Here is a 72,089-nt window from a genome sequence, read left to right as displayed (position 1 = left end):
ACCAAACTTGAAGATATATATGGTGGGTCCAATCTTGATGAAGACAATATTCTTTTCAAGGAGTTAATGGAGGAGTTATCCACATTTTTAAATCATTAAGAACTCTCTATTGCTTACACCTCCAATTACTTGGACACTTCAATATCTTCCACTTCACCAACATGTGGTGTGCCACAAGGTAATGACATGGTGAGTGAAGAAATATCTTGTGATAATGGTGTTAAGCTCATTTGTGATGATATGCTTGATCTCCCATGTTGCCATGATAAAAATGCCTTGGTTTACTCTAGTTGTTATATGACTAACCATGTAGACGAAATCAAGAAAGATGAGGCATGCTTGATTGATGAAGAACCCTCTTCACCAAAAGAATCATCATCAACCACCTTTGTTCACATGTGCCTCATGGCAAGAGGTAATGACGAGGTATCATCTTCTCTTAGTGATAATGATGATAGTTGTAATGAGGATGATGATCATGACTTGACTCAAAATCTCTATGAGATTGGGAAAACTGTTCATAGAGCTAAAAATAACACTTATAAAAGGTTCCAAGATGTTCTTGCTTTGAAAAACGTAATGACTTATTTCTTAAGGAGCAAGCGAAAAGTGAACATCTTGAACATGAACTTGCTAAGGCCCATCAATGTCTTAGTGACTTGAGGTCTTTAAAATAAGAGATTGAAGTTACTCATTGTAAAATTAAAGAGGATTTTGAGCACCTTGACCTTGACTACAAGAATGTAAAAGGAGTGCTCACCAAACTCTCTAAGTCTCATGAAGAACTTCAAGCTACTCATGAGGAGTCTCTAGTTTCTACATGCTCCTCTCATATTGATAATGATGCTTGTGCTACTAACTCTATCTTTTGTGAAGCATCAATATTGAAAGAAAATGTTGAGCTAAGGACTCAACTTTATTAGCTAACTAGCAATTATGGGAAACTGGAAGAAAGTCATAAAAAGCTCTCAGGCACTCATGAGGATCTTCTAATGTCTCATGATGGGTTAAAGTTAGCTCATAAGGCTATGGTCACCAAGGTAAAATCATGTGAGTCGCATGTGGATATTAGCACATCTTCTACTTGAAATGCCCTATTGCCATGTGCTAGTCCTTGCAATTCCTATCTACATGATATTGGTACATCTTGTGATGAATTTCTCACCATGCCTTGTTGCTTTAACAATGCAACATCTACTTCCTCTAGTTCTTTTTTAATACTAACCTTATGGAGGAAAATAAAGAGCTCAAGGACCAAGTCACTAGTTTGAAGAAAGGCTTGGAAAAATGTTGTGGTAATATCTTGAGTGTGCAAAAGGACCCTCAAGACAAAATAGGACTTGATTTCATCTCCAATAAGAAGAAGTCCAAGAACAAGAAGAAGGGACAAGATCAAGTCAAGAATTCGTCCAACGTTACTTGCTTCAAGTGCAAGAATGTTGGACACCATGTGAGATCTTATCCATTGAAGAAGAAGGCTTCAAGTGTGAAGCATCAAGGGAAGTGGCCTCAAGTTCAATCTCAAGATAATGAAAGGCCTCTTCCCATGCCTAACCAAGATAATTCTCTCCAAGTTGAAAAGGTAAAGAAGAAGAGAAAGGGGAGCACATGTTGCTATATTTGCCGTAAGAAGGGACACATAGCTTCATCATGTCCCAACGGTAATATCTCTAAGCCTCCAATTATCAATGATCATTATTCACTTAGGAAGGATATTGATGGCAATATGTTTGCCAAGTATGTTGGTGCCCAAAGTGGTTTGAAAGTGGATAAGACCATTTGGGTTGCCAAGCCTATTGTTACTAACTTCTTAGGACCCAACGTGGTTGGGGACCATCGAGCTCAAACTTGATCAATAGGTGTGTGGAGGGCATTGGAGACTTGGCTAGTTCATGAAGAAAAATGATTCTCACCATTCATTATGGTTCAAACCAAGTCAAGTGAATTATCATCATATTTGTTATTCCAATGCTCCTCGTGGCGGTAACTTGTATTTATGTTGTCTACATTTAAAGTTAGTAGCCCCATGCATGTTTAGGTTTTGTACCTAGCATGTGTTTGTATATGTTGTGTCTCCTAATATGCTTGATCTAGCATGTGTAGCTTGCAATGCACGTCATATATTTGTGTGTGTAGTCTCGAGCCTTCATTGCTTTTTAGTTGCATCTTATTGGGCTCTTGCGAGATATTAATGGATCACCACATTATGGGGGAGTGATATGCTTTGTGCATATCACAATCCTTGTTAAATGCTGACAATTATGGGATGCCACTTAGAATATATTTGAGAGTATCCTATATCTCTATGGCATGCAATGCCTTGTTTACATATGGCATTCTTGTGCGGTTTTGCCCATGGTTATCTTCAAAATCATATTTGGAAGATCGTTTGATTAAAGCTATTCCAATTGTTGCTTTGCATGATGATCTATCTAATTGGAATGTTAATAATATACTATCCAAGCACTGTGTTTATTTCTAAACTCTCATGTTATTCTTGTGTTAGTATAGATGATCATGTACTTATTTGGTTTCTACACCGAATGATAACCCAAAATACCATGTTGTTCAAATTCATCTTATTGGTTTGTATGGAATTATGGGAGTTTTCTATCTCATTGTTTATAGTGTTCTACATCTAATTGAGTGAGATATTCCTATGAGTATGTGTGCAATGCATATCTTATATGCTCATTGGTTTTTCCTTGGTTCATATGTTGAACTTTGTGTGCTATCATATGTTGTTTTGTCACTTTGTTTCATTTTGGACAACATGAATGTCTAGTGATGTTATTGGAAGTATTAACGGTTATGTGTTCATTTGTCCACTTTGTATCTCCTGAGATTTTGGTAGGCTTGTTCATGCATATTTACTATGTGTAAATTCGTATGCCTTGTTTGCTTTATTTGATCCCATATATATATATGGTAAATCCATCAAATTCTTATTAGCTAAGATGTGCATGAAATTCAAATTCATATCGATATGCACATACTTATGTGGCTTTACCCTATGTGTTGTAGTTATGCTACCTACTTCGGACCCAATAAGTTTGGGAACCATATTGTACTTAAAACGTTTTAGGTACATTTGAGAAGCATTGGGTGCTTGGCTTATTCATGAAGGTGGTGGCACCATGAGGAAATTAGGGCCAAGCTTGGACATTTTATTGATCTACGACTTCATACCAATGCTATCTCGGTAACAAGTATTTACTTCATGCATATATAGAGAAATGGAGTCAACCTTGTGTAGGTTGCATCATGGCATGAATTTCTTGACTCATTCATGTGATACTTGTTTCCTTTCTCAAAGCATCCCAACAATGATCTCTTGTTGTTGGTTGTGATGTCTTTGATGGTTGTGTGTTTGCAGTTCAATAATATACAATAATATTATATTGAGCCATATGCTATGCTTTCAAGTAATGATCTCATTGGTATATTTTATGACTCCGTTTGGATATCTTATTCTTTCCTTTTGTAACTATTTCATGTGTACATCCTTCTTTGTGGATATATATCACCATGATTGTCATCTACCTAGAATCTTATACACGTGAGAGAAGTTACATCTCTAGTTGATATCCCCATGTGTGGTTTTGGTAATTAAATAACAAACCTATAGGACTAATGTTTGCATTGAGATATACATTTGAAGGTTAGTCCCATTGAAAAATGATTGAAGAATAATGGAAGACAACTCCTTTGAAGCAACAATTACATCGAGATGATCAAAATGGAGTTAATTGGAGTATCTTAAGGGTTGCCACGCTTAGAGCTATGGTTTGAGCCATAATGGATCAAGATCTTAAAAGGATGGTTTGTATGATGAATTCTAGGAGTGTCCCAAAGATATGATCATAATGGACTCATGTGTTGAGTCATGATTGAGCAAGCTATTCAAGTGAAGAATTCAATATACCCTTCATGACGTCAATATTAAACATGGAGTAGAGATATCGGTTGACCAAAGATGAAGCTTGGAGATCGAACTCTAAATGGTCAACACACGAGCGCAAATGAGACCACATAGGATCTTGTGGTATGATAAGAAATTAACAATTGCACTCTGTGTACTAACCCATACTATGTGTTTTCTATGTTTTTGAGGGTTAGGTGATTCTCATGGGCTCGCATATATATATATATATATATATATATATATATATATATATATATATATATATATATATATATATATATATATATATATATATATATATATATATATATATAGAGAGAGAGAGAGAGAGAGAGAGGGAGAGAGAGAGAGACACTAGTGCAGAATCGGGCTTTAGCGCCGGTTCGTAAGGGCCTTTAGTGCCGGTTCTATAACTGACACTAAAGGGTGACTAAAGCCCCCCCCCCCCTTTAGTACCGGTTCGGCACGAACCGGCGCTAAAGTGCCACCACGGGGCATGAGACAGGCCCGGGTGCTGGTAGACCATTAGTACCGGTTGGTAACACCAACCGGTACTAAATGTTTGGGGGGGGTTTGGTTTTATTTTTATTTTTCCTTTAATTTTGTGTTTTCAATTTAATTTAGTGATTGTTTTACATTATAATGAGTTGTTAAATCTGAAGGAAATATGCCCTAGAGGCAATAATAAAGTATTATTTATTTCCTTGTATCATGATAAATGTTTATTATTCATGCTAGAATTGTATTAACCGGAAACATAATACATCTGTGAATATATAGACAAACAGAGTGTCACTAGTATGCCTCTACTTGACTATCTCGTTAATCAAAGATGGTTATGTTTCCTAGCCATAGACATAAGTTGTCATTTGATTAACGAGATCACCTCATTAGGAGAATGACGTGATTGACTTGACCCATTCCGTTAGCTTAGCACTCAATCGTTTAGTATGTCGCTATTGCTTTCTTCATGACTTATACATGTTCCTATGACTATGAGATTATGCAACTCCCGTTTACCGGAGGAACACTTTGTGTGCTACCAAACGTCACAATGTAAATGGGTGATTATAAAGGTGCTCTACAGGTGTCTCCAAAGGTACTTGTTGGGTTGGCGTATTTTGAGATTAGGATTTGTCACTCCAATTGTCGGAGAGGTATCTCTGGGCCCACTCGGTAATGCACATCACTATAAGCCTTGCAAGCATTGTGACTAATGAGTTAGTTGCGGGATGATGTGTTACGGAACGAGTAAAGAGACTTGCCGGTAATGAGATTGAACAAGGTATCGAGCTACCGACGATCAAATCTCGGGCAAGTAACATACCGGTGACAAAGGGAACAACGTATGTTGTTATGCGGTCTGACCGATAAAGATCTTCGTAGAATATGTGGGAGCCAATATGGGCATCCAGGTCCCGCTATTGGTTATTGACCGGAGACGTGTCTCGGTCATGTCTACATAGTTCTCGAACCCGTAGGGTCCGCATGCTTAACGTTATGATGACAGTTTTATTGAGTTTTGATGTACCGAAGGAGTTCGGAGTCCCGGATGAGATCGAGGATATGACGAGGAGTCTCGAAATGGTCGAGACGTAAAGATCGATATATTGGACGACTATATTCGGACTTCGGAAAGGTTCCGAGTGATTCGGGTATTTTTCGGAGTACCGGAGAGTTACGGGAATTCGTATTGGGCCTTAATGGGCCATACGGGAAAGGAGAGAAAGGCCTCAAAAGGTGGCCGCACCCCTCCCCATGGTCTGGTCCGAATTGGACTAGGGAAGGGGGGCGCACCCTTCCTTCTTTCTCCTTCCCCCTTCCCTTCTCCTACTCCCACAAGAAAAGGAGGAGTCCTACTCCCGGTGGGAGTAGGACTCCCCCCTATGGCGCGCCTCTCCCCTTGGCCGGCTGCCTCCCCCTTGCTCCTTTATATACGGGGGCAGGGGGGCACCCCAGAGACACAACATTGATCCTTGAGATCTCTTAGCCGTGTGCGGTGCCCCCTCCACCATATTACACCTCGATAATACCGTTGCGGAGCTTAGGCGAAGCCCTGCGTCGGTGGAACATCATCATCGTCACCACGCCGTCGTGCTGACGAAACTCTCCCTCAACACTCGGCTGGATCGGAGTTCGAGGGACGTCATCGAGCTGAACGTGTGTAGAACTCGGATGTGCCGTGCGTTCGGTACTTGATCGGTCGGATCGTGAAGACGTACGACTACATCAACCGCGTTGTGATAACGCTTCCGCTGTCGGTCTACGAGGGTACGTGGACAACACTCTCCCCTCTCGTTGCTTTGCATCACCATGATCTTGCGTGTGCGTATGAATTTTTTTTGAAATTACTACGTTCCCCAACAGTGGCATCAGAGCCTGGTTTTATGCGTTGATGCTATGCACGAGTAGAACACAAGTGAGTTGTGGGCGATATAAGTCATACTGCTTACCAGCATGTCATACTTTGGTTCAGCGGTATTGTGAGATGAAGCGGCCCGGACCGACATTACGCGTACGCTTACGCGAGACTGGTTTCACCGTTGCGAGCACTCGTTGCTTAAAGGTGACCGGCGGGTGTCTGTCTCTCTCACTTTAGTTGAACCGAGTGTGGCTACGCCCGGTCCTTGCGAAGGTTAAAACAGCACCAACTTGACAAACTATCGTTGTGGTTTTGATGCGTAGGTAAGAACGGTTCTTGCTAAGCCCGTAGCAGCCACGTAAAATATGCAACAACAAAGTAGATGACGTCTAACTTGTTTTTGCAGGGCATGTTGTGATGTGATATGGTCAAGACATGATGTGATATAATGTGTTGTATGAGATGATCATGTTTTGTAACCGAGTTATCGGGAACTGGCAGGAGCCATATGGTTGTTGCTTTATTGTATGAGATGCAATCGCCATGTAATAGTTTTACTTTATCACTAAGCGGTAGCGATAGTCGTAAAAGCAATAAGTTGGCGAGACGACAACGATGCTACGATGGAGATCAAGGTGTCGCGCCGGTGACGATGGTCATCATGACGGTGCTTCGGAGATGGAGATCACAAGCACGGTGCTTCGGAGATGGAGATCACAAGCACAAGATGATGATGGCCATATCATATCACTTATATTGATTGCATGTGATGTTAATCCTTTATGCATCTTATCTTGCTTTGTTTGACGGTAGCATTATAAGATGATCCTTCACTAAATTATCAAAGTATAAGTGTTCTCCCTGAGTATGCACCGTTGCGAAAGTTCTTCGTGCTGAGACACCACGTGATGATCGGGTGTGATAGGCTCTACGTTCAAATACAACGGGTGCAAAACAGTTGCACACGCGGAATACTCAGGTTAAACTTGACGAGCCTAGCATATAACAGATATGGCCTCGGAACACGGAGACCGAAAGGTCGAGCGTGAATCATATAGTAGATATGATCAACATAGTGATGTTCACCATTGAAGCTACTCCATCTCACGTGATGATCGGACATGGTTTAGTTGATATGGATCACGTGATCATTTAGAGGATTAGAGGGATGTCTATCTAAGTGGGAGTTCTTAAGTAATATGATTAATTGAACTTGAATTTATCATGAACTTAGTACCTGATAGTATTTTTCTTGTCTATGTTAATTGTAGATAGATGACCCGTGCTGTTGTTCCGTTGAATTTTAATGCGTTTCTTGAGAAAGCAAAGTTGAAAGATGATGGTAGCAATTACACGGACTGGGTCCGTAACTTGAGGATTATCCTCATTGCTGCACAAAAGAATTACGTCCTGCAAGCACCGCTGGGTGCCAGGCCTGCTGCAGGAGCAACACCAGATGTTATGAACGTCTGGCAGAGCAAAGCTGATGACTACTCGATAGTTCAGTGTGCCATGCTTTACGGCTTAGAACCGGGTCTTCAACGACGTTTTGAACGTCATGGAGCATATGAGATGTTCCAGGAGTTGAAGTTAATATTTCAAGCAAATGCCCGAATTGAGAGATATGAAGTCTCCAATAAGTTCTTCAGCTACAAGATGGAAGAGAATAGTTCTGTCAGTGAGCATATACTCAAAATGACTGGGTATAACAATCACTTAATTCAACTGGGAGTTAATCTTCCGGATGATAGCGTTATTGACAGAATTCTTCAATCACTGCCACCAAGCTACAAGAGCTTCGTGATGAACTATAATATGCAAGGGATGAGTAAGACAATTCCCGAGCTCTTCGCAATGCTAAAGGCTGCGGAGGTAGAAATCAAAAAGGAGCATCAAGTGTTGATGGTCAATAAGACCACCAGTTTCAAGAAAAAGGGTAAAGGGAAGAAGAAAGGGAACTTCAAGAAGAACAGCAAACAAGTTGCTGCTCAGGAGAAGAAACCCAAGTCTAGACCTAAGCCTGAAACTGAGTGCTTCTACTGCAAGCAAACTGGTCACTGGAAGCGGAACTGCCCAAAGTATTTGGCGGATAAGAAGGATGGCAAGGTGAACAAAGGTATATGTGATATACATGTTATTGATGTGTACCTTACTAATGCTCGCAGTAGCACCTGGGTATTTGATACTGGTTCTGTTGCTAATATTTGCAACTCGAAACAGGGGCTACGGATTAAGCGAAGATTGGCTAAGGACGAGGTGACGATGCGCGTGGGAAATGGTTCCAAAGTCGATGTGATCGCGGTCGGCACGCTACCTCTACATCTACCTTCGGGATTAGTTTTAGACCTAAATAATTGTTATTTGGTGCCAGCGTTGAGCATGAACATTATATCTGGATCTTGTTTGATGCGAGACGGTTATTCATTTGAATCAAAGAATAATGGTTGTTCTATTTATATGAGTAATATCTTTTATGGTGATGCACCCTTGAAGAGTGGTCTATTTTTGTTGAATCTCGATAGTAGTGACACACATATTCATAATATTGAAACCAAAAGATGCAGAGTTGATAATGATAGTGCAACTTATTTGTGGCACTGCCGTTTAGGTCATATCGGTGTAAAGCGCATGAAGAAACTCCGTACTGATGGACTTTTGGAACCACTTGATTATGAATCACTTGGTACTTGCGAACCGTGCCTCATGGGCAAGATGACTAAAACACCGTTCTCCGGAACTATGGAGAGAGCAACAGATTTGTTGGAAATCATACATACAGATGTATGTGGTCCGATGAATGTTGAGGCTCGTGGCGGATATCGTTATTTTCTCACCTTCACAGATGATTTAAGCAGATATGGGTATATCTACTTAATGAAACATAAGTCTGAAACATTTGAAAAGTTCAAAGAATTTCAGAGTGAAGTTGAAAATCATCGTAACAAGAAAATAAATTTTCTACGATCAGATCGTGGAGGAGAATATTTGAGTTACGAGTTTGGTCTACATTTGAAACAATGAGGAATAGTTTCGCAACTCACGCCACCCGGAACACCACAGCGTAATGGTGTGTCCGAACGTCGCAATCGCACTTTACTAGATATGGTGCGATCTATGATGTCTCTTACTGATTTACCGCTATCGTTTTGGGGTTATGCTTTAGAGACGGCTGCATTCACGTTAAATAGGGCACCATCAAAATCCGTTGAGACGACGCCTTATGAACTGTGGTTTGGCAAGAAACCAAAGTTGTCGTTTCTTAAAGTTTGGGGCTGCGATGCTTATGTGAAGAAACTTCAACCTGATAAGCTCGAACCCAAATCGGAGAAATGTGTCTTCATAGGATACCCAAAGGAGACTGTTGGGTATACCTTCTATCACAGATCCGAAGGCAAAACTTTTGTTGCTAAATTCGGAAATTTTCTAGAGAAGGAGTTTCTCGCGAAAGAAGTGAGTGGGAGGAAAGTAGAACATGATGAGGTAACTATACCTGCTCCCTTATTGGAAAGTAGTTCATCACAGAAACCAGTTTCTGAGACACCTACACCAATTAGTGAGGAAGTTAATGATGATGATCATGAAACTTCAGATCAAGTTATTATTGAACCTCGTAGATCAACCAGAGTAAGATCCACACCAGAGTGGTACGGTAATCCTGTTCTGGAAGTTATGTTACTAGACCATGACGAACCTACGAACTATGAAGAAGCGATGGTGAGCCCAGATTCCGCAAAATGGCTTGAGGCCATGAAATCTGAGATGGGATCCATGTATGAGAACAAAGTATGGACTTTGGTTGACTTGCCCAATGATCGGCAAGCCATTGAAAATAAATGGATCTTCAAGAAGAAGACTGACGCTGATGGTAATGTTACTGTCTATAAAGCTCGACTTGTTGCGAAAGGTTTTCGACAAGTTCAAGGGATTTACTATGATGAGACCTTCTCACCCGTAGCGATGCTTAAGTCTGTCCGAATCATGTTAGCAATTGCCGCATTTTATGATTATGAAATTTGGCAAATGGATGTCAAAACTGCATTCCTGAATGGATTTCTGGAAGAAGAGTTGTATATGATGCAACCAGAAGGTTTTGTCGATCCAAAGGGAGCTAACAAAGTGTGCAAGCTCCAGCGATCCATTTATGGACTGGTGCAAGCCTCTCGGAGTTGGAATAAACGCTTTGATAGTGTGATCAAAGCATTTGGTTTTATACAGACTTTTGGAGAAGCCTGTATTTACAAGAAAGTGAGTGGGAGCTCTGTAGCATTTCTGATATTATATGTGGATGACATATTACTGATTGGAAATGATATAGAATTTCTGGATAGCATAAAGGGATACTTGAATAAGAGTTTTTCAATGAAAGACCTCGGTGAAGCTGCATATATATTGGGCATCAAGATCTATAGAGATAGATCAAGACGCTTAATTGGACTTTCACAAAGCACATACCTTGACAAAGTTTTTGAAGAAGTTCAAAATGGATCAAGCAAAGAAAGGATTCTTGCCTGTGTTGCAAGGTGTGAAATTGAGTAAGACTCAATGCCCGACCACTGCAGAAGATAGAGAGAAGATGAAAGATGTCCCCTATGCTTCAGCCATAGGCTCTATCATGTATGCAATGCTGTGTACCAGACCTGATGTATGCCTTGCTATAAGTCTAGAAGGAAGGTACCAAAGTAATCCAGGAGTGGATCACTGGACAGCGGTCAAGAACATCCTGAAATACCTGAAAAGGACTAAGGATATGTTTCTCGTATATGGAGGTGACAAAGAGCTCATCGTAAATGGTTACGTTGATGCAAGCTTTGACACTGATCCGGACGATTCTAAATCGCAAACCGGATACGTATTTACATTGAACGGTGGAGCTGTCAGTTGGTGCAGTTCTAAACAAAGCGTCGTGGCGGGATCTACATGTGAAGCGGAGTACATAGCTGCTTCGGAAGCAGCAAATGAAGGAGTCTGGATGAAGGAGTTCATATCCGATCTAGGTGTCATACCTAGTGCATCGGGTCCTATGAAAATCTTTTGTGACAATACTGGTGCAATTGCCTTGGCAAAGGAATCCAGATTTCACAAGAGAACCAAGCACATCAAAAGACGCTTCAATTCCATCCGGGATTTAGTCCAGGTGGGAGACATAGAAACTTGCAAGATACATACGGATCTGAATGTTGCAGACCCATTGACTAAGCCTCTTCCACGAGCAAAACATGATCAGCACCAAGGCTCCATGGGTGTAAGAATCATTACTGTGTAATCTAGATTATTGACTCTAGTGCAAGTGGGAGACTGAAGGAAATATGCCCTAAAGGCAATAATAAAGTATTATTTATTTCCTTGTATCATGATAAATGTTTATTATTCATGCTATAATTGTATTAACCGGAAACATAATACATGTGTGAATATATAGACAAACAGAGTGTCACTAGTATGCCTCTACTTGACTAGCTCGTTAATCAAAGATGGTTATGTTTCCTAGCCATAGACATAAGTTGTCATTTGATTAACGAGGTCACCTCATTAGGAGAATGACGTGATTGACTTGACCCATTCCGTTAGCTTAGCACTCGATCGTTTAGTATGTCGCTATTGCTTTCTTCATGACTTATACATGTTCCTATGACTATGAGATTATGCAACTCCCGTTTACCGGAGGAACACTTTGTGTGCTACCAAACGTCACAACGTAAATGGGTGATTATAAAGGTGCTCTACAGGTGTCTCCAAAGGTACTTGTTGGGTTGGCGTATTTTGAGATTAGGATTTGTCACTCCAATTGTCGGAGAGGTATCTCTGGGCCCACTCGGTAATGCACATCACTATAAGCCTTGCAAGCATTGTGACTAATGAGTTAGTTGTGGGATGATGTGTTACGGAACGAGTAAAGAGACTTGCCGGTAACGAGATTGAACTAGGTATCGAGATACCGACGATCAAATCTCGGGCAAGTAACATACCGGTGACAAAGGGAACAACGTATGTTGTTATGCGGTCTGACCGATAAAGATCTTCGTAGAATATGTGGGAGCCAATATGGGCATCCAGGTCCCGCTATTGGTTATTGACCGGAGACGTGTCTCGGTCATGTCTACATAGTTCTCGAACCCGTAGGGTCCGCACGCTTAACGTTACGATGATAGTTTTATTGAGTTTTGATGTACCGAAGGAGTTCGGAGTCCCGGATGAGCTTGGGATATGACGAGGAGTCTCGAAATGGTCGAGACGTAAAGATCGATATATTGGACGACTATATTCGGACTTCGGAAAGGTTCCGAGTGATTCGGGTATTTTTCGGAGTACCGAAGAGTTACGGGAATTCGTATTGGGCCTTAATGGGCCATACGGGAAAGGAGAGAAAGGCCTCAAAAGGTGGCCGCACCCCTCCCCATGGTCTGGTCCGAATTGGACTAGGGAAGGGGGGCGCACCCTTCCTTCTTTCTCCTTCCCCCTTCCCTTCTCCTACTCCCACAAGGAAAGGAGGAGTCCTACTCCCGGTGGGAGTAGGACTCCCCCCTATGGCGCGCCTCTCCCCTTGGCCGGCTGCCTCCCCCTTGCTCCTTTATATACGGGGGTAGGGGCACCCCAGAAACACAACAATTGATCCTTGAGATCTCTTAGCCGTGTGCGGTGCCCCCCTCCACCATATTACACCTCGATAATACCGTTGCGGAGCTTAGGTGAAGCCCTGCGTCGGTGGAACATCATCATCGTGACCACGCCATCGTGCTGACGAAACTCTCCCTCAACACTCGGCTGGATCGTAGTTCGAGGGACGTCATCGAGCTGAACGTGTGTAGAACTCGGAGGTGTCGTGCGTTCGGTACTTGATCGGTCGGATCGTGAAGACGTACGACTACATCAACCGCGTTGTGATAACGCTTCCGCTGTCGGTCTACGAGGGTACGTGGACAACACTCTCCCCTCTCGTTGCTTTGCATCACCATGATCTTGCGTGTGCGTAGGAATTTTTTTGAAATTACTACGTTCCCCAACAAAATCATTAGGTGAAAGTACCGCAGATTAGTTTCGACTGGATGCATGTGGATCCTAGCTATAAGTGATCAAAGTATATGCCATATCCATATTACTTGATCACTTATAATTAGGTGATCAAGGTAATATGGATGTGGCATATACTTGATCACTTAGCTAGGATCCATCCAGTTGAAACTAATCTGCGGTTTCTTTCATAAATGATATAATAACTCATCATCATCATCATCATATTAATATAAAAACTCTTGCATCATATCATCACCAACAACAGTATACTAGCTAGCTAAAAATCATCATAGTCGTCATTACCACTATTTAATCATCATAGTCATTACCGCTATCCAATCACCACCAACACTAGCTTAAAGAAGAAACATTCACTACCAGAAGCAAAGATATCATCGAGTTCAACATGGTCATGATATTATAAGCGTTCATAACACCACAAAAGCAAATAACTCTTTGAGATTAAGTTCAGGACGAAGAACACATACATGAGAGGACAAGTACTAATTAAGATCATGAACTAGCTAATAATCACTCCTGCTGCTCTCTCTCAGGTAAAATAGCATAGAACATGTATAGCTCTCCTGATTCATCATATTGGAGCATGCAGATGAACCTGTCTCCTAATCGTGGGCTGCGCTTCTCTTTGCTGCCCCCTAGTACTTCTCTGCGATCGTTAACAATTTTGCTCCAATCTTTCACTATTAAGCATTCCTCGCTATTAGAAATCCTGAATGCACTCATGTGCATTATAGGATGTCTTGGCCATAAGCTAACCATTGACATGCGACCTTTAGTACCGATCCACTGAGGCACAACTGTCATCGGGAGTCCCTGTTTAAGAACATCGTATAGTAACATTACTTAGCAATGAAGTTGAGCTTGAAAAATAATGTATGCAAAAGATGCACTAAGGACAAATAGTAAAAATCTTACCATCTTTCCTAAATAGATGTGACCGTAGTTCAATACGATCACTATTGGTTGCACGTTTTGAGTACTAAGATTTTCAAATTCAGGAATTTTTTTTCTCTTGACAGCATCAATATCCTCAAGCCATGAAACATAATGACTTATCTCCTCACAGTTTATTCAGCCCCGGGACAGTGGACGGTCCTGTCTACCAAGCGCCGGACATGTTTGCTTTAATGGGAATAAGCTGTCAATAGAAATTAGTTGTCAACTATTTTTGAATAAACAATATTGAACACATAAATATGGTTGAGAAACTCACATAATGGTAGACTGGAGGTGTCTGCACATCGACCCAGATGTCTCTATTACCTTCAATATCATCTTCCGGACGAATATCAAAGGTGATAACCATATCAGGCTCAAATGCATAAGCCTTGCATAGTGCTTGCCAAGTTTTGCATTCAAAATAGGTGTATGTGTCTGCATTGTATAATTTGACGTTGAAAGTATAACCATGCTCGGTCTTCAAGTAAACTCTCTTTACCTCCATAGTTTCCATACCACTGAAACCTATCTTATCCAAGACAAAAATTCTTGCATGGCAGGGGATGCGCTAGTAGAATAGTGAAAATTTAAATTTATAAGTTCAAGCAAATGAAGCATAAGTCATGCTTAATTACAAAAAAAGACTTGTCGATGTGACTTACTGTATCCACTTCGAAGGTCTCATCCAGCTTGATGTTGAAGCGCCTATCATCAACAAGAAAATTTCTGTCGCACAGGCCGCGCTGGTCTTCACAGTATTCACACATAATGAAATCTTTTTCGTCGTCAGACGACATTTCCTATGTTCATATGGGTGAAACATTAAACACTTACTAGTTCCATTAATTCAAATAAATGAACTAGTTCTATTAATTCAACTAATTCAACTAAGCATTTACTAAAAATAAACTAGTTCTATTAATTTTCTTACTAAAATAAAGTAGCTAGTTCTATATAGTAATATTTAATTAGATCATCAAATCTCAGATACCTAAATTTTCTTACTAAAAATAAACTAGTTCTATTAATTCAACTAATTCAACTAAGCATTTACTAAAAATAAACTAGTTCTATTAATTTTCTTACTTTATATATAAAGTAGCTAGTTCTATATAGTAATATTTTAATTAGATCATCAAATCTCATATACCTAAATTTTCTTACTAAAAATAAACTAGTTCTATTAATTTTCTTACTAATTCAACTAACATTAATATATCTAATTCATCTAACATTAATATATCTAATTCATCTTTAAGTAAAAGTACAAAAAACTAACTCATCTAATTAACACTAATTAATATCTACCTAATTCATCTAACAATTGACATTAATATTTAACTTTTCTATCTAAATTCATCTAACATTCGACATTAATCTAACATTCTTATCTAGGTAATTCATCTAATTCGATCATCTAATTAACAATTTGACATGCATTAATCTAAAAAACAGAAAACAGAAAATAAGTAAAAAAATGTGTGTGTGCGCTCGCACGCGTGTAAGTGTTTGTGTGTGTATGTGTGTGTGTGTACGAGTGGGGGCGGTGGCGTACGGGGCGGCGGCGTACGGGCGGCGGGGGCGAGACGGCGACGTACAGGGCGGCGGGGGCGAGACGGCGACGTACGGGGCGGCGGCATACGGGGCGGCGGCATGAGATCGGCGACGACGGACGGGGGCGGCGGCGTATGGGGCGGCGGCGCGAGACGGCGACAACGGGCGGCAGGGGCGGCGAGGGCGAGATAGCGATTTGCGACGGCGCGGGAGCGGCGGCAATTAATGTCGCGAAGCAGTTAAAGAAGAAGTTGTTGGGGAACGTAGCAGAAATTCAAAAAATTTCCTACGTGTCACCAAGATCAATCTAGGAGATGCTAGCAACGAGAGGGGAGGAGTGCATCTACATACCCTTGTAGATCGCGAGCGGAAGCGTTCAAGAGAACGGGGTTGATGGAGTCGTACTCGTCGTGATCCAAATCACCGATGATCCTAGCGCCGAACGGACGGCACCTCCGCGTTCAACACACGTACGGAGCGGGGACGTCTCCTCCTTCTTGATCCAGCAAGGGGGGAGGAGAAGTTGATGGAGATCCAGCAGCACGATGGCGTGGTGGTGGAAGTAGCGGGATCCCGGCAGGGCTTCGCCAAGCGCAAGCGAGGAGGAAGAGGTGTCACGGGAGGGAGGGAGGCACCAGGGCTTGGGGTGCTGCTCCCATGCGCCTCCCCACTATATATAGGGGTGGAGGGGGCTGGTTTCTTGCCCTCCAAGTCCATTGGGGCGTTGGCAAAGGTGGGGGAAAGAAATCCCATCATTTCCCTTCCCCATCGATTGTTATCCCCCTTTTTTAGGGATCTTGATCTTATCCCTTCGGGATATGATCTTATTCCTTCTAAGGTGGGATCTTGGTGCGCCTTTATAGCCACCCAGTTACATTGTGACGTTTGGTACACCCTAAGCATTCCTACGGTATCCGGGAGTTGCACAATCTCATGGTCTAAGGAAATGATACTTGACATTAGAAAAGCTCTAGCAAACGAACTACACGATCTTGTGCTATGCTTAGGATTGGGTCTTGTCCATCACATCATTCTCCTAATGATGTGATCCCGTTATCAATGACATCCAATGTCCATGGTCAGGAAACCATAACCATCTATTGATCAACGAGCTAGTCAACTAGAGGCTTACTAGGGACATGTTGTGGTCTATGTATTCACACATGTATTACGGTTTCCAGTTAATACAATTATAGCATGAACAACAGACAATTATCATGAACAAGGAAATACAATAATAACCATTTTATTATTGCCTCTAGGGCATATTTCCAATAGTATCCCACTTGCACTAGAGTCAATAATCTAGTTCACATCACCATGTGATTAACACTCAAAGTTCACATCGCCATGTGATAATACCCAAGAGTTTACTAGAGTCAATAATCTAGTTCACATCACCATGTGATTAACACTCAATGAGTTCTAGGGTTTGATCATGTTATGCTTACGAGAGAGGTTTTAGTCAACGGGTCTGCAACATTCAGATCCGTGTGTGCTTTACAAATCTCTATGTCATCTTGTAGATGCAGCTACCACGCGCTACTTGGAGCTATTCCAAATAACTGCTCTACTATACGAATCCGATTCACTACTCAGAGTCATCCGGATTAGTGTCAAAGTTTGCATCGACGTAACCCTTTACGACGAACCCCCTTTCCACCTCCATAATTGAGAAAATTCCTTAGTCCACTAGATACTAAGGATAAGTTCGACCGCTGTCATGTGATCCCTTCCTGGATCACTATTGTACCCCTTGACTAACTCATGGCAAGGCACACTTCAGGTGCGGTACACAGCATAGCATATTGTAGAGCCTACGTCTAAAGCATAGGGGACGACCTTCGTCCTTTCTCTTTCTTCTGCCGTGGTCAGGTCTTGAGTCTTACTCAATACTCACACCTTGTAACACAGCCAAGAACTCCTTCTTTGCTGATCTATTTTCAACTCCTTCAAAATCTTGTCACGGTATGTATTCATTTGAAAGTACTATTAAGCGTTTTTGATCTATCCTTATAGATCTTGATGCTCAATGTTCAAGTAGCTTAATCCAGGTTTTCCATTAAAATCACTTTTCAAATAACCCTGGATGCTTTCCAGAAATTCTACATCATTTCTGATCAACAATATGTTAACAACATATACTCATCAAAAATTCTATAGTGCTCCCACTCACTTCTTTGGAAATACAAGTTTCTCATGAACTTTGTATAAACCCAAAATCTTTGATCATCTCATCAAAGCGTTCATTCCAACTCTGAGATGCTTACTCCAATCCTTAGAAGGATTGCTGGAGCTTTGCATACTTGTTAGCATCTTTCAGGATTGACAAAATCTTCTGGTTGTATCACATACAACCTTTCCTCAAGAAAATCGTCGAGGAAACAATGTTTTGACATCCTATCTGCAAGATTTCATAAATAATGCAGTAACTGCTAATATAATTCTAACAGACTCTTAGCATCGCTACGAGTGAGAAAGTCTCATCGCAGTCAACTCCTTGAACTTGCCGGAAAACATCTTAACGACAAGTCGAGCTTTCTTAATGGTGACACTTACCATCATTGTCTGTCTTCCCTTTAAAATCCATCTGTACCCAACAGCCTTACGACCATCAAGTAGTTCTTTCAAAGTCTATACTTTGTTTTCATACATGGATCCTCTCGGATTTTATGGCCTCGAGCCATTCGTCGGAATCCGGGCCCACCATCGCTTCTCCATAGCTCGTAGGTTCATTGTTGTCTAGCAACAAGACTTCCAAGACAGGATTACGTACCACTCTGAAGTAGTACGCATCCTTGCCGTCCTATGAGGTTTGGTAGTGACTTGATCTGAAGTTTCATGATCACTATCATAAGCTTCCACTTCAATTGGTGTAGGTGCCACAGGAACAACTTCCTGTGCCCTGCTACACATTAGTTGAAGTGACGGTTCAATGACCTCATCAAGTCTCCACCATCCTCCCACTCAATTCTTTCGAGAGAAACTTTTCCTCGAGAAAGGACCCGTTTCTAGAAACAATCACTTTTGCTTCCAGATCTGAAATACGAGGTATACCCAACTGTTTTGGGTATTGTATGAAGATGCATTTATCCGCTTTGGGTTCGAGCTTATCAGCCTAAAACTTTTTCACATAAGCGTCGCAGCCCCAAACTTATAAGAAACGAGAGCTTAGGTTTCTCTAAACCATAGTTCATACGGTGTCGTCTCAACGGAATTGCGTGGTGCCCTATTTAAAGTGAATGCGGTTGTCTCTAATGCCTAACCCATAAACGATAGTTGTAATTCGATAAGAGACATCATGGTATGCACCATATCCAATAGGGTGCAGTTATGATGTTCGGACACACCATCACAATATGGTGTTCCAGGCGGTATTAGTCGTGAAACAATTTCCACAATTTCTTAATTGTGTGCCAAACTCGTAACTCAGATATTCATCTCTATGGTCATATCATAGACATTTTATCCTCTTGTCACGACGATCTTCAACTTCACTCTGAAATTACTTGAACCTTTCAATAATTCAGACTTGTGTTTCATCAAGTAAATATTCTCAGTATCTACTCAAATCATCTGTGAAGTAAGAACATAACGATATCCACTGCGTGCCTCAGCACTCATTGGACTGCACACATCAAATGTATTACTTCCAACAAGTTGCTCTCTTGTTCCATCTTACTGAAAACGAGGCCTTTCAGTCATCTTGCCCATGTGGTATGATTTGCATGTGTCAAGTGATTCAAAATCAAGTGAGTCCAAATGATCCATCTGTATGGACTTTCATCATGCATATATACTAATAGACATGGTTCGCATGTCTCAATCTTTTCAAAAACGAGTGAGTCCAAAGATCCATCAACATGGAGCTTCTTCATGCGTTTTATACCAATATGACTCAAGTGGCAGTGCCACAAGTATGTGGTACTATCATTACTATCTTATATCTTTTGGCATGAACATGTGTATCACTACGATCGAGATTCAATAAACCATTCATTTTTGGTGCAAGACCATTGAAGGTATTATTCAAATAGCCAGAGTAACCATTATTCTCTTTAATGAATAACCGTATTGCGATAAACATAATCCAATCATGTCTATGCTCAACGCAAACACCAAATAACAATTATTCAGGTTTAACCCCAATCTCGATGGTAGAGGGAGCATGCGATGCTTGATCACATCAACCTTGGAAACACTTCCAACACATATCGTCATCTCACCTTTAGCTAGTCTCCGTTTATTCCGCAGCTTTCATTTCGAGTTACTAACACTTAGCAACCGAACCGGTATCTAATACCCTGGTGCTACTAGGAGTACTAGTAAAGTACACATTAATATAATGTATATCCAATATACTTCTGTCGACCTTGCCAGCCTTCTCATCTACGAAGTATCTAGTGTAGTTCTGCTTCAGTGACCGTTCCCCTCATTTCACAAGCACTTAGTCTCGGGTTTGGGTTCAACCTTGGGTTTCTTCACTAGAGCAGCAATTGATTTGCCGTTTCATGAAGTATCCCTTCTTGCCCTTGCCCTTCTAGAAACTAGTGGTTTTACTAACCATCAACAATTGACGCTCCTACTTGATTTCTACTTTCGCGGTGTCAAACATCGCGAGTTGCTCAAGGATCATCATGTCTATCCCTGATATGTTATAGTTCATCATGAAGCTCTAATAGCTTGGTGGCAGTGACTATGGAGAACCATCACTATCTCATCTGGAAGATTAACTCCCACTCGATTCAAGTGATTGTAGTACTCAGACAATCTGAGCACATGCTCAACGATTGAGCTTTTCTCCCTTAGTTTGCAGGCTTAAGAAACTTGTCAGAGGTCTCATACCTCTTGACGTGGGCACTAGTCTGAAATCCCAATTTCAGTCTTTGGAACATCTCATATGTTCTGCGACGTTTCAAAACCGTCTTTGGTGCCACAATTTTAAACCGTTAGCATCACACACTGAACTATCACGTAGTCATCAAAACGTGTATGTCAGTTGTTCTCAACATCCACAAACGACGCTCGAGGTTCAGCACACCGAGCGGTGCATTAAGGACATAAGCCTTCTGTGCAGCAATGAGGACAATCCTCAGTTTACGGACCCAGTCCGCATAATTGCTACTATCAACTTTCAACTAAATTTTCTCTAGGAACATATCTTAGTAGAACTAAAGCGTAAGCTACGACATTATTTGCAAAGACCTTTTGACTATGTTCATGATAATTAAGTTCATCTGATTATTTAATGAACTCCCACTTAGATAGACATCCCTCTAGTCATCTAAGTGATACATGATCCGAATCGACTAGGCCGTGTCCGATCATCACGTGAGACGGACTAGTCATCATCGGTGAACATCTCCATGTTGATCGTATCTACTATACGACTCATGTTCGACCTTTCGGTCTCTTGTGTTCCAAGGCCATGTCTGTACATGCTAGGCTCGTCAAGTCAACCTAAGTGTTTTGCTTGTGTTCCGAGGCCATGTCTGTACATGCTAGGCTCGTCAACACCCGTTGTATGCGAACGTTAGAATCTATCACACCCGATCATCACGTGGTGCTTCGAAATAACGAACCTTCGCAACGGTGCACAGTTAGGGGGAACACATCTCTTGAAATTTTAGTGAGGGATCATCTTATTTATACTACCGTCGTTCTAAGCAAATAAGATGTAAACATGACAAACATCACATGCAAATCATAAAGTGACATGATATGGCCAATATCATTTTGCGCCTTTGATCTCCATCTTCGAGGCGCGGCATGATCACCTTCGTCACCGGCATGACACCATGATCTCCATCATCGTGTCTTCATGAAGTTGTCTCGCCAACTATCACTTCTACTACTATGGCTAACGGTTAGCAATAAAGTAAAGTAATTACATGGCGTTTTCATTGACACGCAGGTCATACAATAAATTAAGACAACTCCTATGGCTCCTGCCGGTTGTCATACTCATCGACATGCAAGTCGTGATTCCTATTACAAGAACATGATCAATCTCATACATCACATATATAATTCATCACATCCTTTTGGCCATATCACATCACATAGCATACCCTGCAAAAACAAGTTAGACGTCTTCTAATTGTTGTTGCATGTTTTACGTGGCTGCTATGGGTTTCTAGCAAGAACGTTTCTTACCTACGCAAAAGCCACAACGGTGATATGCCAATTGCTATTTACCCTTCATAAGGACACTTTTCATCGAATCTGATCCAACTAAAGTGGGAGAGACAGACACCCGCTAGCCACCTTATGCATCAAGTGCATGTCAGTCGGTGGAACCTGTCTCACGTAAGAGTACGTGTAAGGTCGGTCCGGGCCGCTTCATCCCACAATACCGCCGAATCAAGATAAGACTAGTAATGGCAAGAAAATTGAACAAATCATCGCCCACAACTACTTTGTGTTCTATTCGTGCATAGAATCTACGCATAGACCTGGCTCTAATACCACTGTTGGGGAACGTAGCAGAAATTCAAAAAAATTCCTACGTGTCACCAAGATCAATCTAGGAGATGCTAGCAACGAGAGGGGAGGAGTGCATCTACATACCCTTGTAGATCGCGAGCGGAAGCGTTCAAGAGAACGGGGTTGATGGAGTCGTACTCGTCGTGATCCAAATCACCGATGATCCTAGCGCCGAACGGACGGCACCTCCGCGTTCAACACACGTACGGAGCGGGGACGTCTCCTCCTTCTTGATCCAGCAAGGGGGGAGGAGAAGTTGATGGAGATCCAGCAGCACGATGGCGTGGTGGTGGAAGTAGCGGGATCCCGGCAGGGCTTCGCCAAGCGCAAGCGGGGAGGAAGAGGTGTCACGGGAGGGAGGGAGGCGCCAGGGCTTGGGGTGCTGCTCCCATGCGCCTCCCCACTATATATAGGGGTGGAGGGGGCTGGTTTCTTACCCTCCAAGTCCATTGGGGCGTTGGCAAAGGTGGGGGAAAGAAATCCCATCATTTCCCTTCCCCACCGATTGTTATCCCCCCTTTTTAGGGATCTTGATCTTATCCCTTCGGGATATGATCTTATTCCTTCTAAGGTGGGATCTTGGTGCGCCTTGACCAGGGGTGTGGGGCCTTGCCCCACTACCCACGTTCATGTGGGTCCCCCCATGCAGGTGGGCCCCACTTCGGAACCTTCTAGAACCTTCCCGGTACAATACCGAAAAATGCCGAACATTTTCCGGTGGCCAAAATAGGACTTCCCATATATAAATCTTTACCTCCAGACCATTCCGGAACTCCTCGTGACGTCCGGGATCTCATCCGGGACTCCGAACAACTTTCGGTTAACCGCATACTAATATCTCTACAACTCTAGCGTCACCGAACCTTAAGTGTGTAGACCCTACGGGTTCGGGAGACATGCAGACATGACCGAGACGACTCTCCGGTCAATAACCAACAGCGGGATCTGGATACCCATGTTGGCTCCCACATGTTCCACGATGATCTCATAGGATGAACCACGATGTCGAGGATTCAATCAATCCCGTATACAATTCCCTTTGTCAATCGGTACGTTACTTGCCCGAGATTCGATCGTCGGTATCCCAATACCTTGTTCAATCTCGTTACCGGAAAGTCACTTTACTCGTACCGTAACGCATGATCCCATGGCTAACTCCTTAGTCACATTGAGCTCATTATGATGATGCATTACCGAGTGGGCCCAGAGATACCTCTCCGTCATACGGGGTGACAAATCCCAGTCTCGATTCGTGCCAACCCAACAGACACTTTCGGAGATACCTGTAGTGCACCTTTATAGCCACCCAGTTACATTGTGATGTTTGGTACACCCTAAGCATTCCTACGGTATCCGGGAGTTGCACAATCTCATGGTCTAAGGAAATGGTACTTGACATTAGAAAAGCTCTAGCAAACGAACTACACGATCTTGTGCTATGCTTAGGATTGGGTCTTGTCCATCACATCATTATCCTAATGATGTGATCCCGTTATCAATGACATCCAATGTCCATGGTCAGGAAACCATAACCATCTATTGATCAACGAGCTAGTCAACTAGAGGCTTACTAGGGACATGTTGTGGTCTATGTATTCACACATGTATTACGGTTTCCAGTTAATACAATTATAGCATGAACAACAGACAATTATCATGAACAAGGAAATACACTAATAACCATTTTATTATTGCCTCTAGGGCATATTTCCAATAGTATCCCACTTGCACTAGAGTCAATAATCTAGTTCACATCACCATGTGATTAACACTCAAAGTTCACATCGCCATGTGACTAATACCCAAGAGTTTACTAGAGTCAATAATCTAGTTCACATCACCATGTGATTAACACTCAATGAGTTCTAGGGTTTGATCATGTTATGCTTACGAGAGAGGTTTTAGTCAACGGGTCTGCAACATTCAGATCCGTGTGTGCTTTACAAATCTCTATGTCATCTTGTAGATGCAGCTACCACGCGCTACTTGGAGCTATTCCAAATAACTGCTCTACTATACGAATCCGATTCACTACTCAGAGTCATCCGGATTAGTGTCAAAGTTTGCATCGACGTAACCCTTTACGACGAACCCCCTTTCCACCTCCATAATTGAGAAAATTCCTTAGTCCACTAGATACTAAGGATAAGTTCGACCGCTGTCATGTGATCCCTTCCTGGATCACTATTGTACCCCTTGACTAACTCATGGCAAGGCACACTTCAGGTGCGGTACACAGCATAGCATATTGTAGAGCCTACGTCTAAAGCATAGGGGACGACCTTCGTCCTTTCTCTTTCTTCTGCCGTGGTCAGGTCTTGAGTCTTACTCAATACTCACACCTTGTAACACAGCCAAGAACTCCTTCTTTGCTGATCTATTTTCAACTCCTTCAAAATCTTGTCACGGTATGTATTCATTTGAAAGTACTATTAAGCGTTTTTGATCTATCCTTATAGATCTTGATGCTCAATGTTCAAGTAGCTTAATCCAGGTTTTCCATTAAAATCACTTTTCAAATAACCCTGGATGCTTTCCAGAAATTCTACATCATTTCTGATCAACAATATGTTAACAACATATACTCATCAAAAATTCTATAGTGCTCCCACTCACTTCTTTGGAAATACAAGTTTCTCATGAACTTTGTATAAACCCAAAATCTTTGATCATCTCATCAAAGCGTTCATTCCAACTCCGAGATGCTTACTCCAATCTCATTTTCAGAGTTCATTTTGTAGTGATTTTCAATCTCAGGGTCATTTAGCTCTCTAAACAAATCGGTAAATGAATGAAAACAGCAAATGATGTCAGAGAGGGTTGAAAATTGATGAGGTCGCTTTGAATGTTGCATACTGAACGCAAAAAAGTCCGGAGTTCAAATAAGTTAAAAAAATGCAGTAACCGTGTAACATATGAGTTTTCGTCGGAAACCCTGATACTCCGAAAGAGATTGTGCAGTTTGTACACGAAGTGCATCCAGTTTTTGCCGTAACCCTCTCTACTTTCTTGCACATGCTATGTGGGTGAAATGATGATACCATGCCAAGTTTCAACATTTTCAGAGTTCATTTTGTAGTGATTTTCAATCTCAGGGTCATTTAGCTCTCTAAACAAATCGGTAAATGAATGAAAAACAACAAATGATGTCAGAGAGGGTTGAAAATTGATGACGTCGCTTTGAATGCTGCATACTGAACGCAAAAAAAGTCCGGAGTTCAAATAAGTTTAAAAAATGAAGTAACCGTGTAACAGATGAGTTTTCGTCCGAAATATAAGAGCATTTAGATCATGCTCTTATATTTCTTTACAAAGAAATACATCAAAAATACTTTGTTCATCAATGATCTTTTTGTGTACAATCTGAATTGTCAATATGAGTCCTCAACGGTTTAGAAACCGGTGAAGACTCATATTGCGGCCACAAATTCTACACATAGAGTTCAATGAAGACCAAGTGCTTGTGATAGTTTGAAAAGTAACATATTGAAGGTGGTAAAAACCTTGTTAGGGGAGCGAGGTGGGACTAAAATAAGCCTGCCACAACCTCTTTAGTACCGGTTCGTGGCACGAACCGGCACTAAAGGTGGATGGTGGGGCCACAGCCTAACCGCAGCCTGCCACAGCCCTTTAGTACCGATTCGTGGCATGAAGCGGTACTAAAGGTTCGCAAAGAACCGGTACTATTGCTTTCCGCCCGCCTAGCTGTTGGAACCGACACTAATGGTCACATTAGTGCCGGTTCGGTTACAAACCGGGACTAATGTGATTCAGATTTGACCCTTTTTCTACTAGTGAGAGAGAGAGAGATCAAGTGTCCATGAGAGGATGACATCAAGTGTTGATGATCATGGTTGACAAGGGCAAGTTCAAGATAGCCATCCTGAAGGATTACATGCTTGAAGCTTGTGGATGATCACATGACGAACGTATGAAGATGAATACAATGCAATGCTCCCCGCATGGCTTATGGGGGAGCTATTTGAAGCCTTCACCAAGTGTCATGATCAAGATCATCGTTCTGACTTGAGCCAAGCATAAACGTCAAATCAAGCTCAATTGGAATGCTTTAGTCAAAGGTATTAGTTCCTTTGGCTTTAGTTGTGAGGATCGATGACCATCGACAAGGATATATGCTCAAGAATGAGTTTCCGGAAGCTTTCTAGTATAGTTCTTTTATGATTCTTGAGTTATAGGGATCCCGCACTATTAAGAGGGGATCAAAGGGGTTAGTGATAGATTTGCTCAAGTCAACATCTTCTATTTCTACTTCCTCACATCAAATTCCAACATAGGCATATTTCACTCCTATCCAATACAAATACAAAATGCCTATACATCTACCAAAGAAAATCCAAAGCCAAATAGGTTACCCAAATACATGATAAAACCTTTCCATACTTTGCACCCTCCATTTTGGTTTATCTTGGGTGGTTCTCTATGTGAGGACCTGAAGCTTTTCCATAGCTTCAAAACGAGCCCAAGATCATAAAAATCGGAGTCCGGATGTGAAAGTTATGCATGTTTTACTTTTGGGGCGGCTGCAGTTTTTGTGTTGGCCGGATGTCCGGGCTTTTCCCCGGATGTACGGCCACTGCTATCCAGAGGGCGTCTGGTTTGTGTGAAATTGCAGGATGTCCGGCCCCTGGCCCGGATGTCCAGCCGTAGATATCCAGAGAGCATGTTGAAATGTTGGTTTTGTCTCCCGGATGTCCGGCACTTGTCTGGATGTCCAGGCCTTTGCCAAATGTCCGGGCCCTGTACATTGGCTTTGTTTTTCTGTGTACGTGTGCACATTTCTCAGCCGCCGGATGTCCGGCCCGACACATCCATTTACACTCCAATGACCATATTTTCACTGCCACTATATATAGCCTTCTTCCACCCCGGGAGAAGGTTGAGCAAACACATTAATATGAACCCTAGAATACAAAAAGGCTCCCTCTCACTTCTCCTACACCAAATCTTAGATCCCGAAGAGATTCGTGAGAGTTCTTGAGAGATTTTCCAATCAAGTGATAGATCCACTCCCTCTCCCTCCTGTGACCAAAGGAATTCGTGATTTGAGCAAGTCTTGAGCATTCCCCCCTTGTTCTTGTTACTCTTGGAGGTTGGAGACTCCTAGGCGGTAGGGGTGCTCCGGTGAGGAATCAACTTGTGATTTGTGCCCCGGAAAATTTGTGAAGGTTTGGAGGCCGCCTCAAGGTCTACCACTAGTGGTTGAGAATCGCCTTCGTGGTGATATCTCAAGGAGAATAGGATGACTTCGTGGCGTTGGTGTGCCTTCGTGGTAATATCCACCTCTCTAACGGTGACTAGCTTCCCTTCAAGGAAGTGAACATCGGGATACATCCTCGTCTTCGTGACTTTGGTTATCCCTAACCATAACTCCTTACTTGTGGTTTACTTTGGTCACTTGACCGGGCATTCACTATATCTTGTTGTCCTCATTATATTGTTTAGCCATTCCCTTGAAGAGATTATTTAGGCCTACACTTTATATTCGCAATTCATACTTTCTACTATTGTTCTATCTTATGCTTAGTGTGAATTGCTAGCTTGTAACATTCATTTCCACATCTTGTGACATAACTTGTGCAAGCTTGTAGTGCTTACTTGAGTTTGCTTGTATCATTCAATTCCATATATTGTGATACAATTTGTGTAAGCTTGTATTGCTTACTTGTGGTTGTGTGTATTATTCATTTCCATATCTCGTGATATACATTGAGTAAGTTTGGGTGACTTACTTGTGCTTACTCATATCCTCATTGTTCTCATCTTGTTTATCTTAAGTTGTTGGTGCACTTAGTGAGCCTAGTATATTTAAGATTTGTGCTTGAAAAGTATCCACTTAGTTTATTTCCGTATTAGGATATAGCCAAATCCGTAAAAGATTTTAAAACGCCTATTCACCATCCTTGTCGAAGGGCAACAATTGCTCAAATCGAATCCTCTAGTTGAAGTGCATTTCTCTTCTTCCTAGACCTAGTTTCAATCAAATTTGTTAAAACTACTCCCTCCGTCCCAAAATTCTTGTCTTAGATTGTCTAAAAAGTACCATAGTTAAAAAGTGGGGCCCACATTTATTTTTAGGAGCATCATTTCTCTTGGAGTCGCGCAAGCTGAGTAGGCGGGGGAAGGGGGTAAGCCAACCCAAGCTCAATGGCGGCGAATCAGCATCCGAGCCGCTCGGAACCCTAGCCTCGCCGCCTCGCCGGCTCGCCATGGCATGCCCTCCTTGCCCGCCGTCGCCGCTCGCCAGGGTGCGGCTCGACGACGTGGCGCCCCACGACGGCGCGGCCGCCCCGGGCTACGCGCGCGCCGTCGGCGCCCTCGCCGCCTCGCTCGCCCGCCGCGGCGCCGCCGTGGTCGAGATCCCCGCCGCCGACGCGGCCGTCGTCCGCTGCGCCCTCGAGTCCGCCCGCGCCTTCTTCCGCGGCCGCCACGCCGCCTACCTCTACCGCGCCGGGAGGTATGCTTAATCACAGCCCTATCTGCAGCCTACTTCGTCTTCGATTTGAGTGGATTCAGTAGTTTAGATTCCGGTCTGGCTCAGCGCCGGAGTGTGAGCGAAGCAGAAGGGTGAAAGTCTGGAAGAGCTGGCTGACCATACACAACATTCCTGAACATTCGGAATGTTGCTCTGTTTCCTCTGTTTTCAGGGCCGGAGTGTGACTGAAATAGAATGGTGATGGTTACATCTCTTTGATTACTCTAGCATTAGACTCTTAATGAACTGACAGATGTTGCTGTATACATTATTTCTTGGGTCAATCAACACAAAATGTACAAGAATTGCCTCATACACAAAATGTACAAGAATTGCCTCGTACACAAAATGTATAAGAATTGCCTCATGTGCATGCCAGTATCAGCGTGCTAGATTGTTAGGCAAAGGGGGCTGTCAGAATTCTCTTCTGTCAAATTGGGCAACGTTTTGTGGCTAGTTTCTGATATGTTTCGGTTATTGTACTCTATGTCAGGAATTTAGAAGATGGAGAGTTGTCCCCTGCTTGCATGGCGGATGCTTTCAGATGTTTGGGCAAAGCAGCCCGTGCCGCCCTCTGTGCAATAGCACGGCACCTGCGCCTACGTACCGAGTACACTTCTTGCCCTTTATCCCCTGGTTGAATTTCTCTTACAATTGATTTATAAGCTCTTCACATCCCCAGAATTCTACTGGCTAATAATAATGCCCTGTTATCCAGCGTATTCAACCAATTACTTGATGATACTCCACTGCCGGTTAACGAGGTCTCCTCATCAGAGTTGCTGGTGGCATATACTCATGAGCAGCTCCAAAGTGGTCAGACACTCATGGGATGTCCCAGCAGGTCCTCAATGCCTCAAGTTGATAGGGGATTTGTGACGCTAGTTGCTTCCGATTATCCAGGAATTGAGGTAACAAAATTCTGCTCCTTACACTATCTAAAATTGGAATGCAGCAATAGAGCATTCGAGTCATGGCTACTTTACTTTTGGTTAAATACGCTACCGTTTTCTTAGCCTGCTATTATTTACTTCTTTGTTTTCTCCTTTTGTACTGTGTCCAACTGATTCCAGTCTTATTCCATGCCGTTGGTACAGTTCATCTGCCCAAGTCATAATTGTTTAGTGTTTGTTTCTTTGATAGGTTTGTGACCCAAATGGCCATTGGTACCTAGCTGATGGGGTTTCAGGCCCAAATAATCTATTGCTTCTGACTGGAAGGGCCCTAAGTCACGTTACTGCTGGTCTTTGCCCAATTTCCCAGTACAGGGTCACTAATGAGAATAGGTCAGAATTATGAAATGCTGGAACGGCTCACCATCTCATTTCATATACTTTTTTTTGGCTTATACTCCTTGTGCTCCTGTACACATGAATTGGCCATCTAACCACAATTTCCTTCTTGTAGGGCATCACTCACCTTTAGGTTGGTGCCTCATGCCAACGCTATATTGGATTGCTCTCCAATTTTAGCTGCTGGGCATTGCATACGACGGGTGTACCAACCCATACCTGCAAGCCAATTTATGGATGATTCTTATGCTGAAGAGCACGCTGTTTCCAGTCACTTGGAAGAACCTTCTGTAAGCATAAGTTGGAAGCAACATAGTTACTGTAGCATGCATGTTCTAGATAGTCAATCATCCAGTGGTACATGAGAGCTGTCAAATGACAAGATTTGGGTGTTATGTGCATTTCATTTCCTGTTCATTTATTGAATTAAAAAAAATAACCCATATTTAACCAATTTCAACTGCAGGAATCTCAGGGCAACTTTGTTAGTGACCCATCACTCAGAAGTGTCCTGTCAGACCCTCTATCGTAAGTTGTTTCTTGTTGGATGTAGCTGTTCATCACAAACTTGTTCACAACATATACATAGACAGTAAACTGCCTTATTCTGCATGGTCCTTCTACATCTGCTATTTTTTATGAGTTCATCGTAAGTTTAATGGGAGCAAGGGAGGGACAAAATTGCTTAATATGAATGTTCATAGCGTTCTCGTTTCTCTAAACCAATGTTAGAGATCATCTCATTATTCGGCATCGCAGTTGCTGATTTGCTTGATTAATGCAGTAATGGACTTGTCTGTTTTCAGTGGGGCTTTTCTTGAAGATGCTATGGTTCTTCAATGTGGGCACTCATTTGGTGGCGTCATGCTGAAGAAAGTCATTGAAATGGTATGCTTTAAAAAATCATTCAGCCTTTCTGATAGTTATCAGTGTTCTGGTTGTAGATTTTAGAATATAGGTCACACTTTCCTGCAAGTTGCAGTCCTTAATGTTCTGTTGGCTACCTACAACTGAAGTTAACTGTTATATTCTTAATACTTGTGCTGGCACTAATTTTCTAACTTAAACTGTGGTATTCATCCAATTTTTGTATTTAGTAGACATCAAGATATGTGCCATAGTAACAGATAATCCAACTGGAACTTACAACAAGAAACAAGCCTGAAATAGTGCCTTTTCGATGAACCTTCTCACAGCAAAGGCATACTTTAGGATACAAGCCTGAAATAGTATCTTTTCTGTGTGCTGCAATTCCAGTCTTTTGGATGTCACCAACCAACAAATTGTTTCTTTTTATCACTGTAATGTAATCAGGCTAGATGCACCATTTGCAACGGAGAAGTTGACCCATCCTCCTTGTTTCCTAATCTTGGTATGTCTCTGCCGTATATTTACCTTGCTTATTAAGACTAGCATTAAAAATGTTTCACCTGCTCACTTACGATCGGCAGTGTTCTGTTATGAACAGCTTTAAGAGCAGTAGCCACGGTGGTGAAGATGGAGGACGACAGGAGACTGTTTCATAACGCCGCTCTTCGGAAGCGCAGGAAAGATGTGACCGAGCATACGGATGTGCTGAAGCGGACTGGGAGTAGCAAAGTGTGTATAATCCTTTGAACATACACCTAGTCTTTTACGTCCTAGCATACTGTTTGGATAGTTATCGTCTTGTTTTCTCAGGGAAACAGTGAGCTTGCTCTGGATGCTGAAAGCCCGGTGGCATTCAAGGGTGTGCAGTACCCATTTGTAGTGGGCGAGAGGGTCCTGATCATGGTACACGCAACACATTGCTCTGCTGAGAGTAAAGTGAAGTCGCAAGAGCAGTGTGTTCTGATTAATAAATGCTTGCAGGGGAACAAAAGGACTCCCGAGAAATTCGTCGGGAAGGAGGCGGTCATCACGTCGCAGTGTCTGAATGGCTGGTAAGTGCATTCGATTCGCTCTCTTCTGAAAGCGCAGGACGAACTGTGGCTTCATACTCATCTCACTGCAGTTCCTTTATAAGTAGAACCTGTTGCATATTATTGGATTATAGAAATCTTTGGATCGAGCAGGTATCTTGTGAAGGCGCTCGACAGCGGAGAGAGTACGCGGCTGCAGTACCGGTCGCTGAAGAAAGTGCCGGAGCTGCAACTGCAGACGCAAGCGAGGCTGCAGCCCCTGGCATTTCTCGGAGGCAGACAATAAGAGATGGCGATGACGGATCATGCGTGGACCATAACCACCGCTCACGGTGTCGGTCAGGTAGGACGAGGAAGATATGGTGGTAGTGCTGCTGCGTGCAAGTTGTGTATCAATGGATATTGATATAGTTTCCTTCATTGTTTTAAAGGTGTATGTATCTCGTCGCTATAGCGACGATATACAGGTGTGAAGGGGGTCAATCGCCATACAGACCCAGGCTCACAATACCTTTTATGGTGTCGCTATATGGTCGCTATAATGCTATAAAGGGGGTCGCTCGCCATAAAACGCAATACGCCATTAAAACAATGGTTTCCTTGTGTGTATAGGTAGAGTGCTCCCCTCCCTTGTTCGAAGGCAAGATCAATGTAAAAGTCGAGAGTATGAAATGAAGTCATGTGCCTGCCTTAGGGTATCCGCTATCAGGCCATGCGATGCGATAAGTGACCTATGTTTGTGCGTCAAATCTGTTCATGTTTGAGTTTGTTGATGAAGAATGTGTTGGTGTGTTTTCTTCAAGGGTGGCTCCATATTGTACAAACCTTTCTGTGACATGTCGTGTCTACAGTGCTGTGGCTGGCTCATTTGCCAGCAGGAGTATTCACTAACTATGTTTGGGCAATTATATATCAGCATGATGACCCATGAATGTTTTTTCTTGAATCCATGTGAAACATCTTAGGCCGATTTTGGTTTGGAAAGTAAGACGAAAAGTTGGGCATTGTTGATATGTACTCCCTCCGTTCAAAATTACTCGTCGAAGAAATGGATGTATCTAGAACTAAAATACATCTAGATACATCCATACCTGCGACAAGTAATTTGGAACGGAGGGAGTATCCTTTACCAGCCAATCGTAACTAATATTGTTATTACTCATCATTAAAAAACACTAACCGAATAGGTTATCTAAATTGTTGTATTTATTTCCACTGCCAAATATATCTAATGACTTTATCGTCTAGTTTTGAATGCCGTAGCTAAAGATAGGGTAGTTTCAAATGTCATAGCTAGATAAACAAGTTTAAAATTTCGTAGCTAAAGATTGGGTAGTTTTGATGTCGTAGCTAAATATTTCAACGTCAATAAGATCATCCAGCTGAGTGAGCTTCTTTCTGGCACATAGATCGTGCATCAACGGATCTTAATCCCGTTTTTCTTTTCTTGTGCGTGTGCGTACAGGTAGGTCGCCGAGATTCGTACGTAGGCGTGAGATGCATGTAAAACTGCATTCTTTTGCCTAGACCTAGTCGATCGTGTGTGAGTGTACTGACTGCCAAAATATGTTTTTTTTCCTTGACTCCTGCCAATATGGTCATATTTTGAAAAATGTAAATCTTATTATTCTGATGAAGAGAGAGAGAGAGTGGTCATCAGGCATTTTTAGGCAGGCCTCATTCTTATTTGGGCCTAGCCCATCTCCATCTCAGTTTCTTCCATCATTACCTTTTACCCCGGAATCCTTTTCGGGATTTCACGGAATCACTAGTTACAGGGTACCCCTTGCAAAGAGCACTTCCACCTTCTCTGTGGTGAAAAGTAGCACTTGTCACAATTCAGAGTTTTTTTTATGATTTGTTTTTTCTTTTCAAAACGTTTTATCTCTTGAACCGTCAATCCAAATCACGAACCGTTTCCACCATTGGGTTTCTCACATCGAGATATTTGAATCTAGATTTCATCTTAATAGATTTGGATGAACTTTTTTCCCTGGGAAAACCAGAAATAAAAAACAAGCACAGGAACAACAGAAATCCAGGGAAAACCAAAAACTAGGAAAAAATAAGAACCGAAAAAACGGGAAACAGAAAAAACATATAAATAAATAAACCAGGGAAAAAACAGAAACCAGGGACCGTAGTTGTGCTTTCACTTTTTTGGGAAGCGCACCTATGCACCCAAGTGAGCCAATGAAAAAAAAAATCCTAGGGTGGTCCATGGACCACCTGGACCACCATCCTAGCCACCCCTAGTTACGCCAATGTACCGAAGTGCTAGCGGTGTGTCTCCATTACACAAAAAAAGTATTTCTTCAAAAACATAGTTCACATAGATAAGTACAAGGACAATAAAAATTTAGAAATCACATCTTTATCTGTACAAAAACAATCCTATTCTGGGCTTTCTTGGGCTCAAGTACACCCAAGTGAGCCAGGGAAAAAATTCTAGGGTGGTCCATGGACCACCATCCTGGCCACCCTTTGTTACGCTGCACTTTAGTGCCATAGGTGTGTCTCCGTCGCACAAAAATTGTATTTCTTGATAAAACAGTTGATAGGGATAAGTACAAGCACCATAATAATTTAGGAAATCATATCTTTATTCATTTGAGCAATTGGAAAAGTAAATATTGATAGGAAAACTTATTGCATATCATCTCTTCCTTATTACATGAAAACTATTCATGGGAATTGTGTTGAATCATGGGCAATGGGCTTTGCAGAACGTATAGTCATCGTAGCATGGACCAGTATATGCAAAATAGTTGCAGCAGTACTGTCGTTTCCGCGGCCACTTCAACTTCGTCTCTCTCACATAGTCGGGGTCATCGTTAGGCCGTATAGCCGTTGTGCTGCTCCCCTTGTCATCAATGCTCTGTCTTGAAGTGAAAATCAAATAAATTTATATCATCTCAACATGAAGGTAATTTCATTTTGCATATGAACATGTAGACACTCCAGATCATTCCAAGGGGTGAGTACTCAAGGTTGACGAAACAATCTTTAAACATAAGGATGAACACTAAAATTTCATGAAATAATTATTTATAATTGTTCATTACCCTGTACGGCTGAAGAAACCATGCAGCTTAGAAGAACCATGGAAAGTAAGATGAAAAGTTGGGCATTGTGCTTGATGTGCTTCCCCATTGTGTAAGTAATTCACTAGGTTTTGCTATGTATCCATTACTTGCCCGGGTCAATATATATAGTAGAATTGTAACTAGTATTGTAATTACTCAACATTAACAAACACTAATTGAATGGTTATCCATTTTTTTGTATTTTTCCATTGCCAAACATAGGTACTGACTTTATCGTCTAGTCTTAAATTTTGTAGCTAAAGATAGGGAATTCTTAAATGTCATGTCTAGTATTAAATGTTGCAGCTAAAGATAAGGAAGCCTTAAATGTTGTAACTAAAGATTGGGTTAGTTTTAATGTTGTAGCTAAAGATCTCTTCTTTTAAATGCGGCAGATAAACATTGGCTATTGCTAAATGTCATAGATAAGCATATTTTGTTCTTTTCTATATCCCATTTAAATGGTATGAAATTTCTAGAACATAGGGCTCCAAACTCTTGTTGTAGATAAGGGTGCAGTTGGCCACCATAGACCTTGGAATAAGGATCTTTAAATGAACTAAATTTGAATTTTATTAACTCTTTCGTTGTTGATCAAGAATTATAACTAAGAATGTAGCAAAAACTGAATAGAGTGCCAACAACATTTTCACCATCTAATTCTGAAGAAAACAAAAGGAGAGGCAAATTGAGCTACTTCCCACCAAAATGCCAAAACATATAGGTATCCCTTGGTGAGCAAACTTGAATTGAGCACTGAACATGCATAATTTTTTTTAGATGGGAATGAAAAGAAATTGGCAGAAGGAAATTAGTGCTATGGTCGCATTGAGTTTGAGACTATAGAGACATCAATCAAGTTCTTATGTTTCGGGTTTACCTTCCTGGATCGCTCGAAAGCCAAAGCTGCGAGCCTGTGATATATATCAACATTTACATCACACAACCTCATATTTTGCTTCAAACTATTGTAAGAGATCCATGCTCAAGAAAAAGGTAGCAATGCATGAGCTACAAAAGATATACGATGAAACTGTCCAAAAGCATATCACAGGTATACATATACTTAACGATAACTCTAGCATGAAAAGTTTGTTACTCGTTTTGGAGATCATAGCTAAATATGGAAAGTATACCGTTTAACACTATTAAAAAATAGCATTGTTACACATCAGACCTTCTTGGTCAATTTATACAGGGATAATAGTCCTCTCCATATAAGTCAAAGTAGTTTTTAAAATAGTTGATGACCATTACTGGGAGAGCATCTTCCTTCATGTTGTTCAATGGGGATTTGAAAAATTGTACACTGAGACCATTCTATAGTTTGGAATATTCCGCTGTGGAAGTTGCATACAGGTGGTACTTCACCAACAAAATAAAAATTGTAATGTTGGATTGCATTAGAAATCTAAGTGATGCTACTACCACTGCCAAGTTAACTACAAAGGGCAATCGTTTCACATAAGATTGTGCATCTTACCTTGAGGACTCAGCTTAGCCCAAATAAACTGACACATTAACATTGCCATGCACATAGCATGTACAGGCAGAAAAAAATATTTCTTGAAAAAACAGTTGATATGGATAAGTACAAGCACCATAATAATTTAGGAAGTCATATCTTTATTCACTTAAGAAATTAGAAAAGTAAATATTGATAGGAAAACTTATTGCATATCATCTCTTCCTTATTACATGAAAACTGTTCATGGGAAATGTGTTGAATCATGGGCAATGGGCTCTGCATACAATATAGTCATCGTAGCATGCATGGACCAGTATATGCAAAATAGTTGCAGCAGTACTGTCGTTTCCGTGGCCACTTTAACTTCGTCTCTCTCACACAGTCGGGGTCATCATTAGGCCGTATAGCCGTTGTGCTACTCCCCTTGTCGTCAATGCTCTGTCCTGAAGTGAAAATGAAATAGACTTATATCATCTCGACATGAAGGTAACTTCATTTTACATATGAACATGCAGATAAATTCCTATGTACAAAACCACTCTAGATCTTTACATGGGGTGAGTACTCAAGGTTGACAAAATGAACTTTAAACAAAAGGACGACCATTGAAATTTCATGAAAGAATTATTTATAATTGTTCATTACCCTGTACGGCTGAAGAAACCAGGCAACTTAGAAGAACCATGGAAAGTAAGATGAAAAGTTGGGCATTGTGCTTGATGTGCTTCCCCATTCTGTGAGCAATTCACTGGATTTTGATATGTATCCATGTTGGAAATATGCCCTAGAGGCAATAATAAATGGTTATTATTATATTTCTTTGTTCATGATAATTGTCTATTGTTCATGCTATAATTGTGTTATCCGGAAATCGTAATACATGTGTGAATATATAGACCACAACGTGTCCCTAGTAAGCCTCTAGTTGACTAGCTCGTTGATCAACGGATAGTCATGGTTTCCTGACTATGGACATTGGATGTCATTGATAACGGGATCACATCATTAGGAGAATGATGTGATGGACAAAGACCCAATCCTAAGCATAGCTCAAAGATCGTGTAGTTCGTTTGCTAGAGCTTTTCCAATGTCAAGTATCTTTTCCTTAGACCATGAGATCGTGCAACTCCCGGATACCGTAGGAGTGCTTTGGGTGTGCCAAACGTCACAACGTAACTGGGTGACTATAAAGGTACACTACGGGTATCTCCGAAAGTGTCTGTTGAGTTGGCACGGATCGAGACTGGGATTTGTCACTCCGTATGACGGAGAGGTATCTCTGGGCCCACTCGGTAATGCATCATCATAATGAGCTCAATGTGACTAAGGAGTTAGCCACGGGATCATGCATTACGGTACGAGTAAAGAGACTTGCCGGTAACGAGATTGAACAAGGTATTGGGATACCGACGATCGAATCTCGGGCAAGTAACATACCGATTGACAAAGGGAATTGTATACGGGATTGATTGAATCCTCGACATCGTGGTTCATCCGATGAGATCATCGTGGAACATGTGGGAGCCAACATGGGTATCCAGATCCCGATGTTGGTTATTGACCGGAGAGGCGTCTCGGTCATGTCTGCATGTCTCCCGAACCCGTAGGGTCTACACACTTAAGGTTCGGTGACGCTAGGGTTGTAGAGATATGAGTATGCGGAAACCCGAAAGTTGTTCGGAGTCCCGGATGAGATCCCGGACGTCACGAGGAGTTCCGGAATGGTCCGGAGGTGAAGAATTATATATAGGAAGTCCAGTTTTGGCCACCGGGAAAGTTTCGGGGGTTATCGGTATTGTACCGGGACCACCGGAAGGGTCTCGGGGGTCCACCGGGTGGGGCCACCTATCCCGAAGGGCCCCATGGGCTGAAGTGGGAAGGGAACCAGCCCTTAGTGGGCTGGGGCGCCCCCCATGGGCTCCCCCCTGCGCCTAGGGTTGGAAACCCTAGGGTGGGGGGCGCCCCACTTGACTTGGGGGGGAAGTTCCCCCCCTTGGCCGCCGCCCCCCCCCCCATAGATGGGTTCCAGGCCGGCGCCCCCCCCCCCTCCCAGGGGGCCTATATATAGTGGGGGGGAGGGAGGGCAGCAACACCACAGCCTTTGGCGCCTCCCTCCTCCCCTGCAACACCTCTCCCTCTCGCAGAAGCTTGGCGAAGCCCTGCCGAGATCCCGCTACATCCACCACCACGCCGTCGTGCTGCTGGATCTCCATCAACCTCTCCTTCCCCCTTGCTGGATCAAGAAGGAGGAGACGTCGCTGCTCCGTACGTATGTTGAACGCGGAGGTGCCGTCCGTTCGGCACTCGGTCATCGGTGATTTGGATCACGGCGAGTACGACTCCATCAACCTCGTTCATTGGAACGCTTCCGCTCGCGATCTACAAGGGTATGTAGATGCACTCCTTTCCCCTCGTTGCTAGTATACTCCATAGATGGATCTTGGTGATGCGTAGGAAATTTTAAAAATTCTGCTACGATCCCCAACAGTGGCATCATGAGCCAGGCCTATGCGTAGTTACTATGCACGAGTAGAACACAAAGCAGTTGTGGGCGTAGATGTTGCCAATTCTTCTTGCCGCTACTAGTCTTATCTTGTTTCGGCGGTATTGTGGGATGAAGCGGCCCGGACCGACCTTACACGTACGCTTACGTGAGACAGGTTCCATCGACTGACATGCACTAGTTGCATAAGGTGGCTAGCGGGTGTCTGTCTCTCCTACTTTAGTCGGAACGGATTTGATGAAAAGGGTCCTTATAAAGGGTAAATAGAAATTGGCATATCACGTTGTGGTTTTACGTAGGTAAGAAACGTTCTTGCTAGAAACCTATACAAGCCACGTAAAAACTTGCAACAACAATTAGAGGACGTCTAACTTGTTTTTTGCAGCATGTGCTATGTGATGTGATATGGCCAGAAGATGTGATGAATGATATATGTGATGTATGAGATTGATCATATTCTTGTAATAGGAATCACGACTTGCATGTCGATGAGTATGACAACCGGCAGGAGCCATAGGAGTTGTCTTTATTATTTTGTATGACCTGCGTGTCATTGAATAACGCCATGTAAATTACTTTACTTTATTGCTAAACGCGTTAGCCATAGAAGTAGAAGTAATCGTTGGCGTGACAACTTCATGAAGACACGATGATGGAGATCATGATGATGGAGATCATGGTGTCATGCCGGTGACGAAGATGATCATGGCGCCCCGAAGATGGAGATCAAAGGAGCAAAATGATATTGGCCATATCATGTCACTATTTGATTGCATGTGATGTTTATCATGTTATTTGCTTAGAGCGACGGTAGTAAGTAAGATGATCCCTTATGATAATTTCAAGAAAGTGTTCCCCCTAACTGTGCACCGTTGCGAAGGTTCGTTGTTTCGAAGCACCACGTGATGATCGGGTGTGATAGATTCTAACGTTCGCATACAACGGGTGTTGACGAGCCTAGCATGTACAGACATGGCCTCGAAACACACGCAATACACTTAGGTTGACTTGACGAGCCTAGCATGTACAGACATGGCCTCGGAACACGGAGGACCGAAAGGTCGAGCATGAGTCGTATAGAAGATACGATCAACATGGAGATGTTCACCGATCTTGACTAGTCCGTCTCACGTGATGATCGGACACGGCCTAGTTAACTCGGATCATGTTTCACTTAGATGACTAGAGGGATGTCTATCTGAGTGGGAGTTCATTGAATAATTTGATTATATGAACTTAATTATCATGAACTTAGTCTAAAATCTTTACAATATGTCTTGTAGATCAAATGGCCCACGTTGTCCTCAACTTCAACGCGTTCCTAGAGAAAACCAAGCTGAAAGATGATGGCAGCAACTATACGGACTGGGTCCGGAACCTGAGGATCATCCTCATAGCTGCCAAGAAAGATTATGTCCTAGAAGCACCGCTAGGTGAAGCACCAATCCCAGAGAACCAAGACGTTATGAACGCTTGGCAATCACGTGCTGATGATTACTCCCTCGTTCAGTGCAGCATGCTTTACAGCTTAGAACCGGGTCTCCGAAAGCGTTTTGAGAAACATGGAGCATATGAGATGTTCGAAGAGCTGAAAATGGTTTTCCAAGCTCATGCCCGGGTCGAGAGATATGAAGTCTCCGACAAGTTCTTCAGCTGTAAAATGGAGGAAAATAGTTCTGTTAGTGAGCACATACTCAGAATGTCTGGGTTACACAACCGCTTCTCTTAGCTGGGAGTTAATCTCCCGGATGACGCGGTCATTGACAGAATCCTTCAGTCGCTTCCACCGAGCTACAAGAGCTTTGTGATGAACTTCAATATGCAAGGGATGGAAAAGACCATTCCTGAGGTATATTCAATGCTGAAATCAGCGGAGGTGGAGATCAGAAAGGAACATCAAGTGTTGATGGTGAATAAAACCACTAAGTTCAAGAAAGGCAAGGGTAAGAAAAACTTCAAGAAGGACGGCAAGGGAGTTGCCGCGCCCGGTAAGCCAGTTACTGGGAAGAAGTCAAGGAATGGACCCAAGCCTGAGACTGAGTGCTTTTATTGCAAGGGAAGTGGTCACTGGAAACGGAACTGCCCCAAATACTTAGCGGACAAGAAGGCCGGCAACACCAAAGGTATATGTGATATACATGTAATTGATGTGTACCTTACCAGTACTCGTAGTAGCTCCGGGGTATTTGATACCGGTGCGGTTGCTCATATTTGTAACTCAAAACAGGAACTGCGGAATAAGCGGAGACTGGCAAAGGACGAGGTGACGATGCGCGTCGGGAATGGTTCCAAGTTCGATGTGATCGCCGTCGGCTCGCTGCCTCTGCATCTACCTACGGGATTAGTTTTAAACCTCAATAATTGTTATTTAGTGCCAGCTTTGAGCATGAACATTGTATCTGGATCTCGTTTAATTCGAGATGGCTACTCATTTAAATCCAAGAATAATGGTTGTTCTATTTATATGAGAGATATGTTTTATGGTCATGCCCCGCTGGTCAATGGTTTATTTTTGATGAATCTTGAACGTGATGTTACACATATTCATAGTGTGAATACCAAAAGATGTAAAGTTGATAACGATAGTCCCACATACTTGTGGCACTGCCGCCTTGGTCACATTGGTGTCAAGCGCATGAAGAAGCTCCATGCAGATGGACTTTTGGAGTCTCTTGATTATGAATCATTTGACACATGCGAACCATGCCTCATGGGTAAGATGACCAAGACTCCGTTCTCCGGAACAATGGAGCGAGCAACCAACTTATTGGAAATCATACATACCGATGTGTGCGGTCCAATGAGTGTTGAGGCTCGCGGAGGATATTGTTATGTTCTCACTCTCACTGATGACTTAAGTACATATGGGTATGTCTACCTAATGAAACACAAGTCTGAGACCTTTGAAAAGTTTAAGGAATATCAGAGTGAGGTTGAGAATCAACGTGACAGGAAAATAAAGTTCTTACGATCAGATCGTGGAGGAGAATATTCGAGTCATAAATTTGGTGCACACTTAAGGAAATGTGGAATCGTTTCACAACTCACGCCGCCTGGAACACCTCAGCGAAATGGTGTGTCCGAACGTCGTAATCGCACTCTATTGGATATGGTGCGATCTATGATGTCTCTTACCGATCTACCGCTCTCATTTTGGGGCTATGCTTTAGAGACTGCCGCATTCACTTTAAATAGGGCTCCGTCGAAATCCGTTGAGACGACACCGTATGAATTATGGTTTGGGAAGAAACCTAAGCTGTCGTTTCTAAAAGTTTGGGGATGCGATGCTTATGTCAAGAAACTTCAACCTGAAAAGCTCGAACCCAAATCAGAAAAATGCGTCTTCATAGGGTACCCTAAGGAAACCATTGGGTATACCTTCTACCTTAGATCCGAAGGCAAGATCTTTGTTGCCAAGAACGGGTCCTTTCTGGAGAAAGAGTTTCTCTCGAAAGAATTAAGTGGGAGGAAAGTGGAACTTGATGAGGTGATAGTCACCCCTTCCGAACCGGAAAGTAGCGCAGCGCGGGAAGATGTTCCTGTGGTGCCTACACCGACTGGGGAGGAAGTTAATGATGATGATCATGAAGCTTCGGATCAAGTTACTGCTGAACTTCGTAGGTCCACAAGGACACGTTCCGCACCAGAGTGGTACGACAACCCTGTCCTGGAAATCATGTTGTTAGACAACGGTGAACCTTCGAACTATGAAGAAGCGATGGCGGGCCCGGATTCCGACAAATGGCTAAAAGCCATGAAATCCGAGATAGGATCCATGTATGAAAACGAAGTATGGACTTTGAATGACTTGCCCGATGATCGGCGAGCCATAGAAAATAAATGGATCTTTAAGAAGAAGACAGACGCGGATGGTAATGTGACCATCTATAAAGCTCGACTTGTCGCTAAGGGTTATCGACAAGTTCAAGGGGTTGACTACGACGAGACTTTCTCACCCGTAGCGAAGCTGAAGTCCGTCCGAATCATGTTAGCAATTGCCACATACTATAATTATGAGATATGGCAGATGGACGTCAAAACGGCATTCCTTAACGGCTTCCTTAAGGAAGAATTGTATATGATGCAGCCGGAAGGTTTTGTCGATCCTAAGAATGCTAACAAAGTATGCAAGCTCCAGCGCTCAATCTATGGGCTGGTGCAAGCATCTCGGAGTTGGAATATTCGCTTTGATGAGATGATCAAAGTGTTTGGGTTTACACAGACTTATGGAGAAGCCTGTGTTTACAAGAAAGTGAGTGGGAGCTCTGTAGCATTTCTCATATTATATGTGGATGACATACTATTGATGGGAAATGATATAGAATTCTTGGAAAGTATAAAGGCCTATTTGAATAAGTGTTTTTCAATGAAGGACCTTGGAGAAGCTGCTTATATATTAGGCATCAAGATCTATAGAGATAGATCAAGACGCCTCATTGGTCTTTCACAGAGTACATACCTTGACAAGATATTGAAGAAGTTCAATATGGATCAGTCCAAGAAGGGGTTCTTGCCTGTATTGCAGGGTGTGCAATTGAGCACGGCTCAATGCCCGACCACGGCAGAAGATAGAGAAAAGATGAGTGTCATCCCCTATGCCTCGGCCATAGGGTCTATTATGTATGCCATGCTGTGTACCAGACCTGATGTAAACCTTGCAGTAAGTTTGGTAGGAAGGTACCAAAGTAATCCCGGCATGGAACACTGGACAGCGGTCAAGAATATCCTGAAGTACCTGAAGAGGACTAAGGATATGTTTCTCGTTTATGGAGGTGACGAAGAGCTCGTCGTAGAGGGTTACGTCGACGCTAGCTTCGACACAGATCTGGATGACTCGAAGTCACAAACCGGATACGTGTATATTTTGAATGGAGGAGCAGTAAGCTGGTGCAGTTGCAAGCAAAGCGTCGTGGCGGGATCTACATGTGAAGCGGAGTACATGGCGGCCTCAGAGGCAGCGCAAGAAGCAATCTGGATGAAGGAGTTCATTACCGACCTAGGGGTGATTCCCAATGCGTCGGGCCCGATGACTCTCTTCTGTGACAACACTGGAGCTATTGCCCTTGCAAAGGAGCCCAGATTTCACAGGAAGACCAGGCATATCAAGCGTCGCTTCAACTCCATTCGTGAAAGTGTTCAAAATGGAGACATAGATATTTGTAAAGTACATACGGACCTGAATGTAGCAGATCCGTTGACTAAACCTCTCCCTAGAGCAAAACATGATCAACACCAGAATGCTATGGGTGTTCGATTCATCACAATGTAACTAGATTATTGACTCTAGTGCAAGTGGGAGACTGTTGGAAATATGCCCTAGAGGCAATAATAAATGGTTATTATTATATTTCTTTGTTCATGATAATTGTCTATTTTTCATGCTATAATTGTGTTATCCGGAAATCGTAATACATGTGTGAATATATAGACCACAACGTGTCCCTAGTAAGCCTCTAGTTGACTAGCTCGTTGATCAACGGATAGTCATGGTTTCCTGACTATGGACATTGGATGTCATTGATAACGGGATCACATCATTAGGAGAATGATGTGATGGACAAAGACCCAATCCTAAGCATAGCTCAAAGATCGTGTAGTTCGTTTGCTAGAGCTTTTCCAATGTCAAGTATCTTTTCCTTAGACCATGAGATCGTGCAACTCCCGGATACCGTAGGAGTGCTTTGGGTGTGCCAAACGTCACAACGTAACTGGGTGACTATAAAGGTACACTGCGGGCATCTCCGAAAGTGTCTGTTGAGTTGGCACGGATCGAGACTGGGATTTGTCACTCCGTATGACGGAGAGGTATCTCTGGGCCCACTCGGTAATGCATCATCATAATGAGCTCAATGTGACTAAGGAGTTAGCCACGAGATCATGCATTACGGTACGAGTAAAGAGACTTGCCGGTAACGAGATTGAACAAGGTATTGGGATACCGACGATCGAATCTCGGGCAAGTAACATACCGATTGACAAAGGGAATTGTATACGGGATTGATTGAATCCTCGACATCGTGGTTCATCCGATGAGATCATCGTGGAACATGTGGGAGCCAACATGGGTATCCAGATCCCGCTGTTGGTTATTGACCGGAGAGGCGTCTCGGTCATGTCTGCATGTCTCCCGAACCCGTAGGGTCTACACACTTAAGGTTCGGTGACGCTAGGGTTGTAGAGATATGAGTATGCGGAAACCCGAAAGTTGTTCGGAGTCCCGGATGAGATCCCGGACGTCATGAGGAGTTTCAGAATGGTCCGGAGGTGAAGAATTACATATAGGAAGTCCAGTTTTGGCCACCGGGAAAGTTTCGGGGGTTATCGGTATTGTACCGGGACCACCGGAAGGGTCCCGGGGGTCCACCGGGTGGGGCCACCTATCCCGGAGGGCCCCATGGGCTGAAGTGGGAAGGGAACCAGCCCTTAGTGGGCTGGGGCGCCCCCCATGGGCCTCCCCCCACGCCTAGGGTTGGAAACCCTAGGGTGGGGGGGCGCCCTACTTGACTTGGGGGGGGGGGGGAGTTTCCCCCCCTTGGCCGCCCCCCCCCATAGATGGGTTCCAGGCCGGCGCCCCCCCCTCCCAGGGGGCCTATATATAGTGGGGGGGGGGAGGGAGGGCAGCAACACCACAGCCTTTGGCGCCTCCCTCCTCCCCTGCAACACCTCTCCCTCTCGCAGAAGCTTGGTGAAGCCCTGCCAAGATCCCGCTACATCCACCACCACGCCGTCGTGCTGTTGGATCTCCATCAACCTCTCCTTCCCCCTTGCTGGATCAAGAAGGAGGATACGTCGCTGCTCCGTACGTGTGTTGAACGCGGAAGTGCCGTCCGTTCGGCACTCGGTCATCGGTGATTTGGATCACGGCGAGTACGACTCCATCAACCTCGTTCATTGGAACGCTTCCGCTCGCGATCTACAAGGGTATGTAGATGAACTCCTTTCCCCTCGTTGCTAGTATACTCCATAGATGGATCTTGGTGATGCGTAGGAAATTTTAAAAATTCTGCTACGATCCCCAACAATCCATTACTTGCTCAGGTCCATATATATAGCAGAATTGTAACTAGTATTGTAATTACTCATCATTAACAAACACTAATCGAATGGGTTATCCAAATTGTTGTATTTTTTCATTGCTAAACATAGCTAATGACTTTATCACCTAGTGTTAAAAGGTTGTAGCTAAGATAGGGAAGTCTTAAATGTCATGTCTAGTATTAAATGTTGCAGCTAAAGATAGGGAAGCTTTAAATGTTGTAGCTAAAGATTGGGTTATTTTTAATGTTGTAGCTAAAGATTTCTTCTTTTAAATGCGGCGGATAAACATTGGCTATTGCTAAATGTCATAGATAAGCATAGCTTGTTCTTTTCTATATTTCTTTTAAATGGTTGAAAGTTATATAACATAGGGCTCCAAACTCTATTGTTTTAGAGAAGGGTGTAGTTGGACCACCATCGACTTGGGAATAAGGATCTTTAAATGAACTAAAAGGAATTGAGAACTAAATTTGAATTTTGTTAACTCTTTCGTTGTCAATCAAGAATTACAACTAAGAATGTAGCAAAAACTAAATAGAGTGCCAACAACATTTTCACCATCTAATTCTGAAGAAAACAAAAGGAGAGGCAAATTAAGCTACTTCTCACCAAAATGCCAAAACATTTAGGTATCCGTTGGTGAGCTAAATTGAATTGAGCCCTGAACATGCATAATAATAATATTTTTTTAGATGGGAATGAAAAGAAATTGGCAGAAGAAAATTGGTGCTATGGTCGCACTGAGTTTGATACTATGGAGGCATCAATCAAGTTCTTATGTTCCGGGTTTACCTTCCTGGATCGCTCGAAAGCCCAAAGTTGTGAGCCTGTGATATATATCAACATTTACATCACACAATCTCATATCTTGCTTCATCCTATTGTAACAGATCCATGCTCATGAAAAAGGTAGCAATGCATGAGCTGCAAAACAAATAAGATGAAACTTTCCAAAAGCATATCACGGGTAAACATATACTTACTAGGTAACGATAACTCTGACATGCAAAAGTTGTTACTCGTTTTCGAGATCATAGCCACATATGGAAAGATATACTGTTTTGACACTATTAAAAAATAGAACATTTTCTGAAAAAATCATTAACCATTTATAAGATTGTGAACACTGTTTGAATACACGAACATTTTTTTCAAATCACAAACATTTTGGAATCCGTGAGAATTGAACATTTCCCGAATAGTTTTCAGATTATGAAGGATTTTTGAATACTTTTAAATTTTCGAAAAATTCATGAACATTTTTGAAAGTGTGAACACAAAGTATCCTTATAACAAATTCTATGGGAAATTCCAGTCATAGAAGGATGGCAAATTCCAATGGCACACAACAAGTTTCTATCAAAAATAAACGGAAACACGAAAGTTGCCATGCTTGGCAACTAAAGTTGGCATCCTCGCATCACTAAACTTGCCATAAAAAATGTTCGGAGTTGCCATGTGCTCGTAACTGACGTGTGGCACTTATCAGGGTACTAAAAATAAGTACCCCTTCAAAATTTTGAAGTGACTTTTCTTAAGTTTTGTTGACCCAAGTAATTGCTTATTTCCAGGATATGACCCAACATTGATTTTATCATGCAATTAAACTAAAATCTTATTCTATTGCCTCATGTTTACCTTCCTAGCCTTAATTACTTCCCATGGCACAGGGATCCCTAAATGGCATCATATATATAGGAAACTTTATGTTCTGCGAGAATTTAAATTTCTAGCTATAGCTTTTTGGGAGTTTGAAAGCTAAGCTATGACATTTTGTACCGCCATCCTTGCTACGGCCGCTATTTGGCATAGCTCGCCATCAGGTATAGCCTATAATTGAAGTTGTTTCATTGTACTATATATGGTTTAAAAACCTGCAATCAATTATACGCGTAAATTTATCCCACATGGCACTTTGCCTCATTTTTTATTTTCTTGTATTGTTTCTCTTTGTTTTTTCTACTTTTTCTGCATTTTTCGAGGTATTTGGGCGTGCAGTGCCTAACGTGTCTACAGTGCCTAAACATGCTGATGGACTGGCCCGTGTTACCAGGGGTGGCGTGCCTGGGCTGGGGCTCGCGGCACGGCACGGCCCGTGTAGCTGGCGTGCCGGGCCGGCCCATCTGGCCAGGTTTTCTTCAGGTCCGCCTGCCCTGCCGGCCACTCTACACCGCCGATTCGCCGGAAGAAAATCCACCCCCAAAATCTCCCTGGCGGCGCGGAGCACGGACGGCCGAAGCTGCCGCTGCTGCTTCTCGGTGCCGTGGCAGGCATCGTCGCCGGCGCGGGGGGTTCGGTTCGGACGAGGAAGTAGTGGCACGGCGCCGGGGATGGAGGGGGAAAGCGGAGAGCCGGCGGGGGTGGCGGCGGCGACGCCGGTGACGCTGGCGACCGCGAGCATGGAGCAACTTACTCACGGTGAGGGACTGCTGTTAGATGACTAGCTAATTTATCCGAATTAGCGCATAAAGGAAACCAATTGCTTTCTTGCCATGACCGCCATTGCTTTGCCGGCCACTCAAGGAAGGAATAATGGCTTTCTTGAGGAAAAGAAGCGGAATAATGGCTTTCTTGCCAAGGAGCCCAAGCTAAGTACCCCTACTAACCAAGGGAACACACACACACACACACACACACACTGTTGATTAACCAATCTTCGGCCTGAGCCTGAGAACAAAGAAACACAAACTATGGCCATTGTGCTTGATGCATTCGCGTCCTATGTCGCTGACATGCTCAAGCAGGTGGTGGAGGACGAGGTGGGGATGCTGCTCGGCGTCACCGGCCAGATCGACAAGATGGGCGTCAAGCTTGGGGACCTCAAGAAGTTCCTGGCCGACGCCGAGAGGAGACGCATCACCGACACCAGCGTGCAGGGCTGGGTGACCGAGCTCAAGCGCGCCATGTACGACGCCACCGACATCCTCGACATCTGCCAGCTCAAGGCCATGGAACACCATGCATCACGCACGGGGTGCTGCAACCCCTTGCTCTTCTGCTTGCGGAACCCTCTGTTCGCCCACGAAATCGGCACCCGCATCAGGGCGCTCAACCAGAAGCTCGACGACATCAAGGAGCGAAGCGCTGCCTTCGGCTTCGACCTTGCTTCGTACGAGGACTCTAGCAGCAAGGTACATTCCTCTCGCTTATCTACCAGTCGCGAGACATCGTGGGAGCTCGACCGGTCAGGTGTGGTCGGGGAGAAGATCAAAGAAGACACAAGGGCACTTGTAGAAATCATGGTGAGAAGACCTGAGGTAGAAACCAGCAATACAGACAACAACAGAGTCATGGTTTTTGCCATTGTGGGTGTTGGTGGGATCGGCAAGACCACCCTCGCTCAAAAGGTCTTCAACGATGAAGCCATAAATGCCAATTTCGACACCAAGATATGGTTGAGTGTCAACCAGGGCTTTGACAAGGTTGAGCTTCTTAGGACAGCCATCACTCTTGCCGGGGGAAAGCACCCTAGTGAAAAAGCGTTGGCAGTGCTTTGGCCAATACTTAGTGCTGCCTTGGCAGGGAAGAAGATATTCCTGGTGATGGATGACGTGTGGAGCCATGAAGCATGGGGTGATGTGCTTGAAACACCCCTTAATGATGTGGCCCGAGGTAGCCGAGTCCTTGTCACTACTAGAGATACAAGAGTTGCCCGTGGGATGAAAGCTGTGCTCCCCTACCACCATATCGACAAATTAGATGATGAAGATGCATGGTCATTGCTTAGAAAACAGGTTTGTTGTTAAACTCGATGCATCTTCAATAATTACGAGCTAGCTGCTTAACTCCCTATTTGGACATGAGATAATAATAATTATTATAATAATTATTATTATTATAGGGCATACTCCTGTGTATTTTTCACTAAAGTTACTACAAGACAGACACATACAACATATGCACACCAGACACACACACACACACACACAATGGCACAATGTTTTAATCAAATCTAGCTTGATGAGAGTGAACAGCTTCTCTCCCACAACGCTTGGCAATTTAATTTCAGTACCTTGGTTGAGAGCGAATCCCCACTTGCCGATCTATTGACCTGACAATTTAATTTAAAAAATAGTTCATTGTCTAGTATATTAATAGTTCCATATCTTGGCTACCTTGTTTTTAAATAAAACAAAATTGGGGCTAGCCAAGAAAAAGTCGTTTATTTTATTTAAAGTTAAACCTCTTCTTATTATCTCTATTGGTTTAAACTGCTTGCAGGTAATTTCAAGTGAGACAGATGGACCTGAAGTTGATATGCTTAAGGATATTGGATTGCAAATTGCTGTAAAATGTGGTGGTTTGCCTCTTGCTGTCAAAGTAATGGGAGGACTGTTGTGTCAGAAGGATAAACGACGCCATGAATGGAGTATGGTTCTGAATGATTCTATATGGTCAGCATCTGAAATGCCTGAAGAGCTAAACTATTCAATATATTTAAGCTATGAAGATTTACCTCCTTCCATCAAGCAGTGCTTTCTATACTACTCCCTTCTCCCTAAAAGTGCAGTGTGGTATAAAAATAGCATTATTGGCATGTGGATTAGCGAAGGATTTCTTCACAGAAACTCTGATGACTTAGAAGAGTTAGGAAGCAAGTACTATAAGGAGCTGATACTGAGGAACCTCATAGAGCCAGTTACAAAATGGTCTGATCAGCAAGTTTGCAGCATGCATGATGTTGTTCGCTCATTTGCTCAATTTGTGGCTAGAGATGAGGCACTAGCAGCTCACAGTGGAGATACTGGTTTCATTAGTAAACTTAGTGCACACAAGTTCCTTCGGTTGTCTATGGAAAAGAAAGTATCAGAATCAGATGGGTTGGGCTGGAGTTCCTTACATGCACAAAAGACACTGAGAACACTAATATTAGTTGGCCCTATATCTATGAAGCCTAGTGATTCGATTGTTGATTTTCCCTGCCTACGAACTCTACATACAGAATCTGTAGATGTTGCTGTATTGGTTGAGTCTTTGGGGAAACTCAAGCACTTGAGGTACTTGTTCATATGGAAATCCGATATATCAAGTTTGCCAGATAACATTGGAAATATGAAATTTCTGCAGTTCATTTGCCTTGTAAAATGCCAGCAATCTGTGAAACTTCCACATAGCATTTTGAAGCTAGCGCAACTGAGGTATCTTAACTTTCATGACTCTAGTATAAATGGTATACCAAAGGGGTTCAGTGTTCTAACAAATCTAAGGAACCTGCGTGGGTTTCCAGCCCAGACAGATGGTGTTTGGTGTAGTTTGGATGAGTTAGGCCCTCTTTCTGAGCTCAGATCTCTTGGAGTGCAGAGATTGGAGAATGTGTCCGTTACCTCGTCTGCGGCAAAGGCAAAGCTTGGTGAGAAAGTTCATCTGACCCACTTGTTTTTATACTGCAGCAGTATATTGGGAGATGATGGGCTGATTAAAGATGAAAAGGGTGTCTCTGAGGAAGAACAGCGACAAATTGCGGGTGTGTTTGATGAGCTCTGCCCTTCGCCTAGCTTAGAGTATCTTGATATAAATGGATTTTTTGGCCGACAGCTCCCAAGGTGGATGATGTCAAGATCAGCACCGGTCTTCAAGAGCTTGAGGATTATATTCATGCTTGATCTAGCTTGTTGCACCCAACTACCAGATTGCTTGTGTCAACTCCCATGTTTGCAGGACATTATGATCCGTCGCGCTCCAGCCATCAAGCGTGTTGGACCTGAATTCCTGCAATCCTACCAGACACCGGCTGCGTTTCCGAGATTGAGGAAGTTGGAGTTAACTGGAATGGTGGAATGGGAGGAGTGGGAGTGGGAGGAGCAGGTGCAAGCCATGCCTCTTTTGGAGGTGCTTGAGCTCAAAAGTTGCAGATTGAGGTGTCTTCCTCCTGGCCTCGCCTCACATGCGAGGGCTTTAAAGTCTATATCTGCACAAAATAACCAGCACCTCAACTCACTAGAGAACTTTGCTTCTGCTGTTGAGCTGGAAGTGGCTGAAAGCCCCGACTTGGAGAGGATCGCTAATCTTCCCAATCTGCGGAAGCTTGAGATCGAGGCTTGCCCAAAGCTGAATGTACTGGAGGGTATTTGTGCACTCCAGAGGCTCGTATTGGAGGATTATGCCATGGAAACACTTCCTGAATACATGCAAGATGTAAACCCAAGGCATTTTGAGTTACGCTGCAGCCTGACGTTGCTCACTTCCATAGCCGTGGGACAATCTGGACCTGAGTGGGACAAGTTCAGCCGTATCGACCATGTCAAGGCATATGCACCCGATGAGAACAATAAAAGGAAATGGTACGTGTTGTACACGAGGGAGCCCTGCAGCATGGACACAAATGTCCGCCACTCCATATCTGCAGGTAAATTAGCACAACGGTGTCGTCTCAATTTGTTGTTCCACTCTGTTCATTGAACTCGTTCAGTTTATTCAGGGGATGAAGAGGAGGACCAGCAAGTAATTTCATGAGTCTCTAGGAATGAAGAGCAACAAGAAGTAGGCAGAAGATTTCGGCATTCTTTTGCATGCATCTTCATCAGATCTTGTGAAGGTGCATGGAGAGAGGTAGGATCACTATTCAGCTTCTAACTGATGGTATAATTTTGCTTCCGTTGATGTATTTCACATTAGTGTTGGCAGTCGCGTGCCAATTTACTCTCTAGTCCTCATGGTTTCGACGACCAAGTTAGTAGCTATGCTATACATGGAAATGAAAAACCTTAATCCATGAAACCCAGGTGCATGGTCATATTTTGATGTGTGTTAAACATTGATGCAGGCAGGTTGAAGGCAAGCAAGCTAGACGGGCCTTAACCATCTTCACCTTGATGAAGGCAAGGCAAACAAGAGAAGCTCATCATTTACGTAACTCTTCGGCGAGACTAGTATCATCCGATTTACAACGATGATGGCTGTAACGTGAATACTTGTGTGTTTGATGCAACTTTACCGCTTGGTTTGTTTTTCACAAAATGCACACCTTCATAGACTCTCTGTCATATCAAATGGTTCTGTTTTGATAATTACCGGAGTCATTCAAAGGAACTAAGCAAGGAACACAACTTGTGGTTATTCCTACTACATTAGTACAGTAATACTTTTCAACAACTTATTCCTGGTGCCAGCAGTAGAATTTGATAGAAACTACCTATAACTTATTCTTGGTACCTGTAACTTATTTGATTATGCATTGTGTACATGCACATAGCGAAGAACAACTGATTTTACTTGACACCTGAATGAATGTTCAGAACATTGTGCCTTGGAAATTGTTATCCATGCCAAGAGCTGTGGTTTAGTGGTTGAATGCCATAATATTTTTCCAAGATAAATTTAGGAAAGCATTGTGTCCTACCAAGAGCAGCCACAGAAATTTAGTCTTGTGAGTTGTGAATTTATGAGTATCTCAAGTGAGACCTATTTTCTGCAGACAGTTTTTTTTTTCCTTTTTGCGGGAAGCAGACAATTGTAAACTACCTAAGGTTGCTCAGAGTAGAGCATGAAGGTTTCTCAGATCTGATTATGCAAGAAGAATGCTGCTTCAGTATTCATGGTGGTACAGACTATGGAAAAAGAATGAGGCATGAAAAACAGAGCACCCAGCTGAAACTCATGATGTACAAGTGTTGCAAAAGGTACAAAACTGAAAACTCTAGCAGTAAGCCTCGGTGTTAATTACATCGGACATTGTCTAGTCTTTATTGAATTCAGCAACGGAGATGGAATTAAGTAGCAGAAACGACACAACATGCATGGCACCGGCAATCAACAGGAAAAAGTATTGGCACGCATAGAAAAGCAAACAGAGCAATGCGAAGCAGAGACACCAATGTTGCCTGGCACTGGCGCCCCAATTTGACAGACCATCAGCTTGTTCTTTGTCAGTGGCATTGATACTTGATGGACCAGCAGATTGTATCATACTGACGGTACAGACTACAGAGAATGAAGAAGGCTCCGAAACACAACAACCAGAAACTCATACTGTACAAGTGTTGCAGAAGGTACCAATGTAAAAACTATCTGCCAGACAGCCTTCATGGTCAAGAAGAGATTTCAAAGTCTTCACTGAATTTGGCAGTAGAAAGGAATTAAGCAGCAGAAATGGCACCAACAAACACGCATATATAGTTTAAAAAAGATTTGGCACCCGTCTGGTGAAACACAAACAATAGCAGGAACTGAAGAAAGTAACCTATGATGGCAACTTAATTGTACTATCACGTATTCTTGATGATGGACAATGAAAAAGACTGCTCTCTCGCTTGTAAATTAGAGATCCGAATCACTAAGACGAATGACGCTTCACAAGTATTCACGGTACAGGCTACAGTAAAAGAAGAAGGCCCCAAAAGCAGAACACCGAGAAGCTCATACTGTGCAAGTGTTACCCAAGGTACATAACTGAAAATATGGCAAACATGGTCTGATTTTACTGGTGTTTCCTGAGAGAGAGGAGCGTCTTGAAGATGCCCACTAGAACACCAACCACTGAGAAGACCGTAGCAATGGTTTTGAAGTACTTGTAGATGAACCTGTGCACCTTGATCCACATCCACCTGTTGACCTGGTACTTCTCAATGCTTGTTAAGACGAGGAGAAAGGAGTGGCCGACCGGCAGGTGCCTGGTAAGGGTCTTGAAAAAGTCAAACACCTCTTGGTTTGTGAGTTCTCCCTGCACAAGATGCTTCCTCCGTAGGTCGCGCACATCCTCTTTCTGATCCATGAGCATTGAAACAAGGGCGAGGTAAGAGCAGACGGCCGTCCCTTTATCATCAGATAGATCCCCTGAGGTCGTGCATACCTCGAAAGCTGCCATGTTTGCAAGTAAACATGCATTTGTAGCGCTTAGCACCAGTGGCGTCAGGGAAAGCTCGCCAAAGAGGGGTCCTTTCCTGATGGCCATTTCTGTGAAACTTCCTGACTTGCTGGCTTTCAGCTTGATGCCAATTTCTGCAAGCTCGACGGCACCTGTAGATATTGACATTGAGCTGAGTGTTTTCATGGACTTATTCTTGGCCGATGGTATACGCATTTCTTTATGCGCACCAATTAACCAGACTTTCAAACGGTTCAATATTGAAAATACATGAATAATGCAGGATATCTTGTTGGCTATTTTGACATTCTTGCTGACTTTGGTGGCAATCTTGCTGCTTATTTTGTAGAATCGGAGGAGACCAAGGAGATGAGGCGGATTGTACTCTTCATGCAAGTCTGAAATAGTTTCTTCTGGTCCGGTATGAATATGATACTTACGGTTTGTGAGACCTTTCCCCATCCTTGAAATTATCATCTTCACTTGCACGGGAACGGACCTGAAGTTCATCAAGGCTTCCACAACTACCCAGGGGAGCTGGTTCTCTAGCAACATTATATCACAAATGATTTGCTCTTCGTTGGAACGGAAAAAATACAGCAATGCTTCTTCAGATAGAAGCTGCTCCTCATGCTCATCACTAATTGTATGCAAAAATTCCAGCACGAAACAAGCATCATAGAACATCATAGGATTAAAGTCGACATTGCTGATACCTGCCACCGCAGAGTCATGACCGTAGAGGCGGCGGGCCTCGTCTGCAACCTCGCAGACAGCCCCATAGATCTCCTCAATTGAGCGGCCTGACTCGTGGGTGAATTGGGCGGCAGCCACGTGCTTGACCTTCTCCACCTCCAGGAGGTGGGGTTTGCCGTGGTGGTAAGGGCCGATGGCAACGACCCTCGGCTCAATGTACTGGCTGTCGAGACTGCGTAGGCTTGCAGGAAACCTATGCATCTGCTCTTTTCTCTTGTGGAAATCAATCTTGAACTCTTCTGCTGCTTTCATCAAATCATTGTCCAATCCCTCATCAACATGCTCGCGGCTACAGCTAGAAATGTCACCTACATCCACGATCTCAGAGTCAGAGGACCTAAGCTCCTGCGCTGCTTTCTGCAAGTACTCCTCGTCCTCCTCCTTCTCAACCGGAGCAGGTGCTGCTTCTGCAGAATCCATGGTCTCCCCGATTGAGTCCACTTGCTGGAGGCTGCTCATGAGGGGAGCGGATAAAGCAGCATCCGATTCCTCGTCCTCTTTCGTCCACTTCAAGTGCTGCTCAACCGGAGCCACAGCTTCTTCCACGGTGTCAGCCATTGGATCAGCCGGAATGTTGCCGCCACGAGCACCAGAGGGATCTGCCATCTATCTTGGCTGAGTGGATAGCGGGAATGCAGCTACCTATACCAACTGTTGGTTCTCTGCTATTTGCTACTGATAGCTAGCAAGAAAGGTGCGAGACTGATGAAAAGAGAACTTGTAGAGATCAGTGTGGTAGAGGTAGCACGGTTTCCAATTTTGAAAAACAAAACTGCAGGCGGACCAAGTGACAGACTAGATGCCGAGATGCCGCCTCCACTGGCTTGTCTTGTGTACACTAGCTAGCTCTGAGACCTCGTAAGACATAGACGTTTCAGCTGAAAGACACTATATATACTAATGCAAATGGGATTATCTTTTCCACTACGAGACAGTGTATATTCTGAATCCGTTCAACCATTCTTTAGCTAGACATGGTGAGCTCACCCCGTCCCAACTCCCAACTACCCTTTTGTTTACGAGCCCCACTTTGGTACAACCCTTATTCTTTATCTGCATTGAACCACTTACAGATGATATAAGTGATGTTTTCCATCAGGTTCTGCAATATTTGAAGAAGCTACGTGTGCTCCATTTGTGCTTTTACAGCCAAAATATAAAATAGAACAGCTGCACCCCGGCCCTCTCTATCTAGCCATCCATTCTGCGCATCACGATTTGTGCAAACACATTTCTCTTTTTTGTTTCTCTCACATAAAACATATTTTGAAGTTCAAACCTTTGCAGCGTAGCAAAGTTTTCTATCTAGAATCTAGGATAAATCTTTCAGAATTTTTTGTCAAACATAAAAAATCATTTTTTGTATATTTATGTTTGACAAAAAATTCTGAAAGATTTATCCTAGATTCTAGATGGAAAGCTTTGCCACGCTGCAAAGGTTTGAACTTCAAGACATCTTTTATGTGAGAGAAACAAAAAAGAGAAATTTTCATATGGAAAATTAGTTGTGTTGCACAGATCTTAAAGCAATATTGGACAGCCAGGATACCAGGGCCGGGGTGCAGCTGTTCTAAAAATCCACGTCCGCTTTTACAGTAGTAGCAAGCTACCTGAATCTGTAGGTGTGCTGAAGCATCTTCGGTATTTGAACCTCGTCAAAACTTGTATTGCCGAATTGTCTGGATCATTATGTGGTCTTTATCAGGTACAGTTACTTCAGTTAAACCATGAAGTTAAGAGCTTGCCTGACAAACTGTGTAATTTAAGCAAGCTACGTCATCTTGAAAGGTCAGGGTGGACGTACCGAGCAGGCTTTTCAGCCCGCTCGTGGACCGATCTGGACCGGACCGATCGTTCCCGGCCCGTTGGTAAAACTGGCCGGTCCGAGCTGGGAATTTCGGCCCGAAAATCGACCGGTCCGGTCCGGGCTTAGCTCGGTTAACTCGCACTAGTAGAAAAGGGGGCTTTTGTCCCGGTTTTTGAACCGGACTAAAGGGTCATTACTAATGCCTCCCCTTTTTAGTCCCGGTTCTTACACGAATCGGGACTAAAGGCCGTCCATGTGGACGCAGCCTGGAGCTTTAGTCCCGGTTGTTACCAACCGGGACTAAAGGAAATTTTATGATATTTTTTTTGTGATTTCTTTTTTTTTTAATTTTCAAATTTCTGAATTATTTTAACCTCTAATCTCTAATCACCACCCCTCATCACTGCTCAATTTATCCTCTAATCTCTAATCACCCCTCATCATTCCAAATCATCTAACTTCTCGGACGGTCACCCATCCTCTCACTACTCCAGCCTGAGCACGCTTAACTTTCGGGATCTATTCTCCCTCGTTTCCAAGTCTGCACTTGTTGTTTTCCTGACAATAGTAAGATGTCAATTCTATTAACCCTCAGGAATTTAGCTTGAGCATGAAGTGACACATTTCACAGTTTGAGTTTGAAACTATTGTTTTAAAAAACAATAATTATTTAGTAACACTAATATTTCTGGAATAATTAGTTTGACCACTGTTTGACCACAGTTTGACCAGATTTGACCAAATTTCAAAAAAACTGAAATAATTATTTAGTAACACTAATATTCTAGAATAATTAGTTTGACCATTGTTTGACCACAAATTTTTTGCCTCTCCAGATCTTAAAAGCCCCGTATCTTTTTTTCTGTTAGGTACGCCCGCTTCCGCGCGCCGCACACTCGAGCTCTCGCGCCGCGCTCTCTCCGCCGCGCCACCTTCGCCGAGCCCGCGCCGCCGCTGGCGAATCGACCCGATGGACGCCCGCGCTGGCACCCCCCTCACCCCTTCCTACTCCCGCGACCCCTCCGCCACCGCCGCAAACCCTAGTGTGGGGAGCTTTGGCTTCGCCTTCGCCGGAGCTCCTTCAAGCTCCGACATAGCGCGCGGCCTTTTCTTGTCGCCACGGATGACCTTGGTAGCGGATGGCGTCGCGCCGGCGCCCGCCGTGAAGCCACGTGCCCCCTCTCGAAGCTCCCAAATGCGGCGCGGCCGAAGAAAGGCAAGGTATCAACAAAGAAGAACAAGGCGGCGGACGGCTCCGGCTCCTCGAAGCTGTCGAGGAAGAAGCTTGCAGGGCGTGCGACGGGTGTGGCGGCTACTGAAGCGCCGGCGAGCTCACTTGTTGAGCCGGCGGCCGACGTGCAGAAGGTGTTCGAGGAAATGCCCCAAAGGTATAAAATTTTGCCAACTTTTTGTTGTTCTATTTTTTGAATGCATACATATAGATAGCTTATTTGCTTCGTTGTATATACTTTGTAGTTTCAACAACGAGGCATATATGTCAACTATGGGTGTTGGCTCCAACAATTCGCATTGGTCTCAAACCAATGAAATGCATTTCGATGACCATGAGTTCGAGGTGGACAAGGATGGTGAGGGCATTGTCGATGCACCGAAAGGAAGAGGAGGCAACTACACCAATGAGGAAGATGTCTTGCTATGCAATACTTGGTTGCAAGTGTCAAGGGATCCATCCGTTGGAGGTGATCAAAGTAGAGATGCTTATTGGAACCGGATGAAGGAGCACTTTTGAAAGAACATGCGGTGCCCCCATGTTTGGTTTTGGTAATTGATGACAATATCTATGGACTAATGGTTGCCTTGAGTTATATTTGAAGGGTTTGTCCATAGGCTTTTCTTGGAGTCCATTTGTTGGTTTCAAGGAGAGTTTGTGATGACCAAGGTGCTATTAAGGAATTATCCAAAGATTGGTCTTGTGAGTGTTGAGCTTATTGCAAGCATGTCTTGCAGAAGAAGTGTGTGTGATCCTTCAAGACATCATCCAAACGAAGAGAGTTGGAAAGATTCAAGGTTGATCAAGACTAAGTCAAAGAGTGAATCAAGTTGATCAACACACAAAGCTTAGAAGATGTACCGAGGGATCACGTGATCGCATGGTAAGGTAAGCATTGTCCTTTATGCTTTGTGTACTAACCCATGGTCTACGTGAGAGTTCTATGTGGGGTTAGGTATGTTTCCATGGGCTAGTGTCAAGAGGAATATATTATACAACCCATGGAGGATGACATCAAGTGGTGGTCGTCATCAAGTTTGCGGTGTGCAAGTTCAAGCGGAGCATCACGAAGAGATCAAGTGCTTGAAGCTTGCCATCCATTGTGGTGACAATGGACTTGTGAAGATGTGCCGAAGAGTGGCTCACCCATAGTGGAGTATGGGGGAGCAATCTACTAGTGTTCACCAAGCCAACGCAATCAAGAAAGGTGGTCTAGCTTGAGGGAGTCAAGATCGTCATCATCTAGCTCAAGTGGACTATGTGCAAGGCAAAGGTTTGCCCTTGATAGGTTTTCTATTTTACCGGTCTCATGGTAGTTGTGGGAGACCGGGTTATAGGATTGATTGTCGTTCTTTCAAGGGGGGCTCTCGATGAGTAGCTTGATCGTATCGTTCGTAGAGAGCTCAAACCATTGCATCCTTGCATCATCTTTATTGGTTCTTGTTTGGTTTTTCTCCTTGTGAGATTTGGAGCTTTTGGTCATCTTTCATGACAAACTCGAGTTCATCGAAAACGGAGTTAACATGCATATTCTATGATGTTTTCAATGTTGGAGGTTATGCCGGTTCTTCTCGGTTGGAGGTTTCTCTCCTCTATATATTAGGCATACCTCCCCTGCCTCTTCTCATTATAACCTTTTGCTGTTTGGATGCTACTCGTTGTCTTCTATCCAACAAGCTTGAGTTTGCTCAACTCGGAGTTCATTTGCAGAAGTTGTGGCAGTTTCGGCTTTATTGCATCCTTTGTTTTCTCTGTTGTGTTCTTGAAAGCCTCAAGCGGTAGTACTGCTCTCTCGAGCGGCAGTACCGCTTGTAAGCAGTAGTACCGCGGACTTGTGCCGCGCGTAGTACCCCTGCTTTTGGGGATGCGTTTTTCGTGTCGGGTTTCGCGATAAGCGGTACTACCTCTCCCCTCGAGCTGTAGTACGTCTTATAAGCGGTACTACCTCTCCCCAGAGCGGTACTACCTCTCTGGCAGATTTTCAGCTAATGTTTTTCTCTCTCGTTGGGGTGTTTTGACCGTGCTAAGCTGTAGTACCGCTCCTCCAGTGGTAGTACCACTCGTGGTGCGGTAGTACCGCTCGTGTGCGGGCTGAGCACATAATGGTTGGATTTGGGAGGCCCTATAAAAGGGGGTCTTCTTCCCCAATGAACCTTATCTCTTGAGCTCGTGTTCTTCCCCCATTGTTGACCTTCTTCGAGCTTGCTATCTCTCAATCCCTCCATGGATTCTTGCTAGTTTTGGGGGGAAAGGAGAAAGGAGATCTAGATCCACATTTCCACCAATCACTTTCTCCTCTATGTGAGGGGAACCCCTTGGATCTAGATCTTGGAGTTCTTGGTGTTCTCCTTCTTGTTCTTCCTCTCATTTTCCTCCCTAGCATTAGTTGCTTCGGTGGGATTTGGGAGAGAAGGACTTGGGCACTCCGTGTGCCCTTGCCATTGCATTTGGTGCATCGGTTTGAGTTCTCCACGGTGATACGTGGAAGTTACAAGTTGAGAAGCTTATTACTCTTGGGTGCTTGGTACCCTTGAGCTTGTTCCTCTTGGGTGCTTGGGCGCCCTAGACGGTTGGTGGTGTTCGTAGCTCAATCATTGTGGTGCAAAGCTCTGGGCAAGCGTCGGGGTCTCCAATTAGGTTGTGGAGATCGCCCCGAGCAATTTGACGGGTATCGGTGACCGCCCCCAAGGGTTGCCAAAGTGTACGGGTTCAGTGACCGCCCCCAGGGGTTGCCATTTGTACGGGTTCGGTGACCGCCCTCAAGGGTCCCTTAGTGGAATCACGGCATCTTGCATTGTGTGAGGGCGTGAGGAGATTACAGTGGCCCTAGTGGCTTCTTGGGGAGCATTGTGCCTCCACACCGCTCCAAACGGAGATTAGCATCCGCAAGGGTGTGAACTTCGGGATACATCGTCGTCTCCGCGTGCCTCGGTTATCTCTTACCCGAGCCCTTTGCTTATGCACTTTACTTTGTGATAGCCATATTGTTTCTTGTCATATATCTTGCTATCACTTAGTTGTTTATCTTGCTTAGCATAAGTTGTTGGTGCACATAGGTGAGCCTAGTTGTTGTAGGTTTTGTGCTTGTCAAATTTACCGCTAGGTTTATTCTGCATTTGTTCAAGCCTAAACCGTAATTATTTTAAAGCGCCTATTCACCCCCCTCCAGGCGACATCCACGATCTTTCAACTTTGATCTACACAATGAGAGTGGAATTGACCGCTTGGAACGATCTCTTTGCTCCCAGTGGTCGACAATCAACCGAGATTTCAAAAGTGGGCGGCCGCACAAAAGGCGGTTGACAAGTTGAACCCAAGTGGCACTAATGATGAAGATAGGGTAAGTGCACATAGGTGAGCCTAGTTTTTGGTGTTTGTAGTGCTAACTTGTTTTGTTTTTTTGTAGTTCAATATTGCACAAAACTTGTTCAAAGGAGAGGAGAAGAAGAGTAAGAAAGGGGAGATCAAGAAAGGGAGACCATTTACCTTGCCTCATTGCTATGAAGCATTGAAGGATGATGAGAAATGGAAGAAGCATGATGATATGGATGATTTGGATATGAGCGATAAACGCAAGCGAACAATTGATTTGGATGATGATGATGAGGAGGCATCAAGTGATGACGGCAAGAGAAGCCCCACACCAAACTCGGTTTCATACTCAAAGCCAAAACGACCGGATGGGTGCAAGAAAGACGCAAAAGAAACGAAGAAGACGAAAGGCAAGAAAAGAAGCGAACGAGGTGAGGAAGATGGCAAGGAACCAAGATGCCGCTGCCGAGGAGAGGAGGTTGGCGGCCGAGGAGAGGAAGGTGGCATTGGAGGAGAGGAAGGTGGGCATGGAGGAGCGATCTAGGTTGTTGGATTGGGAGAAGTATTTGTTCTTCATGGACACATCTATCCTCAATGAGGCACAAAAGGAGTATGTCAATCTTGCCCGTGAAGAAGTCTTGATCCAAAAAAGAGCCATGATTCGCGGAATGGGTGGCGGTGGCCTTGGCGGCATGGGTGGCGGTGCCCTTGGCGGCATGGGAGGCATTGGTTGCTTCGGAGCTACCATGGGCAACATGGGTGCCATGGGTGGATTTGGAGCTACCATGGAGACCATGGGAGGCATGGGTGCCATGGGTGGCTTTGGAGCTACCATGGGGACCATGGGAGGCATGGGTGGCTTCGGAGCACCTCCGGGCGGCATGGGCGGCATGAGTTTTGCGTCTCTCATGGGAGGCATGGGAGCACCTCCGGGCGGCATGGGCGGAATGTCTTCCAGTGTGCCTCACACACCTTCGCATGAAGATGCCGTTGAAGATCTTGCCAACACCTTCTGAGCTTCACAAGATGAGTGGCACGCGACAATGAAGAGGAGGAGGAGGAAGAATCGTCTTCGGAGGAGGAGGATGAATCGGAGGAAGATGAGGATGAAGACAAGGACGAGGCTTGATTGTTGATGTGCCATTCGTTGGTGTGAACTGTTGTGTCATGAACTTGGTTTGGATTTTGAACTTGGTTGGACGATGTTGTGGGCATGAATTTGAACTTGTGGGTATGAACTTTTATGTCATCATGAACTTGTGTGTGTGATTTAAATTATGCCATGTCTTTGTTTTGATGTTTGAAATTCATTTCGTGTCCAAAATGCAACATATGGCAAGCGCCTGCTGCTCGCGCGCGCTGCATTTTAGCGTGCCTGCTGGAGCTACACACGCGCGCTAAAGTTTATAGCGGCCGCTGGAACAAGCGCTCCCCGCCGCGCCAAGACAGGCAATCGGCGCGCTGCAAACGCATTTTTAGCGCGCCGCGCATTGCGCGGTTGTTGGATATGCTCTTAGGTCTTCCCCGCCGCCGGTCGCCGCCGCCACCTTCCTCCCTCGGTCCACGCTCCCCACCCCTATCCTCCTCCACCCCTCGCCTCGCCGCGCAACCATGGCCGGCGGCGTGGACCGCATCAACGCCCTCCACGATGACCTCCTCCATCGCATCATCACCGCCTCCCCGTTGTGGAAGCCGCCCGCACCGCCGCCCACGCGTCCCGCTGGCGCGACCTCTGGCACTCCACCCCGCTCGTCCTCGACCATGTCACCGAGCGCAACGCCTCCGTCGCCACCGATGCCCGAGTCCTCACCGAGCACCCGGGCCCCTTCCTCTCCATCACCTTATGTTTCTGTTACTACCATCTCCTCGACCTGCACCTCGAGCTCGCCGAGTGGCCGCGCATCCTCGTGTTGAGGAATGTAGTATTTCAAAAAAATTCCTACGATCATGCAAGATCTATCTAGGAGAAGCATAGCAACGAGCGGGGAGAGTGTGTCCACGTACCCTCGTAGACCGAAAGCGGAAGCGTTTAGTAACGCGGTTGATGTAGTCGAACGTCTTCGCGATCCAACCGATCCAAGCACCGAACGTACGGCACCTCCGCGTTCAGCACACGTTCAACTCGATGACGTCCCTCGAGCTCTTGATCCAGTTGAGGCCGAGGGAGAGTTCCGTCAGAACGACGGCATGGCGACGGTGATGATGAAGTTACCGGCACATGGCTTCACCTAAGCACTATGAGGATATGATCGAGGTGTGTAACTGTGGAGGGGGGCACCGCACACAGCTAAGAGAAACTTGTGTGTTCTAGGGTGCCCCTGCCCCCGTATATAAAGGAGGGGAGGGGGAGGCCGGCCGGCCCCTGTAGGGCGCACCAGGAGAAGGGAGTCCTACTAGGACTCCAAGTCCTAGTAGGATTCCACCTGGAGGAAGGGGGAAGAAGGAAGGGAGAGAGGGAAGGGAAGGAAAGGGGGGCGCCGCCCCCTTCCCCTAGTCCAATTCGGACCCAAGGGGGGGGGGGCGGCCAGCCCCTTGTGGCCCTTCGCTCTCCCTACTAAGGCCCATGAAGTCCCATTAGTTCCCCCGGAGGGTTCCGATAACCCTCCGACACACCGATATTTATCCGGTACCTCCCGGAACTCATCCGGTGTCCGAATAACTTCGTCCAATATATCAATCTTTATGTCTCAACCATTTCAAGACTCCTTGTCATGTCCGTGATCTTATCCGGGACTCCGAACAAACTTCGGTCATCAAATCACATAACTCATAATACAAATCGTCATCGAACGTTAAGCGTGCAGACCCTACGGGTTCGAGAACTATGTAGACATGACTGAGACACATCTCCGGTCAATAACCAATAGTGGAACCTGGATGCTCATATTGGCTCCTACATATTCTACGGAGATCTTTATCGATCAAACCGCATAAAAACATACGTTGTTCCCTTTGTCATCGGTATGTTACTTGCCGAGATTCGATCGTCGGTATCATCATACCTAGTTCAATCTTGTTATCGGCAAGTCTCTTTACTCGTTCCGTAATGTATCATCCCGTAACTAACTCATTAGTCACATTGCTTGCAAGTCTTATAGTGATGTGCATTACCGAGAGGGCCCAGAGATACCTCTCCGATACACGGAGTGACAAATCCTAATCTCGATCTATGCCAACTCAACAAACACCATCGGAGACACCCGTAGAGCATCTTTGTAATCACCTAGTTACGTTGTGACGTTTGATAGCACACAAGGTGTTCCTCCGGTATTCCGGAGTTGCATAATCTCATAGTCAGAGGAACATGTATATGTCATGAAGAAAGCAATAGCAATAAAACTAAACGATCATTATGCTAAGCCAACGAATGGGTCTTGTCCATCACATCATTCTCTAATGTTGTGATCCCGTTCATCAAATGACAACACATGTCTATGGTTAGGAAACTTAACCATCTTTGATTAACGAGCTAGTCAAGTAGAGGCATACTAGGGACACTCTGTTTGTCTATGTATTCACACATGTACTAAGTTTCCAGTTAATACAATTCTAGCATGAATAATAAACATTTATCATGATATAAGGAAATATAAATAACAACTTTATTATTGCCTCTAGGGCATATTTCCTTCAGTCTCCCACTTGCACTAGAGTCAATAATCTAGTTCACATCGCCATGTGATTTAACACCAATAGTTCACATTGTCATGTGATTTAACACTCTATAGTTCACATCGCCATGTGACCAATACCCAAAGGGTTTGCTAGATTCAATAATCTAGTTCACATCGCCATGTGATTAACACCCAAGGAGTACTAAGGTGTGATCATGTTTTGCTTGTGAGAGAAGTTTAGTCAACGGGTCTGCCACATTCAGATCCGTACGTATTTTGCAAATTTCTATGTCTACAATGCTCTGCACAGAGCTACTCTAGCTAATTGCTCCCACTTTCAATATGTATCCAGATTGAGACTTAGAGTCATCTGGATCAGTGTCAAAGCTTGCATCAACGTAACCATTTACGATGAACTTTTTGTCACCTCCATAACCAAGAAACATATCCTTATTCCACTAAGGATAATTTTGACCGCTGTCCAGTGATCCACTCCTGGATCACTATTGTACCCTCTTGCCAAACTCATGGTGAGGTACACAATAGGTCTAGTACGCAACATAGCATACTTTATAGAACCTATGATTGAGGCATAGGGAATGACTTTTCATTCTCTTTCTATTTTCTGCCGTGGTTGGGTTTTGAGTCTTTACTCAACTTCACACCTAGAAACATAGGCAAGAACTCCTTCTTTGACTGTTCCATTTTGAACTAGTTCAAAATCTTGTCAAGGTATGTACTCTTTGAAAAAACATATCAAGCGTCTTGATCTATCTCTATAGATCTTGATGCTCAATATGTAAGTAGCTTCACCAAGGTCTTTCTTTGAAAAACTCCTTTCAAACACTCCTTTATGCTTTCCAGAAAATTCTACATCATTTCCGATCAACAATATGTCATTCACATATACTTATCAGAAAGGCTGTAGTGCTCCCACTCACTTTCTTGTAAATACAGGCTTCACCGCAAGTCTGTATAAAATTATATGCTTTGATCAACTCATCAAAGCATATATTCCGACTCCGAGATGCTTGCACCAGTCCAAAGATGGATCACTGGGGCTTGCGCATTTTGTTAGCACTTTTAGGATTGACAAAACCTTCTTGTTGCATCATATACAACTTTTCTTTAAGAAATCCATTAAGGAATGCAGTTTTGACATCCATTTGCCAGATTTCATAAAATGTGGCAATTGCGAACATGATTCAGACAGACTTAAGCATCGCTACGAGTGAGAAAATCTCATAGTAGTCAACACCTTGAACTTGTCGAAAACCTTTTTGCGATAAGTCGAGCTTTATAGATAGTAACACTATCATCAACGTCCGTCTTCCTCTTGAAGATCCATTTATTCTCTATGGCTTGTTGATCATCGGGCAAGTCAATGAAAGTCCATACTTTGTTCTCATACATGGATCCCATCTCAGATTTCATGGCCTCAAGCCATTTCGCGGAATCCGGGCTCATCATCGCTTCCTCATAGTTCGTAGGTTCGTCATGGTCAGGTAACATGACCTCCAGAACAGGATTACCGTACCACTCTGGTGCAAATCTTACTCTGGTTGACCTAGAGGTTCGGTAGTAACTTGATCTGAAGTTTCATGATCATCATCATTAGCTTCCTCACTAATTGGTGCAGGAATCACTGGAACTGATTTCTGTGATGAACTACTATCCAATTTGGGAGCAGGTACAATTACCTCATCAAGTTCTACTTTCCTCCCACTCATTTCTTTTGAGAGAAACTCCTTCTCTAGAAAGGATCCATTCTTAGCAACGAATATCTTGCCTTCGGATCTGTGATAGAAGGTGTACCCAACAGTTTCCTTTGGGTATCCTATGAAGACACATTTCTCCGATTTGGGTTCGAGCTTATCAGGTTGAAGGTTTTTCACATAAGCATCGCAGCCCTAAACTTTAAGAAATGACAACTTAGGTTTCTTGCTAAACCACAGTTCATATGGTGTTGTCTCAACGGATTTAGATGGTGCCCTATTTAACGTGAATGCAGTTGTCTCTAATGCATAACCCCAAAATGATAGTGGTAAATCGGTAAGAGACATCATAGATCGCACCATATCTAATAAAGTGCGGTTACGACATTCGGACACACCATTATGCTGTGGTGTTCCAGGTGGCATGAGTTTGTGAAACTATTCCACATTGTTTTAATTGAAGTCCAAACTCGTGACTCAAATATTCACCTCTGCGATCAGATCGTAGAAACTTTATTTTCTTGCTACGATGATTCTCTACTTCACTCTGAAATTCTTTGAACTTTTCAAATGTTTTAGACTTGTGTTTCATCAAGTAGATATACACATATCTGCTCAAATCATCAGCGAAGGTCAGAAAATAACGATACCCGCCGTGAGCCTCAACACTCATCAGACCACATACATCACTATGTATTATTTACAATAAGTCAGTTGCTCGCTCCATTGTTCCGGAGAACGGAGTTTTAGTCATCTTGCCCATGAGGCATGGTTTGCAAGCATCAAATGATTCATAATCAAGTGATTCCAAAAGTCCATCCGCATGGAGTTTCTTCATGCGCTTTACACCAATATGACCTAAACGGCAGTGCCACAAATTTGTTGCACTATCATTATCAACTTTGCATCTTTTGGCATCAATATTATGAATATGTGTATCACTATGATCGAGATTCAATAAACCATTTACATTGGGTGTATGGCCATAGAAGGTTTTATTCATGTAAACAGAACAACAATTATTCTCTGACTTAAATGAATAACCGTATTGCAATAAACATGATCCAATCATATTTATGCTCAACGCAAACACCAAATAACATTTATTTAGGTTCAACACTAATCCCGAAGGTAGAGGGAGTGTACGATGGTGATCTTATCAACCTTGGAATCACTTCCAACACACATTGTCACCTCGCCCTTAACTAGTCTCTATTTATTTTGCAACTCCTGTTTTGAGTTACTACTCTTAGCAACTGAACTAGTATCAAATACCGAGGGGTTGCTATAAACACTAGTAAAGTACACATCAATAACATGTATATCAAATATACCTTTGTTCACTTTGCCATCCTTCTTATCCGCCAAGTATCTAGGGGCAGTTCTGCTTCCAGTGACCATTTCCTTTGCAGTAGAAGCACTCAGTTTCAGGCTTGGGTCTAGCTTTGGGTTTCTTCATGGGAGTGGCAACTTGCTTGCGATTCTTCTTGAAGTTCCCTTTCTTTCCCTTGCCCTTTTACTTGAAACTAGTGGTCTTTTCAACCATCAACACTTGATGCTTTTTCTTGATTTCTACCTTCGCCTATTTCAGCATCGCGAAGAGCTTAGGAATCGTTTCTGTTATCCCTTGCATATTATAGTTCATCACGAAGTTCTAGTAACTTGGTGATAGTGACTAGAGAACTCTGTCAATCACTATCTTATCTGGAAGATTAATTCCCACTTGATTTAAGTGATTGTAGTACTCAGACATTCTGAGCACATGCTCACTGGTTGAGCTATTCTCCTCCATCTTGTAGGCAAAGTACTTGTTAGAGGTCTCATACCTCTCGACATGGGCATGTGTCTGAAGTACCAATTTTAGCTCTTGGAACATCTCATATGCTCCATGGCGTTCAAAATGTTTTTGAAGTCCCGGTTCTAAGCCGTGAAGCATGGTGCACTAAACTATCAAGTAGTCATCATACCAAGCTTTGTCAAACGTTCATAACGTCTGCATCTGCTCCTGCAATAGGTCTGTCACCTAGCGGTGCATCAAGGACATAATTCTTCTGTGCAACAATGAGGATAATCCTGACATCACGGACCCAGTCCGCATCATTGCTACTATCATCTTTCAACTTAGTTTTCTCTAGGAACATATCAAAAATAAAACAGGGGAGCCATACGCGAGCTATTGATCTACAACATAGATATGCAAATACTATCAGGACTAAGTTCATGATAAAATTAATGTTCAATTAATCATATTACTTAAGAACTCCCACTTAGATAGACATCCCTCTAGTCATCTAAATGATCACGTGATCCATATCAACTAAACCATGTACGATCATCACGTGAGATGGAGTAGTTTTCAATGGTGAACATCACTATGTTGATCATATCTACTATATGATTCACACTCGACCTTTCGGTCTCAGTGTTCCGAGGCCATATCTGCATATGCTAGGCTCGCCAAGTTTAACCCGAGTATTCCACGTGTGCAAAACTGGCTTGCACCCGTTGTATGTGAACGTAGAGCTTATCACACCCGATCATCATGTGGTGTCTCGGCACGACGAACTGTAGCAACGGTGCATACTCAGGGAAAACACGGGTACCTTGAAATTTAGTGAGAGATCATCTTATAATGCTACCGCCGTACTAAGCAAAATAAGATGCATAAAGGATAAACATCACATGCAATCAAAATAAGTGATATGATATGGCCATCATCAGCTTGTGCCTTTGATCTCCATCTCAACAGCACCGTTATGATCACCATCGTCACCAGCTTGACACCTTGATCTCCATGGTAGCATCATTGTCGTCTCGCCAACTATCTCTTCTACGAATATCGCTACCTCTTAGTGATAAAGTAAAGCAATTACATGGCGATTTCATTTCATACAATAAAGCGACAACCATAAGGCTCCTGCCAGTTGCCGATAACTTTTACAAAACATGATCACCTCATACAACAATTTATATATCATCACATCTTGACCATATCACATCACAGCAAGCCCTGCAAAAACAAGTTAGACGTCCTCTACTTTGTTGTTGCAAGTTTTACGTGGCTGCTACGGGCTTCTAGCAAGAACCGTTCTTACCTACGCATCAAAACCACAAGGATATTTCGTCAAGTGTGTTGTTTTAACCTTCAACAAGGACCGGGCGTAGTCAAACTTGATTCAACTAAAGTTGGAGAAACAAACACCCACTAGCCACCTGTGTGCGAAGCACGTCGGTAGAACCAATCTCATGAATGTGTAATGTCGGTCTGGGTCGCTTCATCCAACAATACCGCCGAATCAAAGTAAGACGTTGCTGGTAAGCAGTATGACTATTATCGCCCACAACTTATTGTGTTCTACTCGTGCATATAACATCTACGCATAGACCTGGCTCGGATGCCACTGTTGGGCAACGTAGTATTTAAAAAAAATTCCTACGATCACGCAAGATCTATCTAGGAGAAGCATAGCAACGAGCGGGGAGAGTGTGTCCACGTACCCTCGTAGACTGAAAGCGGAAGCGTTTAGTAACGCGGTTGATGTAGTTGAACGTCTTCACGATCCAACCGATCCAAGCACCGAACGTACGGCACCTCCACGGTCAGCACATGATGACCCACAAGTATAGGGGATCTATCGTAGTCCTTTCGATAAGTAAGAGTGTCGAACCCAACGAGGAGCAGAAGGAAATGATAAGCGGTTTTCAGCAAGGCATTCTCTGCAAGCACTGAAATTATCGGTAACAGATAGTTTTGTGATAAGGTAAATGGTAACGAGCAACAAGTAATAAAAGTAAATAAGGTGCAGCAAGGTGGCCCAATCCTTTTTGTACCAAAGGACAAGCCTAGAAAATTCCTTATATAAAGGAAACGCTCCCGAGGACACATGGGAATTATCGTCAAGCTAGTTTCATCACGTTCATATGATTCGCGTTCGGTACTTTGATAATTTGATATGTGGGTGGACTGGTGCTTGGGTGCTGCCCTTACTTGGACAAGCATCCCACTTACGATTAACTCCTAATGCAAGCATCCACAACTACAAAAGAAGTATTAAGGTAAACCTAACCATAGCATGAAACATATGGATCCAAATCAGCCCCTTACGAAGCAACGCATAAACTGGGGTTTAAGCTTCTGTCACTCTAGCAACCCATCATCTACTTATTACTTCCCAATGCCTTACTCTAGGCCCAAACAATGGTGAAGTGTCATGTAGTCGACGTTCACATGACACCACTAGAGGAGAGACAACATACATCTCATCAAAATATCGAACGAATACCAAATTCACATGACTACTAATAGCAAGACTTCTCCCATGTCCTCAGGAACAAAAGTAACTACTCACAAATCATATTCATGTTCATAATCAGAGGGGTATTAATATGCATATAGGATCTAAACATATAATCTTCCACCAAGTAAACCAACTAGCATCAACTACAAGGAGTAATCAACACTACTAGCAACCTACATGTACCAATCTCAGACTTAGAGACAAGAATTGGATACAAGAGATGAACTAGGGTTTGAGAGGAGATGCTGCTGGTGATGATGTTAATGAATATTGACGCCCTCCCGATGAGAGGATCGTTGGTGATGACGATGGCGATGATTTCCCCCTCCCGGAGGGAAGTTTCCCCGGCAGAACAGCTCCGCCGGAGCCCTAGATTGGTTCCGCCAAGGTTCTGCCTCGTGGCGGCGGAGTTTCGTCCTGTAAGCTTGCTTCTGATTTTTCTTCGGACGAAAGACTTCATATAGCAGAAGATGG

General features: G+C 43.5%; 3 protein-coding genes and 1 long non-coding RNA gene across 9 annotated transcripts; 2 read left to right on the top strand and 2 right to left on the bottom strand.

The window, feature by feature from the left end:
• Positions 1–28,419: 28,419 nt before the first annotated feature.
• LOC109767135 (uncharacterized) lies at positions 28,420–32,930 on the top strand. 2 transcript variants are annotated; one of them, XR_002233802.4, is made up of 13 exons: positions 28,422–28,773; positions 29,285–29,401; positions 29,510–29,702; positions 29,935–30,077; positions 30,199–30,373; positions 30,550–30,611; positions 30,890–30,971; positions 31,398–31,455; positions 31,552–31,682; positions 31,764–31,856; positions 31,935–32,005; positions 32,138–32,327; positions 32,416–32,930. XR_002233802.4 is itself a non-coding variant. In XM_020325904.4 (12 exons), the coding sequence occupies exons 1-12, from the start codon at positions 28,526–28,528 to the stop codon at positions 32,268–32,270; spliced, it is 1,506 nt and encodes a 501-aa protein (XP_020181493.1). In that variant the 5' UTR covers positions 28,420–28,525; the 3' UTR covers positions 32,271–32,930. The 2 variants fall into 2 exon arrangements, 1 of the variants encoding a protein (XP_020181493.1); XM_020325904.4 differs by having other exon boundaries at positions 28,420–28,773; positions 32,138–32,930.
• A 1,639-nt stretch (positions 32,931–34,569) lies between these two features.
• LOC120966021 (uncharacterized) lies at positions 34,570–35,155 on the bottom strand. Its single transcript, XR_005758976.2, has 2 exons — positions 35,050–35,155; positions 34,570–34,866 (listed from the first exon to the last, which is right to left on the bottom strand). It is a non-coding gene; the product is annotated as an uncharacterized lncRNA (long non-coding RNA).
• Positions 35,156–48,246: 13,091 nt separating this feature from the next.
• Positions 48,247–54,167, top strand: LOC109767134 (putative disease resistance protein RGA4). 5 transcript variants are annotated; one of them, XR_012188298.1, is made up of 5 exons: positions 48,247–48,497; positions 48,824–49,813; positions 50,301–52,425; positions 52,498–52,628; positions 52,843–53,332. XR_012188298.1 is itself a non-coding variant. In XM_073502725.1 (5 exons), exons 1-5 carry the CDS (start codon positions 48,770–48,772, stop codon positions 54,077–54,079), a joined length of 3,501 nt encoding a protein of 1,166 aa, XP_073358826.1. In that variant the 5' UTR covers positions 48,583–48,769; the 3' UTR covers positions 54,080–54,167. The 5 variants fall into 5 exon arrangements, 1 of the variants encoding a protein (XP_073358826.1); XR_012188297.1 differs by having other exon boundaries at positions 48,264–48,497; positions 52,489–52,628; XM_073502725.1 differs by lacking the exons at positions 48,247–48,497; positions 52,843–53,332 and adding exons at positions 53,526–53,721; positions 53,976–54,167 and having other exon boundaries at positions 48,583–49,813; positions 52,489–52,520.
• Positions 54,168–54,393: 226 nt separating this feature from the next.
• LOC120966726 (UPF0481 protein At3g47200-like) lies at positions 54,394–56,331 on the bottom strand. Its single transcript, XM_045230230.2, has one exon. It carries the CDS (start codon positions 56,242–56,244, stop codon positions 54,496–54,498), a length of 1,749 nt encoding a protein of 582 aa, XP_045086165.1. The 5' UTR covers positions 56,245–56,331; the 3' UTR covers positions 54,394–54,495.
• Positions 56,332–72,089: the final 15,758 nt, after the last annotated feature.

The sequence above is a fragment of the Aegilops tauschii genome, chromosome 6 (genome assembly GCF_002575655.3).
Source record: "Aegilops tauschii subsp. strangulata cultivar AL8/78 chromosome 6, Aet v6.0, whole genome shotgun sequence".
Lineage (NCBI taxonomy): Eukaryota > Viridiplantae > Streptophyta > Magnoliopsida > Poales > Poaceae > Aegilops > Aegilops tauschii.
This window is presented reverse-complemented; position numbering and strand designations above follow the sequence as displayed.

What these genes read in the sequence shown, in the direction of transcription:
- LOC109767134 (XM_073502725.1), top strand. Translation starts at nt 48,770, where the DNA reads ATGGCCATTGTGCTTGATGCATTCGCGTCCTATGTCGCTGACATGCTC. An exon ending in GGTCATTGCTTAGAAAACAG is followed by an intron (nt 49,814 to 50,300) that starts GTTTGTTGTTAA and finishes AACTGCTTGCAG; the next exon opens with GTAATTTCAAGTGAGACAGA. An exon ending in CAAAACTGAAAACTCTAGCA is followed by an intron (nt 53,722 to 53,975) that starts GTAAGCCTCGGT and finishes ATGGACCAGCAG; the next exon opens with ATTGTATCATACTGACGGTA.
- LOC109767135 (XM_020325904.4), top strand. Translation starts at nt 28,526, where the DNA reads ATGGCATGCCCTCCTTGCCCGCCGTCGCCGCTCGCCAGGGTGCGGCTC. An exon ending in TACCTCTACCGCGCCGGGAG is followed by an intron (nt 28,774 to 29,284) that starts GTATGCTTAATC and finishes ACTCTATGTCAG; the next exon opens with GAATTTAGAAGATGGAGAGT. An exon ending in AGGGTCACTAATGAGAATAG is followed by an intron (nt 30,078 to 30,198) that starts GTCAGAATTATG and finishes TCCTTCTTGTAG; the next exon opens with GGCATCACTCACCTTTAGGT.
- LOC120966726 (XM_045230230.2), bottom strand. Translation starts at nt 56,244, where the DNA reads ATGGCAGATCCCTCTGGTGCTCGTGGCGGCAACATTCCGGCTGATCCA.